Raw genomic sequence first — 72,089 nt, forward strand, 5'->3', positions numbered from 1 at the left:
AACTTGTAAGAACTTTGAGATATCAAAGTTTCTTGGCTGGGAAAAAAAGAAGGAAACAGAATCATGGAGGAAGAATGAGAAGCGATGTGTAAAAGCTGTGTTCCTTTTCCAAATTAAAAGACAGGCCAAAGACCGATAAAGCCTTTTAATACACTCACAGGATTTATGAGAAACTGTCAAGGTGAAAGGTTAGTTTGATTCATTGTTAGCATGGAAATAACATGTTTTAACTCGGTTTTACGGGCTGTCCTGCTAGAAGAGGCGGGTGGTAGTTATTGAAAAGAAAAACAAGGACTCTTGTTTCAGGATGCGTCATCAGTCAGTTAAGAAAACTTGGAAAGTGGAACATTTCCATGTTCTTACAGGCCACGATGCCAAAACCAAAACCCAAATTAGCCATTGTTGGGTAAAACCCCTGATTTTGCAAAACCCAGTCCCAGACCAGCTCTGGATGGTTATAGTGAAGTGAGGAACAATATTTAGAAAGCATTTTTTAGAGGAATAGCAGAATGTTCAGTCCAAAGGAAGAGAAACCTACTAGGTACTAGGGAGCATCAGGAAGGCAGGTTACAGTAATTGTGCTAGAACTATTCATCCTGACAGTTAGAGAGCAAATTAATAGGAAATATCTCCAAATTCCCATACCCATATCCCCGTAAAATGTCGGTGACATTTTAAAAAATAAATGTCATTTTATAGCATATTAAAGGATTACATTAATGAGCAGAAGATTCAACCTAAAATAAAATTTAATTGATATCTTGGTTGTACATGCTCCCTACTTTCACCTCTCTTTTATTAGGATTTGAGTCTTAATTTTACATTTTCTTTGAGTATAGTGAGTTCTAAATGGACAGCCAGAAGCAACTGTCCAAAAATCATCATGAATAACAAAGAAGTAGCCAAGGAACCATTGTTTTAAACATGAATTCTAGAAAGGGCTGAATAATAATGCTTCTTTCTAATACTGAGTAAACTGATTTATGGCGTTAAACTGCTCCCTCCCAGGAAGTGAATCAAGTGTTTCCTACTAAGAAAATCCTATTTAAGCACACCAGAAAAAGTCCTTTATTGATTGTTGCTTTTTTCCACAGAGATGTATCATTAATATTCTCCCAGACTGTCTAACCATTCTTTTTTTTTTAAAGGAGGAAGGATTTTTTTGTTGGCTTATCTAACCATTAGTTTTTGGTCATATCTTGATAACATTTAGATAATAGTCATGTCTATTAGTATAAAGGTAGAATTTTTGTTTGTTTTTGTTCATGTGTTTTTTGAGACAAGATTTCACTATGTAGTCTAGGCTGGCCTTAAACTCTGGATCCTTCTACTTCAGCCTTCCAAGTGCTGGGGTTTTAGGCACGCATCACCATACTCAGCCGGAAGTTTTATATTTTAGTGATGCACTTTTATTCTCTGTGAATTGTTTCCAGACTCTAATTATTATTCAGTTCTCTTTAAACTACAGAGGTAATAAAGAAATGTCCTTTACTACCTGAAAGTTGGAAATGAAGTAAATTTGGGCCTTCATTGTTTGGAACCATCTCTGCTCTATTCGATGGCAAAGTTACTGAGATCCTACTGAGTTCAGTCTGTATTATTAGAACTTTATCTTTACAGTTTGATTTCCTGATAGGTGCTAAAGGTCCAAGTGATTTATGATTCCACATCCCACCCACCCTCACCTCCGAGAGTTCTAGAGATGTTTCATTCTTCCAAAGAGACATTACTGTTGTTTTGATCAGGTACAAAGAGCTTTGTGTGAATGGATGCAAACAGCATGTATCTACAAATTGAGTGGTTCTTAGACAAATATGCCCATTGTAGCTTCAAACATGCCTATTTATTTGGGTGAAGAGCATGTTTTGTGAAGGAACAACAGGCTGACATATATTTATTAATGTCTCTCGTACTGTGTGACAAAATCTGGCAGAGTAACCATGAATGGAACAATTTGTCACAATTTTATGGAGCCATTTCCTACACAGAATCCATGCCTTTGTTTGAGCTGCCTAGAGCATTTTAGTTGTCTAAAGGATTTCTTGGGCAAAGTTCCCATAAAATTTCTCCTGTTATTTTCTAAGCTTTTAGCTCTTCCTCGTATACATGAAAATAAACAGTCTTTAAAATTCTTTCCAGCAAAATATAGCTGTTTTGGGAAATTCTGGAAGTGAGACTGAAGCCTTCAAAGAAAAGTTATAGAACTTATTATTAAGTATTTTCTTATAGAATATTAGTCAAATTGTATCATGAGAATTTTATGTTGATAAATGTATTTGCAAGCATCAGAATATAGATACTCTAAAAAAAGAGTTGATTAACATTGGCTGATTGTGATATTCAACGCTGTCATTTTGGCTTGTGTGGCCTCACTGCTTTTCCTTTACCCAGTCATTGTTGTTGTAATTTTGATTTTTGGTATTTATTTTTAAGAAGAAGTTGGGTTAAGGTTACCACTCAGACAAGATATAGGAGAGAGCCCAAAAGTTTCCCTAAACATTTGAGTACTTGTAATGTTAAAATATAGTTGTACAAATATATATGCAAGGCTTAGATGACTGACCAAAGACAAATTAGTAAAAATTTTAGGGAGGCAGCATCTGGTTCAGTTTCTTCCTTCCTTCCTTCCTTCCTTCCTTCCTTCCTTCCTTCCTTCCTTTTCTCTCTCTCTTTCTTCCTTCCTTCCTTTTCTCTCTCTCTTTCTTTCTTTCCTTCTTTCTTTCTTTCCTTCTTTCTTTCTTTCCTTTGTTTCTTTTTATTTGGTGAGACAGGTTCTTTTTTTGCGCAGTCTGGACTCAGACTCACACCTATCCTGCTTCAGCCTCGAGTGCTGGAATTATAGGCATGTGCCACAACACTCAGCCTGTATCTACTTTCTGAACATCAGGACTATCTTACAATAGAAAGGACTACTTTAGGGGACATAGAGTTTTCATTTTTACAGGGGTTCAAATAGAAAATAGATCTTTTGTGAAAGACATTGTCAAAATACTGAGGGTATGTACTAAAACTTAAAATTCTTCAAGGATCCTTCCTAATATGGGTCTTCATGTAATAAAAATACCATTTGAGAGATATTTGCCCTTTGAACCCAGGGCATTACACATCCTATGCATGTGTTCTACTGTTGAGTTATTTCCTTTAGCCTTTTCTATTTTATTTTTTAGATAGGATCTTGCTAATTTGCTGAGACTGTCTTTAAATATGTAATTGTCCAGCTTCAGCTTCCCAAGTAGCTGGGATTAAAGGTGTGCACACCACACTGGAAATTGTATTTTAACTTAATGCTGTTTTGGACCAAAAGGAAGTCATCTGCACAGAGGAGAGAAACATCATTAAAATTTACAGCATGTCAAATGTTCAGATTTAGACAATCAGTTTATACAGCATTGTGTTTGTTCCAAATGTTTACATTCAAAGGGATAAAAACCATAAGTAACATTTAACCAAGATTTCTTAGCTGGTAGTCTTTTCTTATTAAATTTTAGGTTTTTCTCCCAGCTCAGGATGACCATACTCTTTATATGGGTTGAATTGTGACTTGCCAAAAATACATTTTGTAACCCCAGGAACCTCAGAATTTGACTATACTTGGACATGGAGTTGTTGTAGATACAATCTGTTAAGATGAAGTCACAATTCAATATGATTATCATACTTACAAGAAGATGGACATGTAAAGACATAGACAAGTGAAGATGGGGACAGATTGGAATGAAGCATTTGCCAGATCAAGAACACCAAGAAGTACCAGTTGATACCGGAAGCTAAAGAGAGGCATAGAATAGATTGTCCTTCAAAGTCTTTAGAACAACCAACCTGGCTTATGCTTTGATTTCTCACTTCTTGGCACGGCAAGAATAAATTTCTGTTGTTTTAAGACAGACACTATTTGGTACTTTGTTACAGCAGCCTGAGAAAAATTAGTACAACTTCTTTGTAGTTAACCACTATTAAGAGTCATTTATGTATTTGTATTTTTCCAGAAATTTTCTATGCATAAGCACAGATGCACATGCATATACCAGTATTTTTTCTTTCCAGAGTATATTGGAAGTATAACATAAAACTGTCCTGCACTTGGCTTATTTATTTATTTATTTATTTATTTATTTATTATCTATCTCTTGGTAGAACTGGGGCTCAAACATGGGGCTTAATAAACATTAGGCAAGTGCTCTACCACTAAGCTACACTTTCAGCCCCATTATTTATTTTTAATTAACAAATTGAAGCTGTTTATCAACACACAATGAATTAATTTGTTCATTTTCATGGCTGTATAGTAATACATCACACTGATTCAATACTTTTGTTTTTTTTCAACCTGCTCTTCATTGATAGTCATTCTGATTTTTTCTAATTTTTATAATGGAAATAAGGCCACACTGGACATTTTTGGAAAAATGCTTTTGTGAACACATTCAAATATATGTATATGACAAATTCCCAGAAATAGAAGCATTAAGTCTTGGGATATATGCATTTCACAATATGACAGACTGGGAAAATTGTCTTACAAAAAGTCATGCTAAATCTCTTTTTTTTTTTTTTTTTTTTGAGACAGGGTCTCACTTTATAGTGCAAGCTGGCCTTGAATATACTATGTAGCCTGGGCTGGCATTGAACTCTCAGTGGTTCTCCTGCTTTAACCTCCTGAGTGCTGGGATTACAGGTGAGCTCCACCATGTCCAGCTGCCCAATCCCTTTTACTTGCAAATGGTCCTTTTTCATCCATGAATGGAACACCCTTTTGGAATTTCCCATGGGAATTGACCATTACCTCACTAGGGGCAGGATATTCTCACCCACTCACTAAGACTAAAACTAAAGATTATTGAATTTCACAGATTTTCACTTCCCAAAACACATTAAAGACCACCCAGTTCCCAACTATCTATATTGTGCCTCCTTTCTTTGTGCACTCTGCTCTTGAGTACATGCTATATCTACCTCTAATAAATCCTTCTCATGCTTCTAAAATAAAATAAAAGTCAAATGAAATAAAATACCCAAAGACATCATGGAGGTCTATGTAATTTTACAAGTTAAGCTAATTTGATTTTATATTTTATTCCTCAAAGAGTGGTCTTTTAGGGTTGTAAAGTAGATAAATTCTAAAACAAAATCAAACAAAAACCCAACAGCAAAAAACAAAAACAAATACCCAAAGAACAGACATAGGGGGACATGCCTGTGATCCCAATACTCAGAAGGCTGAGGCAGGAGGATCACTGTGAGTTCAAACCCAACCTGAACCGCATGGTGAGACCCTGTCACAAAACACAAAAAGTCATTCTAGCTTACATTCTTATCTGCATAGGAAGTTCTTGCACCTTACCACTCTCACCTACTTTATGACAGCGAACTTAATTTTTGCCTTTTATAAATGGTGAAATTAAATAGATCTTCCTTTTTTCTGGATCTTCTTATTTTTTAAATTTCTTATTCTTACTTATATGTAGGAGCTCTTTTAAAGAATTTATTCCCTAGCACTATTAATTTGATATGCAGATAGAGCAGGTGAAAATTTGTAAACATTTTTTTGTCCTAAAAGTGACCTTTGTATACAGAAAATAATATTCAGATTTACCTTATCTTAAAATTTTATCAAACAATTTATTATAGTTGAAAATCCAAAAAAACATAGCTCTTACTTAAGATTTAAAAACTCAGTTTACCTACACTATTGCCATAATTGGTATCTGAAATAAGGCTAGAGTGCTGAAGGCTTAGGTTGAGAGTGGGAGGTGGTGGAGCTACTAAAGGAAAGTTACTAGTTATTAAAGTAGTATCAATTATTTTCTCCTGGATTTCCTTCATTGTTAGAATCATAATTTCAAAGAACATTCGAAACAAGAAGAATGGCATGGGTTTACCCCATGTGTACTGCAAATGCCTTTGACTAAGCATTTGTGCTGTGATTAAAAGGTCTCATGCATCTTATGCCTCGTGCACCACCTGAAAGTCTTCTATGTATCTTATACAAAGATTTGAATGCATTCATGAAGATGTGTATCCAAGAATGTCCATTGCAGAATTGTTTGTATTAAAAGGACTAGAAACAAACTAAAAGCCCATCAGTAGAAGACAGGTTATATGGCCTAGTAAAGGTTATATCATTTAATAGAAAGCACTTAGCATTCTACTTTATATTTCAGCAGATACAAGATGATACACCTGGGAGTCTAAAGCTTCTGTTTCTGACAACTCAGCATCACAACCTCCTGACTCCCTATCATCCTGGACTTACAGGGAAACAAGTTGAATTCACTGTCTTGTACAGGCAAGAAGTAGTTCTGGATAGAAAGAGTTATCGTGACAATTAACTGCTCCTCTGCCAGTATATTCACTCATAAGTTCTACTTTTCCACTTGGGATGTGACTGATGAATCTAGGGTATTTGGAAAGGAAACAATCTGAACACCCTTTTACCATGTGTGAATCAGTAGGGTTTATTTTACTATATATACACTTTAGAAATAGGGACCATGGGGCAGGAGCACAGCCTCCACCTTTAGACATTTGTGGCTAGCAGGAGAAATATTTATTCTAATACCATTTTATAAGGCATAAAATCTTAAGATTAGAAGAACTCTTAAAGTTAATTATTGAACTTCTTTATTGCACAAATAAGGCAGGACCCAGAGAGTCTGACTGATATGTTCCAGACTCTCTAAGTACTGGTGGAGCCTAAGGAAGGATAGCGCATCCGTGGATGCCCATTTTTGGACTGGTCATGAGGACAAATTCCAAATGCTTTGGAACCATTGGTCAGAATGTAACCAGTCCCGCCTTTCATCAATGCACAGAGTTTTGTTTTGTTTTGTTTTTAATCTAGAAAGCACAGCAAAAGGATTTTACAAACATAGCACTTTTTTGGTTTTTTATTTTTTGAGACAGGGTCTTACTATTTAGTTCAGGCTGGCCTCGAATAGCAGCACTCCTCCTGCCTCAGCCTCCCCAGTGCTGGGATCATAGATATGTGTCACCATGGCCCACTCAGCATGTTTCTTTTTTTAAAAAAGTCAATTGTGACAGTGGTATAGATTATGTAGGATTTTAGGAGTTAATGGGTAAGAAAAATACCAAATGATTGCATGATTTAAAGGCAAGAATGTTAAGTTGCCACCTTTCCCAAAATACAGCAAGTCTTTCAAACACACACGATACAACTGGGATTTTTTTTTTTTCTTTTTGCCTCCCCCGGGGCTGGGACTACAGATGTGTGCCACCATGCCCAGCTAAAACTGGGATTCTTAATACAGGAGATAAAGTCCTAGAAACTTTACGCAAAAGTTTTCTTTGACATGAATATATACTTGGATAGAAGATTCTCAAGTGTTTTGAAACCATGAAGAATTAGGAGTCACCAATAATCTCATAAAATTAGGATTAAAATTATTTGCTTGTTGAAGAATCTATCAGCAAGCAACAGGGGGCTCCATCTAGGATGTCTATTGCTGATTGTTATATATGTAGCCCCAATCCAGTCAATATTTTATATTTTTCTTCTACAGAGATTATTTAGTAATAATCTTTAACTCAAAAGTACAGCATTCAGCAAGGATAAAAAGTACTGCTTGTGCAAGCTATAAACTCCGTACAAGTCCACACATGAAAATATCCACTTGGAAAATTAAATAATTTCTCCCAATGAAGTTAACTATTATCATTCAGTGTTCATATAATCCAAATGACAGATCACCTTTTCTTTAAGATTTAAATATGAAATGGTTCTATCCCTCATTTCACATCCTTTTTGTTTCTCCAGAACTTCTAGGGATTGTGGTGGGGAAGGAGAGGGGGATGCCTTCTTGTCCCTCCTGTCTCTGCCACTGAAGTTCTCTTCCTTTCCTCCCTTCCTCCCTACTTCCCTCCCTTCCTCCCTACTTCCCTCCTTCCTTTCTCCCTCCCTCCTTTCTTTTTCTTCCTTCCTTTCCTTCCCTTCCCTCCCTCCCTCCATCTCTTTTCTGGCCTGGCCTGGCCTTGGCCTGGCCTTGCCTTTCCCTTTCCCTTTCCCTTTCCCTTTCCCTTTCCCTTTCCCTTTCCGTTCTCCTCCCCTTTCTTTCTTTCTTTTCTCTCTCTGTCTGTCTCCTTTCTTATCTACATTAGGCAACTAAACTTGAATTAAGACAGTTTATTTTCCAAAAACATTGCCCCAATTCACGGCAGGCCGCAATGAAGCTGCTTGCTGGGCAGTGCATCCTATCATCACGACCCTCCAGGTTGTGGGGCTCGGGTTCACGGTCACCCTGCTCCTACAGGCCCTGCCACCGCCCTGCTTCTCAGCACCAGCACCTGGTCCCTCTTTCCTCCTCTTAGCTTTCTGTGATGAACAAGTTGCCTTATATTTACTGAAACTGTCATTTTACATGCCCTGTGGGGAGGGTGTGGTGTCTCATTTCTTTATGCTCAAAGCTCTTTGCAAGTTATTTTCCTAAATTTAAGGAGTGTGTGTCTTGAAGAGAACCCGTGGTGCTGAGGAAACTATTAAAATAATAGCTTTCTTTTTCTATCATGCTACACTTAGTCTTCCTTTTCTGCAAGTAGGAAGCTCTTACTTATTCTCTCCTGATGAGTACCCAGCTGAGCTGTCTGGATGGTTTAAGTATGTCCTTGGTTGTGTTTGATGCTTGTTTTGAGATCTCAATGGCCTTTTGCTGTTAATTCCCAGTTTTCAAAATTGATGTTTCTTTCTTAGAAATAGAGTTGATTTTACAATCTGGGTTAAGGCTTATATTTATCTCATCTTTATACTTATTAAGCCTTAATTTCTGTCTTTGTTATCATGATCATAAAAGTAAAGGACTATCTGGGCAGGGTAATCCATGCCTGTAATCTCCTCATTCCTAGGCTGAGGTGGGAGGATTGCACAAGTTTGAGGCCAATGTGGGCTACATAGTCAGTTCTGGGCCAGTCTAAACTAAGTAGGGAGATCCTATCTCCAAAGCACAACACAACACAACAAAACAAAACAAAAACAAGAAGAGGAAGAGGAAGGAGAAGGAGGAGGAGGAGGAGGTCAAAAAGTAATCCAGCTGTTTGGTTTTCTAAGCCAACCTTTACACCTAAGATGCTTTATTTTCAATTAGGAGAAAGCAACAAATAAACACTAACTCCTTCAGTTTCCTTTTCTTATACTTTATCAAAACTCAATTCACAATAAACTCTCCTTTAAAACTCAAAATATTTAAAATAAATTTTAGTTTTATTAAAGGACTAAATCTTTTATTCTCTGTTTAAAAATACCTTTTGAACAAAGCCTAGTGAACACATTTCACACTAAATCATATGGTATCCTGCACACACCAGCAGCTAGTGATGTTTGTAGCTTTTCAAGAGGGTGAGATTTCAAGTAAGGTGGTGTAGGAGGCCCTTTTGGAGGAACAGAGACACTGAAGGTGTAAGTAGCAATGAGTTAATTAGCCATTGGAGGCACATCTGCAACCCCAGCACTCTGGAGGCTGAGGCAGGAGGTTCTCAAGTTCAAGGCCAATCTGAGCTATACAATGAGTTTGAGGGTTCGAGGCCAGTCTGCCTCGAAGAAGAAGAAGAAGAAGAAGAAGAAGAAGAAGAAGAAGAAGAAGAAGAAGAAGAAGAAGAAGAAGAAGAAGAAGAAGAAGAGGAAGAGGAAGAGGAGGAGGAGGAGGAGGAAGAAGAAACCACTGTTAGAGCTTTTCATGTAATACAATGCTTGCTTTCTTGCTCTAGGAATGGTAATGAGAACACAAATGAAGGAGATGGGGCTGGAAGACACTGTCGAGATTAAGAAGGTAGATTATACAAGAGAGGATGAGTATCACACTTAGAACCACTGGAGAAGAGCTTGTGAGCTACAGAATGACAAAGGCAGTCACAGCTGAAGATTTTATAGTGTCTGTACTCAGAATACCTGAGAGATTATTTGGAGAGTAATTATCACTAATTGCTCCAGGAGGGGTAGAGGAAATGGAAGACAGATTGCTAAAGCTCTGTAATATTCGGGGTCAGTTGATATTTACACTTTCATTTCAGACAGTGCATCAAGTCTGACTGATTCCCTAGGAAAACACGTCCTCTAAGGGAGAGTTTCCAATTAGCATCTGTTTCACTTAGGCTATGTAAATGGCAAAGACCATTCAGGGAATCTGTTGTGTCCTAAATTATTTGGAAAGCTGTCTATATTAACCAAATGAATTTGTAGAGCTAGGCTTTGGGGTTCACAAACTTTTTTTTTTTTTTAACAAGCTAGCAAGTACAATGTTCCTACTTGTTCTTTGAAAACTCTATTTTTAAAACTTTTTGTGTCTAACAACTTTTCCCCCTTCAAAACCTTGTGTATAGAACAATCACTGATAGCTTGTAATGAATCATTTCCAGCTTTGTTCTCATCTTTTGTTTTTATTAAATTATTTTATTGGTACATTGTAGATATGCAACACAATTACATTTCTCATTGGGAGTTGTACCTTTACATGATGCATCTTGGTTCTTATTTTTTCCCCATTCCTAGCCCTCCCTTCATGCCCTCCACCCTTCTCTATTTACAAAGACTTTATTTCCATTTTTTCCATTTCTCATCATTTTTCCTTTCCTTTCTTTCCTTTCCCCTACCTCTCCCACTACCCCTACCCCTTTGGACCTTTTCTTCCTATTTTGCATTATCGATTATTCATTCTAATCTTTGGTACATTTTAGGTATACAATATAATGACATTCATCATTGGAAATTTGCACCTTTACATAGTCTCTCTTGGTTTTTATTTTTCACACTTCCCCAGCCCTCCCTTCAATCCCTCCATTCCTCCCTATTTACAAAGATTTTGTTTCTATTTTTCCATTTTCTCATATTGATCCCATTCCCTTCTATCCTTTCCCCTAGCCCTCCCACTTCCTTCCCCTTTGCCCCTTTTCTTCCTATTTCAGATGATCTATTATACCTTTTAGTCCTTCAGTTTCTCATACCAGAGAAACTATTTGGTATTTATACATGTGTGTCCTATTTATTTCACTTAAGAGTATCACCTCAATGTGCATCCACTTAGCTATAAATGTCTCTAATTTCTCATTTTTTATGGCTGAGTAGTACTCTATTTTATAAAAAAAACACATTTTCTTTATCCAGTCTCCAGTTGATGAACATTTGGGCTGTTTCCAAGTTTTAGCTATTACAAACTGTGCTGCTATGAACATGGATGCACATATATCACTGTGGTATGATTCTTTTAATTCTTTGGGGAAGATACCCAGCAGGGGAATAGCTGGGTCAAATGGCACTTCCAGTCCATGTTCCTTGAGGTATCTCCATACTGATTTCCACAGTGCTTGCACCAGTCTACACTCCCACCAGCAGTGGAGCAGGGTTCCTCTTTCCCCACAGCCCTGCCAGCATTTGTTATTGGTGCATTTAATGACAGCAGCCATTCTTTCTGGAGTGAAGTGGAATCTCAGCATTGTTTTCATTTGCATCTCTCAAATGACCAGTGATGTTGAACATTTTTTCATGTATTTATTTGCTATTTCTACTTCTTTGTCTGATAAATATCTGTTCATTTCAGATGTCCATTTTCGGATTGGGTCTTTAAATTTGGGAGGTCTGATCTTTTTAAGTTCTTTATAGATTCGAGATAATAGACCTTTGTCTGAGGAAAAGCAGGTGAAGATTTTTTCCCACATTGTGGGTTGTCTCTTCACACTGCTGGTGGTTTCTCTTGCTGTGCAGAAGCCTTTTAATAAGGAGAGATCCCATTTGTTGATTGTTTGTGCTAGTTCATGGGCAACTGAGGTTTTGTTCATAAAATCTTTTCCTACACCAATGTCTTCAAGGGTTCCGCCTAACCTCTGTTCCAACTGGTTCAGAGTTTCTATTTTAATATTTAGATCTTTAATCCATTTTGATTTTAGTTTACTGTATGGTGAGAGATATAGACCTAGTTTGAATCTTTGGCAAGCTGAAATCCAATTTTTCTAGCACCATTTATTAAAGAGGCTATCTTTCCTCCAGTGAAGGTGTCAGTCTCCTTTGTCAAAGAGTAGGTGGCTGAGTGTATCTGGAATTGTGTCTGCATCTTCTAATCTGTTCCACTGGTCCGCAGGTCTGTTTCTTTTCCAGTACCATGCTGTTTTTATCACAGTAGCTTTGTAGTATAGTTGCAGGTTGGGGATTGTCATACCCCCTGCCATGTCTCTGTTACCTAGAATTGCTTTTGCTATTCTGGGTCTCTTCTTGTTCCAAATGAATTTTTGGATTGTTTTCTCAAGGTCCATAAAGTATGGTGCTGGGATCTCAATTGGAATTGCATTAAATCTATAGAGCAGTTTTGGAAGTATGGCCATTTTCACTATATTAATCCTTCCTACCCAGGAGCAGGGGATGTCTGTCCACTTTCTGATGTCATCTTCAATCTCTCTTTTCAGAGTGCCATAGTTTTCAGAGAAGAGGTCTTTGATTTCTTTCGTTAGGATGATTCCTAGGTATTTCAGTTTTTTGGATGCTATTGTGAAAGGAATTATTTGCCCTATTTCTCTCTCAGTGAGTCTGTCATTCGTGTAGAGGAAAGCTATTGATTTTTGTGTGTTGACCTTGTAACCATCTACTTGACTGAATTTGGTTATTAAGTCTAGAAGACTTTTGGTGGAGTTCTTGGGGTCTTCTATATAGAGTATCATGTCATCTGCAAATAATGACAATTTGACTTCTTCATTACCTATCTTTTTTCCTTTTATTTCTTTCTCTTGTCTAATTGCTGTGGCTAATGTTTCCAGAACTATATTGAAGAAGAGTGGTGATAGTGAACATCCTTGTCTTGTTCCTGATTTTAGTGTGAAGGATTTCAGTTTTTGACCGTTCGGTATGATACTGGCTGTTGGTTTCTCATAGATGGTTTTCATCAGTTTGAGCTAGAGACCATCTATTCCAATATTTTTGTAGGGTTTTTATCATAAATGCATGTTGGATTTTGTCAAATGCTTTTTCTGCATCTATGGAGATAATCCTATGGTTTTTGTCCTGGCTCTATTGATATAGTGTATTACATTGATTGATTTTCATATATTGAACCATCCCTGCATCCCTGGGATGAATCCCACTTGATCAGGGTGTATGATCTTCTTGATGATCTTCTGCATTCTGTTTGCCATTATCTTATTAAGGATTTTTGCATCTATGTTCATTAGTGAGATTGGCCTATAGTTCTCCTTTTCCGTTGAGTCTTTCTCTGCTTTGGGGATCAAGGTGATGCTTGCTTCCAGGAATGAATTTGGGAGTATTGCTTCCCTTTCAATTTCATTAAAGAGTTTCAACAGTAGTGGCAGCAGTTCCTCTCTAAATGTCTTGTAGAATTCAGCAGTGAAGCCATCAGGGCCCAGGCTTTTCTTAGTTGATAAGTTTTTAATTACATTTTCAATTTCATTGGTTGATATTGGGTTGTTCAGAATTTTTAGGTCTTCTTCGTTCAACTCTGGTAATTCATATGTATCTAGGAATCTGTCCATTTCTTCTGTGTTATCCATCTTATTGGCGTATAGGTTCTGGAAATAGGTATTGATGATCCTCTGGATTTCTGCTGGATCTGTTGTCATTTCACCTTTTTCATTCCTAATTGCATGGATTGGGCCTTTTCTTTCCTTTTTCTGACAAGGTTGGCTAAGGGTTTGTCAATTTTGTTGATTCTTTCGAAGAACCAACTCTTGGCTTCATTGATTTTTTTGTATCGCTCTCTTAGTCTCCATTGCATTGATTTCTCCTCTGATCTTTATAATTTCCTCCCTTGTATGAGCTTTGGGGTTGTCCTGTTCTTCTTTTTCTAGAAGCTTGAGGTTCAGCATCAGGTTGTTTAATTGGGCTCATTCTGTTTTCCTAATATGCATATTCAGTGCTATGAATTTCTCTCATAAGACTGCTTTCATTGTGTCCCATAGATTCTAATATGTTGTATTGTCATTGTCATTTAATTGAACGAACTGTCTGATTTCTTCTTTAATTTCCTCTGTGACCCATTGGTTATTCAGAAGTGTGTTGTTCAATTTCCATGTGTTTATGAAATTTTTTGAGTTTCTTTTGCTATGGATCTCCAATTTCATTGCACTATGGTCTGATAATATACAGGGGATAACTTCACTTCCTTTGCACTTACTTAAACATGTTCTATGTGTGAGTATGTGGTCTGTTTTGGAGAATGACCCATGTGCAGCTGAGAAGAATGTGTATTCTGATTTTGTGTGGTGGAAGACTCTGTGAACATCTGTTAAGTTCATTTGTTCAAGAGTTTGATTGAGTTCTAGTATTTCATTACTTATTTTTTGTCTAGTTGATCTATCTATTTGTGACAGTGGGGTGTTGAGGTCCCCCACTACAATTGTATTCATGCATATATGACTTTTCATGTCCGTTAGTATTTGTTTTATATAGTTGGGTGCATTAGTGTTTGGTGCATAGATATTTAAGATTGTCATCTCTTCTTCTTGGATTGTTCCCTTTACAAGGATGTAGTGTCCTTCTTTGTCTCTCTTCATCAGTGTTGGTTTAAAATCTACTTGATCTATAAAGAGGATAGCTACTCCTGCTTTTTTTCGGGTTCCCATCACATGGAGTATTGTTTTCCACCCTTTAACTTTCAGTCTATGAGTTTCCTTTTGAATTAAGTGTGTTTCTTGTATGCAGCATATTGTTGGATTTTGCTTCTTGACCCATTCTGCCAGTCTCTTTCTTTTGATTGGTGAATTGAGACCATTAACATTGATGGTTCTAACTGAAATGTATTGACTTGTCATTGCCATGACTTTTTCTTTTTGTTGGGTTCTCTCCCTTTACATTTAATTTCTTGTCATGCTAGATGGGTTCATTCTGCTTTGCTTCCTGGGGTTGTGATCCTCAATGTCTGTTCCTAGGATGTTGTGTAAAATTCTTTGGAGTGCTGGTTTGGTATTCATGAAGTTCCTAAGGTGCCCTTTGTCATGAAAGTATCTTATTTCTCCATCCATTTTGAAAGCTAGTTTTGCAGGGTGCATCAATGTGGGTTGGAGGCTGTTTTCTTTTAGCGCTTGGAATATGTCACTCCAAGCTCTTCTTGCCTTGATGGTTTGTGTTGAGAAGTCTGCTGTGATTCTTATGGGCTTTCCTTTGTATGTGATTTGTTTCTTTTCTCTAACTGCTTGTAGAACTTTGTTCTTCTGTTGAGTTTCTGGAATCTTAACAATTATATGCCTATGTGTAGATTTTTTTTGATCAAAGCTATTTGGAGTCCTATATGCCTCACTTATCTGTATGTCAAGCTCTTTCCCCCTGCTTGGGAAGTTTTCTGCCATTATTTCTGTGAAGAGATTTTATTATGTCATCTGCACTCTCTCCTGTTTCTTCATTGACTCCAATCAGTCTTATGTTAGCCTTCTTTGCATCATCTAGCAGCTGCTGGATTGATTTCTCATGTTCCCTTATAATTTTGAAGCAATTTTTCTTTTCCTGGTCATTAATTGCAATCTTATCTTCTATATCTGAAATTCTGTCCTCACATTGGCTCATTCTGCTGTGTAGACTTTCAGTGGAGTTTTTCATGTCCTGGAAATCTATTTGCATCTGTTTTATGGATTCTATTTGTTTCCTATGTTGGGGTTCCATCATGTTCCTGAGCTCTTCTCTAGATTTATTAATCATGTCTTGCGCTAGGGGCACAGTTTCTCCTGTTATCTGAGAAATTATTTCTGATTTCATTTTTTCCAGATCCCCTTTTGTTGCCAGTTGAGTGGGTCCAGGTGGTTGAGTATCAGAGTGTTCCATCTCCTTTCCCTTTGGGGTTGCTGTAGGTGATCTGGAAGTCTGGTTTTGAGACTTATTTATGTGTTTTCTCATTTCAACTGGGTCGGGGGCTGTTAGCACCTGCACGGATTACCTCCTCTGAGCTGGGAGAGGTGGGACAGGGTCAGGGAGCAGCGGTAGGGATGGTGACCCAAAAGCCCTTTTCTGTGGTCTGGGAGCAGTGGGAGGGATGGTGGCCAGGAAGCCCCTTCCTCTGGTCCAGGAGCAGTGGGATGGCAGCTCAGCAGCCCCTACCTCTGGGCCAGGAGTGGTGGGAGGGATGGTGGCCTAGAAGCCCCTTCCTCTGGGCCAGGAGTGGTGGGACAGAAGGTGCCCCAAAAGCCATTTCCTCTAGGCTGGGAGCAGCAGGAGGGATGGTGGCCTGGAAGCCCCTTCCTCTGTTCCAGGGGCAGTGGGACGGTGGCTCAGAAACCCCTTCCTCTGGCCCAGGAGCAGCAGGACAGAAGGTGGCCCAAAAGCCCTTTCCTCTGGGCTGGGAGCAGCGGGAGGGATGGTGGCCTGGAAGCCCCTTCCTCTGGACCAGGAGCAGTGGGACAGTGGCTCAGAAGCCCCTACCTCTGGGCCGGGAGCAGCAGGACTCAGTACCATGGTCTGGTGGTCCAGTGTCCTCTGTGTCTTTGTAGTGTGGAACCAGGTGGCTGTACAGAGGAGTGGGTTTAGGGGTCCAGTGGATTGTTGCCAGGGCGCGGGCTGATTCTGCTTGTTCCACGCTACTCGGGACCTTGGTAGGGCGTGGCAGACCTGCCTGTCTGCAGCGGGCTGATTCGGCGTCTTCCGCGCGACTCGGGACTTCTCGTTCTCATCTTAAACAGTGCCATTCAAACCTTTTTTTTTTCTTTTGGTACTGAGGATTGGACTCGGGACCTTGTGCTTGCAAGGCAGGCACTGGAACCACTGAACTAAATCCCTGGCCCATCAAATCCATAGTTTATAAAACCATTTTTGCACCAATCATTCCTCAGCTTGTGTTTCTAGCTCTCACTTCTTCCCCGAATTCCAGACATGTACATGCAGTCTCTTGTACATCTCCACTGGGATAACTCAGAGGCATTTCAAACAGGCTTAAAATAGAGCTCGTGGGCCAGGGATTTAGCTCAGTGTTTCCACTGCCTGCCTCTCAAGCGCAAGGATCTGAGTTCAATCCCTGGTACCAAAAGAAAAAGAAACAACCCCAAAACAATATGGAGCTCGTAATTGCCTGTTTCCTCTTTCAACCTAGCACCATCTCACTTTTCCCTCTCAGTTGATGATGCTGGGATCCACTTGTTTGCTCAAATAAAAATCTGGGAGTCATCCCCGGTTCTCCTCTTTCTCTCATCCTTGACATTGAATAAGTTACATCACTAGTAAGTTAGCTTAACTTTATCTAAAAATCTTTGTGTCTCTCTCCACTTTTCTCCACCTCCCTGGCTACTATCCTGTATTATTATTTTTCTTTTTGGGGGAGGTATCGGGGACTGAACTCAGGACCTTGCGCTTAACATCTCACCTTTACCTACAAACCAGCTAGTGTCATTGCTGTGAAATTCTCTTTCCGACTTACGATAAGAGTCTGTGAGCTCCTACACCAATTTACACTGGCTTTCACACTGGTCATTCTTTCCTTTTCACAAGATGCTATAGCCATCTTTATTATTATTTCTCTCCAGCATATCCAAGACAACATCTGGCATGTTTTATATTCTCAATAAATGATTATCAAATAAATACAAAAGGAAGAAAATTTTCTCCATAAGATCACGATAGAAGCATTTCTTTAATAATTCTTCGTGTTTTGAACACTGTAACTAGAAATAAAAGCTGTAGTAGACATACACTCCTTATGGTTCTCCACATTAGAAGTTAGGCTGAATCATGGAGCTGGGGGTGGGGCTGAGGAGAAGTCTCTATTCCTGCACTTTTTCTGAAGAGATGATTGCAATAATTTAAAAATAGATGCCTATGGATTTTCTTATAGTTGTATTTTTATTTCCTTAGCCAACATTTTGCTTTAATTATAACTTTTTGGTTTTTTGTACCAGGGATCGAACTCAGATCCTTGCACTTTCGAGGCAGGCGGCGGAACCACTGAGCTAAATCCCTGACCCTTTAATTATAACCTTAATGAAACTGTACAAAGTGTTTTTAAAATATTACTGAATTTTTAAAATTAGAGATAAATGTACATTTTTTTTCCCCTGTACAGGGATCGAACTCAGGCCCTTGCACTTGCCAGGCAGGTGCAGCACCACTGAGCTACATCCCTGGTCTCAGAGATAAGTGTTTCTAAAATCAGGAAATACTAGGAAAGATTAAAATACCCCAAATTTCATATTATTATTTTTTTCAGCTCTGGGGATTCAACCCAGCATGCTAGGCAAGTGCTCTTGCCACATTCCTGCACCATAGTAAGAATTTTGAATTAACTAAATCAATCTAACAAAAACTTAGATTGATTTAATAGAAAGTATGAATTTATTTTTAAAGCCCGTCCTTTTTCTTCAAGACAGGGATTTCCCCAATTGATAATACAGGTAAATACGCTGAGTCCATGCTGTCCATAACAACTTTAGAAAGAAGATATCAGAATGCAGTAGGTGCACTTTGTTATTACTGTTGTATGTTTGGTTGAGAAGTCTGGAATTTAGGAATAGCAAGAAGTTTCTCTCAGAATTGTAACATTAGAGGATCAAAGGAACCGTACCAGAATAATCAAAATCTACTCCCTCTGTCTCCAAGGTGTGCACCGAATTATTGAGCTAAGGTAGAATTATATTTAAATCCATATTTGTTGAGGGTTCTTGGAAAAAGAGATTGTAATGAGCTCATTTTAAGAGCATTTACTGTTCATAAATGTTTCCTGATATTTATGCCATATTGTTCACACCACAATTTAAGCTTATTTCATCTCACTCCTGTTTGATTTCTCATAATGCCTTCAATTTTGTACTTCTCATTAATTTTTCATATACAAAAATCCTGTCTCTATTACAAAATAATCTATAAGATTTGTTTCACATTGTTTCAATTCTTCCTAGATTTCATACTCTGAGATTCTTCGACTTGCTGATGAACATATTTAGCACATTTAGAACTTTTGCAAGAGCATAGCAGCAAAAACACTTAAGAATATCAGATTTTAGCCAGGTGTGGTGGTTAATGCCTATAATCCCAGCACTCTGGAAGGCCGAGGCAGGAGGAATTCACGTTCAAGTCCAGACTGGACAAGTTAGCCACTTAGACACTGTCTCAAAATAAAAATTTTAAAAAGGACAGGGTATATAGCTCAGTGTGAAGTTCCCACCTTAAACACACACACACACACACACACACACACACACACACAGACGTATTAAATTTTATTTCACTCTCCCCTCCCCCAGTGCTGGAGGTTATTCCAGTTTGGATTTTGAGGCTTGACAATTGCATACAGTGTGGAAAGACTTCTAAGATTTCTCAATTCTCAATAACATTTTTTTCCCCAAATAGAAAGGTTAAGACTGAATTCTCATCTCTCATGCTTTGCATTGCCACTTCTCTAAGCAGAGTAGTATAGAAATACTCCTCAAATACCTAGTCAAATGATGATGAAGATCATAATGTGAGAATCTGTTTTGAGTAGAGAAACAATGAGCTGGTGAGTAAAGTACACATGGAATCTATGCGATAGGATACAAACACAACACTAATACTAATGGTAAGGCAAACATCACTGAGTTCTTGCTATGTATCAAAGACTTTTCTGAGTTGCTTTACACATAGTAATTTAGTTATGCTTCATGACAACCTTAAAGAGTCAATACTATTGTTTTCCCATTCTACAAAATAGGAAAGCAGTTGCATAGAAATTTGTAACTTGTCCAAGTTGGTATGTCGCAATGCTGGTGTGCAAATCCAAGCACCTAACCACTAAACTGCAGCTTTTATGGTGAGAGGAAGGGAACTTTAATATTTAATAGAAATGCCCAGGAAATGGCACATTGTAGTTCTGGTTTCAGTTCTCACTACAAGAAGAAGTGACTATTGCTTGCCACAGCAGACAGAAAACCACCGTTTCCCAGAGGAAACGAAACGCAGCTGCCGAGGAGAAGGCACACACAGGCATAGCAAAACCTCGGTCACCATTTGAGGGGTATGCTGGAGGGAAGCAGAACTTTATGAATTCAATCTATAAAGATGAACTTTGAGCCAGCAATGGTGTAAGCAGTGACCTAAACCTGGAAATGAGCACCCTGCAGAAGGAATAGTCATTTAGCTGAAAGCTGGCATCTGAGTCTGTGATCACTGGGTCCACACAGAGGCACATCAGATGGGACAGACACATTTCCATATCCCATTGCCACGCAGATAAAGCATTATGACTAATTGTTAGCTACTAGAACACACTGTTGGACTTTTATCTAGAGAGATAAGGATATACCACCCTATTTTGAGAAGGGTCTTACTGAATTGCCCAAGCTAGCCTTGAACTTGCAACTCTGATGCTTCAGCCTCCCAAGTAGCTGGGATACAGGAAGGGCATAAAATTGTTATTCTAGAGTGTGGATGTAGTCATTCATAGTAATTATTTCATCATCTTCAGAAAGTTCCAAGTCAAATTATGTATTGCTAAATATGAATTCTTGGAAGAGGAGGGTACGGATATCCTGTGACTCTAGAACACTTACAGTATTTGTAAGATTTAGGTGTTTTATGCTGCAAATTCATATATATGTTAGCATCTTTACCTGATGTCATATTAAAAATGGAAGTGCCAATAATTTTCTCAGCTATTAAGTACACATTTTTTCCAATTAATAAACACATGTACCTAGGGGCTGGGTTGTAGCTTGGAGGTAGAGGCTTGTTTAGTATGTTCGAGGCTCTGGGTTCCATCCCAAGGACTGCAAAAACAAAACAAAACAAAACAAAACAAACCAGAAAAGTGACAATAAACAAATGTATCTATAGCTATACCTGTGCTTGCATACTTATCCCTAAAAATCATTGGCTTCTTTTAGTCCAATAACCTCAATTGACTGTCAAAAATTTCCCATGATTCTGTACTACCATACTGAGTGGATATTATTCTCCAACTTTCCATTTTTTCCATGCAGACACAAAATTATATCATGTCTTTTCTCACCCCCATGCTTGTTGTTCTTGTTGCTTCTGCCTGGAATGTCCTTCTTACTTTTCTAGATTAATTCAAATGTAGTTAGTTAATCTTCAAGGCCTAAATCCAGGGCAATCTTCAGTTGACATTCTCAGCCCGACCATCTCTGCTTCTTGGCACTTCCTGCTCACGCCACTTTGCCGGTCAGTCACATGCTCCCTTGTACATTGCTGAGTTTTATGTGTGTATGCCTTGTCTGACACATAATTCGATTCTTTGGGGAGCTAGGACTGACTCAAACTTTCTGTCCTTGGACAGCTTCTAGGATAATGTCAGACATATAGCTGACTCTCAAAGCACAATTGTTTGCAAAAAACTGAAGTGAAAGCACTTAATTGTTTTACTTCAGACTTGCTGACGTCAATCACTATATGATTTTTGAGGTCCCCACCCCAGTCTCCAGAAGGACCTGTGGGACACTCTGTATACCAGAGTCTGTATACCAAAGTCTGGCTTCCTTCCAATCCACTGCATGTTCAGTGAGAGCAAGCAAGGCTGTCCTCTTGTCTCCGTGTGCTTTTCAATCTGGGCAACTTATGCATCTCTACTATTGGACAAATAAAGAATACTTTCACTGAAAGGGAAATGGAAGAGAAAAGTGCTATTATTGTGGAAGCACACAACTGAGTTTAAACATATTTTGATGTTAGTTCTTTAACTGAATTTTCTCCTAAGGAGTTGATGTTTATGTCAGTTTAAGTCTTCCATGTCTAGAATTGGTATATTCAGCTTTATTGGCACTGGCATGTGGGCAAGCAGCTGTTAAACAGACTAATGAGAAATGATGTACATAAGATATGTTGCCTAATGACTTAAACCCAATAATCATGCAGCATAATGGTGTGTCTCAACCTCATTCATCCTAATTCATCTTGACACTTGTGGATTCATCAAGGTCAAGTTATCTAAACCATTAACTTAGTTCTTTCAGTCTCAGCTACCCCTTGGAATGGTGACTTCGGTAACAGAGTAACACTGGCAGCTGACGTTTAGCAAGTATTGTATATATGCCCATAATGATCTCAATTAATCCTCACAATCTCTAAGCCTGTGAAGACCATATTATAATTCCCTTTCTGAGAGATGAGGAGACTGAGGGTTAGTGAGGTCCAGGTGCTCAGTCAAGTGTGCTCAACAAGTGTGAAGCCGTGAAGCCAGACCCAGTACTTTTTTGCTCCTCAAGGCAGGCCAATCTATTACTCCTTTTTTTTTTTTTGTAGTGGGGATTGAATTCAGGACCTTATGCTTGTCAGGCAGGGGCTGTGCCGCTGAGCTACATCCCCGGCCAATCTATTACTCTTATTGAAATTTATTTTATTTATTGAGATGGGATCTTACCGCATTGCACAGGCTGGCCTCAAACTCTGGGGCTTAAGTGATCCTCCAGCCTTAGCCTCCCGAGTTACAGGTTATTATGTCCAACTCTAACTTCTCTTAATTGTTGGGATTTTACCTCTGCAAACTTTGGGGTGTCACAGTCCAGTTTGCAAATATACCTTTGGTGGTTTTCTGGATTTTGTTGTTTCTTTTCTTAGCTTTCAGTTTTCTGAGTGAATTTTGAGAGACTCTTCTTAAATACTCAATCACACACTCCCCTAGTTATCTTTCTGTGGGCATTTCTTGGTTCTTTATGGGTTTCTTAAAAATAATTAAGCTGAAAATAGATTCTACACAGAGATACAATCTATCTTTGTACAGGGATAGGGTGACTCCTAAAACCATTTCTCATGGGCCCAGCATTAAGTTGGCCTTTCCGCACTAAATTCAAGAATACACAGTGACCAGTGTCCTTAGAGAGCAATGACTGCACAACCTAGGCTAACATGGGTTCTCTCTAACCATATCTGAAATGAAGAGAATGAAAGCAAATGAGTAGTGTTTTTTTTGGTTTTTTGGTTTTTGAGAGAGGGTCTCACTCTGTAGTTCAGGCTGGCCTTGCACTCACTATATAGCTCAGGCTGACCTTGAACTCACAGCAATCCTCCTGCCTCGGGCTCCTGAGTGCTGAGATTACAAGCATACACCACCACACACAGCTCAAATGGGTAGTTTCTAATGCTCTTTTCTGAGCCCTACTTAGTCCTTCACTACCCTATGGTCTGTATGTCTAACTGGATCCATGAGTTCCTAGCTCTAAGGTAGGACAGCATTTGTCCAGTTATGCAAGTCAGAAACTCAGGATCTGTCCTTGATTTCTGTCCTGCATCCCTCTGCCTTCTGTTTATGACATCATCTTCTAAATGTCTCTGGACTCAGCCTTCTCCACTGTGACTATTATAAGGTAGGTTATCGTCTCTTACCTGCATTATCTGCAGTAGCTTCTGGGTAGTCCCCAATATCTCCTTGTTCTTTCCTCCCTTCCACAATTCCAAGTATAAACACAAATCTGATTATGTTACCTTTCCCTCTGGCATAAAGTGTTCAGTGGTTTCCCTTTGGCCTTAAGATAAAACCAAGATTCCTTAACTGGTGTCAGAGAACTCACTTTGCCCTGTGGGATTCCTACCCCATCTTGCAGGAATAGCTCCCTTTGTTCTCTCTGCCGGCTTCCTCCAGGCCTTCCTACTTTTCCCTCTGTGTGCCCTGCTTTCCCTTGAGCATGCATTCTCTGGCACAAGCTTCCTGCACCTTTTACTAAAAAAGAATCCTTCAGAAGTCAGCTGCATTGAGGAATCCTCTTCCCTGACAGCTGTGAGTATGTCAAATCCTCTACTGCACTTCTTGCCTATCATTGATTCATTCATTCATTCAACAATCATTCAAATAACTCAACAAATACCCATTGAGTAACTCCTCCAGGCCAGGCTCTGGGCCAAGCACTGCAGATAAAATCATGAACAAAGTATGTGTGATTCCTGATCTCATTGTCTAAAATAGAATCAGAGTACTAGTCTGGAGCTTTTCACAAGATTTACTGTAGGCACAACTTGACACTTATTTTAATGGTTATTAAACTTAGATCTGTTTGCCATATAGACTTTAAGCTCCATGAACATAAGGGTTTTCCTCTACTGTTTTATTTCTAGAACCCAGCACTTTAACTGTTAGATAATGGACAATAAGTTTTGGTTAAATGGATTTCAGGTATTTAAACCTAAATGCCCCTTTAAATTTATCAAGTATGCATAAATGAATTAGGTCTTAAAACATTTATTTATCTCTTAGTCTTGTGATTTTATGAATCATATTTTAGGGTCACATTTTTATTAATTTTTTCAAGAGTATATATTTATTGCTCAGCGATTAATGCTAACTCATTCCTCTCTGTAATTTTTTGTTATTAAGTGATATCTACTTTGAGAACAAAATCTATTTCCTGAAGAGTTTGGACTATTTATTAATCATATTGCCTTTTCTATTTTTAGGCCTTATTTAGTTTGTTTTTTTGTTAATTGGTATGTTTTAGATATACATGATGATAGCATTCATCATAGGGCGTTTGTAACTGTACATGATATATCTTGCTTCTTCCTTTCTTTCCAATCCCCTCCCTATTTAAAGTTTCTTACATCTAAATATTATTCTGGAATAATAGTTATTTTAAATTATTGTTAAAATTAACAATAACATTTCTCATTAAATTGCTTTGGCATGCTTGTCCAAAATAAACTGACCATAGATGTATGAGTTTATTCCTGGTTTCTGAGTTCTATTCCATTTACCTACATGTCTATTCTTATGCAAGTGCCACACTGTTTTTATTACTGTAGTTTGTAGTAAATTTTGAAATATGATTCTTCACCTGCAAAGTACAAAGAACTCTAAAGGTGAAGCAAATGCAGTGATGGTGCATACTTCTAAGTTTGCTTTGCTTATAATATGAGCCCAAACCAATACTTCAATAAATTCTCCTTTCTCACAGAAAGCATAGCCACTCCCCAGCCTCCTTGGCTTCCTATCTGGTTGTTTGATCTCTTTCTTTCCCACCCACTCCTGCCTCTGTGATGCCATCTGCTACAAGGTCCTCATCAGAGCCAAGCTGTAACAGCACTGTGCCCTTGAACCTCTAGAACTGTGAACTAAATAAACTTTGTATAGTGAAAAAAATATTATTCTCAATCCCTCAGTGACTAAAATTCTAAAATGGACTTTAAAATCGTTTTCAAAATCTGAATTTATGACATCCTAGTTACTCCCTTCCCCATCTCCTTGACAAAACAGCATTTTTCAATTTGTGTCCAAAGAGTTCTATGGCCAAATCCTACCAGAAAGTAATGGCTTAAACACAGCAAAACACATTTCTTGCTGCTGCATTTTTTTCTAGAGCCTTTTATCCTGCCCTTTCATACTGTGACTTCCCAAGAGTGGAGGGACATTGCCCAACCACAGGAGCACCCTTTGCAAACACAAGGGATAGCGGGACTCTTCTCCAAGGTCCCTTGCCCAAGTGCTTTGAGGAGCATTCTCTGAAATCAGCCTGACTCATGGTGTAGGTGTGAGATCAAATCTCTATAAGTCACTGTTTTGGATCTTGTTAAAAAAGAATGTTTCTGGCCAGGTGTGATGGTATGCACCTTAATTCCAGCACCCTGGAAGGCTAAGGAAGGAGGATCACGAGTTTGAAGCCAGCATAGGCTACATAGTGAGTTTGAAGCCAGTGAGACTTTGTAAGAACATTTTCTGTTTTCTTTGGAGCTCAACAGACTCCTGAAATGCAGCTCAGCAAATGGCTATTGGACATGTACTCTGTGACCATCTGGTGCTGCCCGTTCTCTGAACCACGGAACAGTGGCATAATCCTTCCTCCAGAGGCATGGGGAAGAGAGCGGGATGTGCTCTTGTTATCCTCCCAGGCTCCTGCAGTGCTGACTTGGTTCACCCTCAAATGGTAGAAAAATGATTCCCCACAAGAAGACCATGATGCTCAGGATCACAATTAGGCAGGGGAGCTAGGAAACCAAGACTTTTCCTCTTCAAAGACCTGTGTCCTTTTCCCTCATGTATCATTCATTCCTGACTTGCCATAGATAGCCTTATGTGAGAAATTCACTAAAAATAATGTAGACAAATACGGGTAAATTTCTACAAAATAATCAGTACTTTTTTGCTGTTTCTGAAATGTGGTATTCCTTTTCTTCTCCAACTTGTGTTTTCATCCAGTAATTATCTTGGGGAGTATGCTTTGGAAAACAGAGAACCCTCTGCCTTTGGCTGCTCTATTTTCTTGAAGTTGTGAAATTTACATTAATGCAGAAGTAGAACTACTGCTCAGCAGAAATTCATACCTTGTGCTTGTGGTTTATTTATATTGGTGGCAGATGTGATTCCCTTCACAAAGTTCTTAGAACTGGAAGGAAATTAGAGATTGTCATAAGATTACATTCATGCCTAGCCAGGGAACATGAACCCCAGAAAGAGTTAATAACTTATTAGCCCAGAGTCACACCAGATATAATAAAACCACAACTCCTGTTTATTGGGAATCTACCAGATAATTCAGGATTTATAGTGTACTTTATGCAACGTTCTTATTTTCTTATATCTGAGACTCAGGCAGGTCAAGTGATTTATCAAAGGCCACATAGCTTGGAGGTGGTAGATCCAGGGTTCAAATACAATCCAACCCCACAGCTTAGGTTCTTTCCAGCATGCCATTCTCTGTATCCAGAATGTGGGCTTATACATAATTAGTAATTCAGTCTCATCCTCCTCCGTCTCAAATTAGATAAAAAAGTGTTGAAATTACATTTTTTTTTTTTTTTTAGACAACGTCTTGCTGTGTAGTCTAGGTTGGCTTCAAACTCATGACATCCTCTTGCCTCAGCCTCCGTAGTGCTGGGATTACAGACTTGCACCACCAGGTCTGGCTGAAATTACATTTTTAAGAGATATGATTGAAGAAACAGGGCCTGGAATTTTAAAACAGACTGGAGGTCATAGATCCAAAGTGAAGGGTATTTTCTGAAAGTAGTCATCATCAGAAGATAGATTTCAGTTATTGTGTTACAACATGAAACTGTTTGAGAATCTCTCTCTCTCCAATTACTTTTACGAACCAAAGTATGATCTATTGAACAATTTCACTAGTGGGCAAACTTCTTCCTTTGAGAACAAATCTAATTTTTCCATCATTTGGAATCTAGACTGGAGAATGAGTGATTGGGTGGTAGTGGTCAATGTTATGTCATGAGACTGGTTTTCCTGAGTGAGTGATCCACAGACTCAGCAGGTCTGCTTTAGAGTCAAGTTTGGTTCTTTGAATCAACACTGGCATCGGTGGAACTTGAGACTCTCAGATTTACATGGGTTCTGAGAGAGTTCTAGACCCAGCTTCTGAGTGTTAAATGAAGGTAAGATCATTAAGTAGCTACACAGGAAGAAGTAACTTCTGTATTATTCTTTATCTTGAGTGACTATGAGATTATCAAGAGACAGAAAGGGAGAAGGAGAGAGAGAGGAGAAGGAGATGAAAAAAGGAATTAAGATGTGTTATGTACATGTACCAACTCCCCATGAGGAATGATAACATTATTACTGCAAATGTAATACTAAAAAAAAGATAATATATAAAGTCATTTAGTTATTTTGCATAGCATAATTAGTTCCTTATTTTAAAATCATACCTATATTTGAACTCCTGGTGAAATCCTTCTTGTTTCATGACAACACGCTGCCAGAAAGACTTTGAACCATTATAATATTTATTCTGCTCTATTATTTTAGAATCTAAAGGATTCCATTATCTATCTACCTATGAATGTTTACATACAAATATATATATTTGTGCCGCTTGAGATAGAACCCAGTGCACTGTGCGTGCTAGGCAAATGTTCTACCATTGAGCTACATCCCCAGCCCTACATTATATTTTCTTTTTTTGGTACCGGGGATCTAACTCGGGACCTTACACTTGCGAGGCAGGTGGTGGAACCACTGAGCTAAATCCCCAGCCCCCTACATTATGTTTTCATTTTACCTTTTATGGTATTTGCTTATCTTCCTGGAAGACTATTTTTTATTTTTAAATTTGTTATGTTTTCAAAATTTCAATTGACATATAGTAATTATACTATGTATTTATGGGGTAGAATATAATATTTGACTGTAGTATTTTTAAGGGAAAAAAGATTCCATTTAAAAAATTCTTCTGTTCTGTCTCTTTCTCTCTGTCTTTCTTGCTCTGGTTTAGCCTTGTTATGATGCATGGTAAGACAAATGCTTTTAAAATGCAATGCTTCCTTCAATCAGTTCCTCATTCTTGAAATATCTGCTGTCTATGAGTATAAGCTGAATTTCTGGAAGAGTGTCAGTCAGTATTCAGTATTCTTTTACCTTATTTACTTTGACATTCATTTCTGAAAATTTCCAGTTACCAACATTTCTTCTTCGTGTAAGGAAACCACATTGACAATGGTCATATTCAATGGTTGGTTAAAGTAGAAAATCAAGCTATTTTAGATGCTTTTGTCAGTATCAGTAGGCTTTATCATTAATTTAGACCCAAGCTTTAGTAGAAAGTTTGAAAGTTCAGAACTAGAAAGTTGTCTATTTAGTTCGGATAGATAAAATTTCTGTTCTACTGAGCTAAGAGGTGAGACTTTTTAAAATTTATGGCCTAAGAACTGTTGACTCAAAGGTTTGTGTTGCTGTCTGATAAGACCAAGTCAAGCCAAAAGTATTTATTAAAGTGTTTTTAAAACACCTACTTGCCCAGCTCTGGGATAGGCAGGTCTCCGAGTATTGAACTCAGGAATCCTATTTACCATTAAAAATACTTTAAAGAGCTTTATAGATTGCCTACTTGCAGTAGTGATAACTTGATTCCTAGAACTAATTCCATTGTAAGGAAGCCTTAGCATAAAACAAAGCACATGGATTAGTACCCAGATCCTAGAGTTCAAACTCCATCAGTCCCAAGTAGAGGAAGTCAATGATGAGAAGTGAACTTTTCTTTCCAGCAGAGTAGAAAAGTTCCCCACTGAACAGGAAGTGAGCTTTGTTACAGGACTGGAGAAACATGCAGAGAGGGTGTCTTCCTACTTTCTCCATTGTAGAGGAAGGATGGATTGAGAGGTCTGCAAAACCACAAAGAATAAAATATTGCTGGGCAAAGGAAACAAGACACATTTGGAAATCAGGAAGCCACCCTGCTGCTCCAGAAGTAGTGCCAGTGAAGGGGCCTTTTGGAGAGAAGGGAAGTCTTTAATGCATGCTAATGGGAAACCTTCAGAAGATAGTCCACAGGGAGAGACTAGAAAGATGTGGCGATCAATAATAATGTTGAGAATTTGACTTGTAATAGATGTCAGTTTAAAAATCTAATAACTTTGCACTCTTCCTCATTCACAAAGAATGCCCATGTTATGGGCATTCATAGAGCATATCCAGCAAAGATTCTACAATCCCATCAAAGGCATTGTTTTTTTTTATCAAATCAGTCTCATTATGTTGGAAATTTGGCAAGGCAAAGACACTTGCAAAACAAACCTGACTTGTTTGACACCAAAGGAGGTCAAGGTAATATTCTCAATAGGGATGAAAACAGTCTGGAACCCAGTGGTTCCAGACATGCTTGATTCCCCACTTTAGCAAACCAAAATATGAAGAGTTAAAACTGTTCCTGAGTCTAGATTGTCAAATGATGTGGTTTCCCGCTCTTAAAAATACAGATTTCTATTTCTTAGTGCCACATCACCACTAACACCAATCCCTTCCTGCATTTGACATTTTAAACAGTGACACCCAACTCTAAAATTTTATACTTCATCATTCCTCCTCTGCATCAAAATTTCCAAACTATTATAAAGCACATGTTTACATTTCAATGTAAAAATTAATTTTGTTTTTCTGACTGTTGTCTTTCCTTAGAGTGACCCGAAGAGTGTCTCTTGTCTGTACCATTGGCAGTGGATCAAGACTCAACATAGTAAAATGGACATTCTGGACTGTTCCTAGCTTTTTGGTAAGACTTCTGGTATGCAACAATTTTAGAGCCCATGAGGGCATTCCTGTTGTCAAAACTGGTGGAAAGTATGTTGTAAATCAGGCAGTTAGAACAGACTCCTTTTGACAAACACAACTCTAAAAGTGTTTTAGGAAAGGGAGGGTATGGGAAGGGAAGACAATATTGAAGTATCCCAAAATAGCTGTTTAATTATTTCAGGAAAATGATAAGATGGGGTCGTATTAGTCACAGTTCCTTTTTTGTTGTTGTACTGAAATTATCCAGTGAGTTACGTGCAATGCTATTTTGTGTTGCTGTTGAGAATTCTTAACCTGTCACTGTATTTGGAGACATGCAAATCAAATCACAAGACTCCATGACAGCGAGTGAGTAGGACCATTAATTGGTATTTGCTGATTTTGTTGTTGTTGTTGGTAGGAAGTTCAACACTGTTCCTTTAAGCTGTCAGGTATGCTGCATGGTTGTGTGGTTGACAACAAATCCGTGTCTTGGCCATCTGGACTTGCTTCAACCTTCTTTGTCATTCACTTTCACCTATTGATCCTTCTGGTCTACAACTGAGACTCACCTATTAATGTGTTCACTCACAGACATTTATTCATCATGTGTCTGTGTCACCATGCTCTGTTTCATCACATTCACTTATGTTCCTTGATGTCACTGGAGTGACTCAAATACAGTACTGATGTCTGCAGCCTGTAGCCTGTATTTTGTTTCTCTGTTTGCCTATAACAGTAAAAATAACAACTAATATTCTGAGGTGCTTATCTTGTACAAGACACTGTCCCAAGTGATTTATATCTGTTAACTTTGATTCTAAGAAGGTCTTCTTTGCTGACGTACTGTTTAAATGTCAAATAACAAATAGCTAATAACTTCTTTGAGGATAGTACAGCTGATGAGTGGAGGAACTTGGATTTTAACCTATGTAGTTTGACTCCAGAGGCAGCAGTGTTCTCCATCACTACTGTATTGCTAGTCGCCATTAATGGGCAGGTCTCTGGCCTCTGCTTTGATCAACCCTCTCTGGAATGTTTCCATCAGCCTCATTCCAGACTCTCATACAGGACTCAGAAAGGACACTTGGAACTGTAGACTTATCAACTGCATACTTTTAGTTCGAAATACAATTCCTGTAGCTATAGGAAATTTTTTCCCCTATAGTATTAGAATTGTTTGCCCTTCTCCAAATAGAGGCTGTGTTGTCTTTATTATGAAGATATCATATGTTCTCATTCTAATTGGTTCTAAGATTATTTGTTTCTTTAGTGTCAAGTGCTTCTTAAAAATGTGAGGTCTTTCTGTGTCCTACATTTTTCTTGGCAAATGTTTAGCATGATCATTTACACATTAAAAGAGGTAAAAGTTTTAATTCAAGGTAGAAGCCCTTGGGTGTGCATTACAGTGAGGACAAGCAGTCTCCTTTGGGCCAAGAGTCCTGTCATTAAGCTCATGATCCAAAGACCGCATGGGCCAATCTCGAGTGGCCAATCGGTCATCATCACTCATTTCTTCCCTAACACTTTCTTGATTTTCCTATCCTAAGATTCAACAATATTTCTCACCTTTCACTCGTGATTAAACTGATTCTCCAAGCCTGGTGGAGTATGCCTGCAATCCCAGCACTCAGGAGGCTGAGGCAGGAGAATCACCATGAGTTCAAGGCCAGCCTGGAATACATAGTGAGACCTTGTTTCAAAAAAAGAAAGCAAACAACAATTTAAAAAAACTGATTCATATTATTTCTGTTTTCTGTCCTTTGAGTTGATTGACCCACTGGGATTTGAACAAATGATTCTAAATAGAATCTAAAAGTTTCTAACTAGAAAATTGTATTACAGAGAAATGAGAGAGAGAGACAGAGAGAGAGAGAGAGATCCCTTTCCCACATCATGTACAAGTAATATCATAGTGTCCTTAAAATGGTTCCATAAATAGTCCATAGAAAGAAAGAAAGCAAAGGTTTTATAAATGAAGGTAACAAAAATGATTACATTGGTGGTGTGTGTTTGGAGAAAATGTGAATTTTAAGTGTATGAAAACTCTTGAGATGTGGCCAGTTAACACTGAGGTGGGAGGCTGGAGGACACCCCTGCAACACACCTTCATGACTCACACTCAGTGTGGACATGCCGTGCAGCAAGGGAAGCCCGCACACACCACAGCAGATGCGAAATGCCTCTATATATGCCTCTATGTCCTCTCCTTTCTCTTCAGTGAGGTTGGCTGTGTCCTACCCTCTCTGAAACAGGCAGAGGAGCAGGCATTTCACAACCAATGGGAAACATACAAAGGACATCTTCTTGATGCACTGATTTGACAAAATGCTTTCACTTGGAAATAAGTCAGCATCCAGACAGGAAGTCAGGAGGTGACTATGGTTTTAGCTTCAGTTCATCCAGCTCTGGAGACAGACAGGTTGAGTAATTCAAATTTTTAAAAAAACCGAGAGTTGACTCACCGAGGGTTGAGTCATATGGTTTGTATTTCTCATTGATCCAGTTAGTTGAACAAGCGCCATACCCCATTTTAGTCTATGCCACGAGTGCTTTATTGGTTAATATATATTGTGGCAGTGCTTTGTGGATTCCTGGAGGGGGCACCCCGTGGTATTATCCACAGTTTTTCTCCCTTTGACTTCCTTTCTTAACAACTTTTGTTTTTACAGTCAACACTCAGAAATAGACTAATGTGAAACATTCTAACCTTATGACCCAATTTTTCCTGGAATTATCCTGATTCAAAATATTTTATTCATCATCTTTGTAAACCACTGTCTTAGAAGAGCTGATCTGTTAGGAATGCTATCCTTGGATTTGGATAGACTGAGATTTGATCACAATTTTGCCACCTACTATGCTGTGTAACATTAGGCAAGATAAATATATATATATATATATATATATATATATATATATTTTTTTTTTTTTTGGTACCAGGGATGGAACTTGGGACCTTGCTCTTGCGAGGCAGGCGGTGGAGCTACTGAGCTAAATCCCTGGCTCCAGGCAAGATATTTAAAAGATTCAAATTTTAAACGTGTTTTTCCTTCTTAGAGTTTAAGTGGGGATAAAATAGGATTATACATGCAAGACTGTTATATAATACTTTGCATAAAAATGCTCAAAAGTTTAGATATAGTTATTAATTAACTAAAATATTTTTGTTATACCATTTGTTCTAATCTGCGTTTTATGTCTAGAATGTTGCTACAAATTATTTTAAAATCCAATAATTTCAGTTGTAAAATATGGTGTCTATACCTAAAGAGACTAGAGAGTACATTAAACAAATAATTTCATTGTGTTTTAAGTTAGTATTTTGAAGTTTTTCTCATCATTGACAAAGATATAAATAAGTAAAACAATGGATTTACTCAAAACTTCTTTTTACGCCTTCTTTTGTTATTGGTGCTTTGTGAAATTGCTAAGTGAAATAGTAGGGAATGAAGAATTGAGACAAATGACACAAGTAGCATATTGCATAATTGTTTCCCAAATATTTTAGATAAGACAGAAAGTTTCTTCCAAAATATTAGAATAAATTCCCATTTGTTCTAATTGCAATCCTATGACCTGCTGAAAGAGAAGGATCAGTTCATTTTAGAGGAAGGGAAACCAAAATTTGGATGTTAAACTGTGGAAATTTGGATAGTAAATTCCCAGAAATTCCTGGTTGCTTTTTGCTCACTTGTGGATTGCTTCCTCTAATCACTGAGTCATACTATTTACTGGCTAATTCATTCATTTATTTCTTAATTCAGCAAATACCTAGCTAAGTGCTAGTCACCATTCCAGATGCTGGGGAGGACTGTGGATATAGCTCAGTGGTACAGCACTTGCCTAGTGTATGCAAGCTCTGGATTCCATTCCCAGCACTGCAAAAAATTAGAATAAAGAGAAAAATAGATTCTGGGGATACACTGGTGAGCAAAACATAGCAAAATCTCTGCCTTGTGGAGTTCAAATTTTGTGGGGAAAAATAAACAATCAACAAAAGAAATAAACATTGTTATGCTACAGGCTCTATCTACTGTAGAGCAGATTGTAGCAGGGTAGCAAGGTTTAGAGTAGGGTTACAATTTCATTGAGGTAAATAGAGATGTGCTTGCCGATATAGTGACACTTGAGTCAAGATTTGAAGGTGGTGAGGAAAAGCCATTTGAGATCTGGAGAATTTCTATTCTATGGACCAGAGAATAGGACCAGCAGAGCTTTTGGCAGGAGGGTTCATGGCATTCTGTGGAAGAAGGAGGCCAGACTTGTGTGGACAGAGAGGGAAATAGCGGGAGGGGGTAATAGGGTTTCCCAGGCTATCATAAAGACTGGCTTTGACTGGGACTTCATTATGAGGGTACCTGGAGGATTTTAAAGAGAGGATTGCATGATCTGAGTCCATTTTTATTGGGATCACTCTGTGCTGTTTGGAAAATAAATGATGGGGGTCAAGGATAAAAACAGGACCCAAGCTAGGGGTTTTTTGGAATAATCAATGAAGACCGTAGCAGAGGTGGTGGGGAAAAGCAGTCAGACATGACACAAGAGCTAATAGAATTGGCTGAACATATTAGATAAAGTTTGTGAGAGAAAGGGAAGAGTGAATAGTGACTCCAGGCTTTTTTGGACTGAGAAACTGAAAGGATTGAGTGGCCCCCATGAAGATATTTTTTGAATGGTGCAATGTCTTGGTTCTAGAAATAAAACTGCAAATTCAATCAGTGATAAAATCATTTATTTGTATTCCACTCTTGAAAATGTACAGATTTTATTTGGATGAGGCTGAAATGACACTTGCTATTGTTGTTTCTTGAAATAATAGATATTAGAAATAAAATCATGTAAGGCAGGCTCCAGAAGGGATCTGTGGACAAGAGTGTTGATCAGAGTTTGTCAAACAGATTTTTTAGAAGAAACATCCTCTCTGGGCTCTGTCAGAGACTTAGGATAAATAATCAACAGAGTGAATTCTAGGTTTGGGTATTCAAAATATCTCCTTGGTTGATTCCAATGTACAGGTCCTTAATCCACAGCCTCATCCTTTCCATTTTTTATCCCTTCCCCCAAGTCTGGTAAGAACTGTTTTGTTTTATGAAGCTAGCTTCTGTGCTAAGTCTAGTGAAATACTACTGTATTTTATAAAGCTAGCTGATGTTGTAAGACCTTGTAAAACAACTTGGAAACAGTTTGTGTATTATAAAGCATACACAGCTTACATTTTTGCATTCCTCAAAGTGGGTTTCTTAAGGATCTTTATTAGCATATTGGAGAGACAATGCTGGAAGAAACTGTGAAATCATTTAGTCCCCTAATAGGCCTAAACTTGTCTGCCAAAGTCGACAGATTGATGGATGTTTATTGGAGTTCTGTGTGAGGATATGTGCTGAGGCTGCTTCCGAGGCTAAGAGAAAGTTCCCTGTACCCAGAGCAAAATGACCTGGGGAAGCAGGAGAAAAAGGGTCTGCACATGCCATGCACTTGCCATCCCATTCTCGTCCCAGCTTCTGGTCTCAGGGGCCCTTGTCTGAGGCCTGCTAGCCTGTCAGAGGCCCAGGGGCCCCATTTTCACTCGGTGCTCCTTTCTGCATGCTCCACACCAGGCTGTGTGTGTGAGACCCTTAAAAGTAAACACCCCCCATGCTGACACGCACACATTTCTATACAGGATAAAAATATGAGTATTAAAGCCCAATAGCCTATGAGCTAGGCCTTTCACCAATTAGATAGATCTGAATCACTGAGCTTTTATTATATAGGAAGGGGAAATTCCTTACATTTAAAAGAGGCTTTCTGTTGTTTTTTATTTATTCCTTTCTTTTCTTATTATTAAAAAAATTATGATTTGACATGAAGTAGAGACAATGAAATAAAAACTCTTTTATAGACTTCAGTGGAGTGGATTTACACTGGCATAAAGGTCTTTTTTTTTTTTTCCTCCAGGGCCGTGGAATGTAAAGGAAATGTCTGAACAACAGCTGGAAACAATTACTAAACATTTTCAATGGTCTAGTGAAATGCCATGAATTCAGAGCATTACTGCAGAAACCTGGGATTGCGTCCCTTGGAAGATGTGCGTGGACATCGGGCCAAACCATTTTTGCCTCTTTTTGGCAAGGTTTATAGATCAGATTTTATGATGTGGATGTATATAACTGTAACAGGGTCTTACTATATTGCCTAAACTACTCTCAAACTCCTGAGGTGCAGTGATTCCCCCACCAAAGCCTCCTGAGTAGCTGGGACTACAGGTATGTCCAATCACACCTGGCTCCTCCCTACCTTGTTTCAATTCTACTTTCCAGAACATATTTCTTATGATTCCTTTAGATTCAGCATATCACAATTCATACATGCAAAAAGTAGCTACTAGAGAACCCTAGCTCTATTCTGCACGCACAGGATGAAAATTCCCTTTAGGCCCTGCAAACTCAGTTCTGTCCAGCACAAGTGAGCTAATTGTGAAGTGCTGTGCATATGAATTTTCCTATAAGTGCACTGGGGATTCCTGAGTTTTACTCAAGTTGGATACAGATTTTCCTGAAGAAACTTAACTGTTTAGACTAACATGTGAAATCCACAGCATAAAACACTGCTGAAATATACCTAGTAATATTTGCCTTAGTAGACTTGAACATGTGTTCATGGGGAAAATGCTTTGATTGTGAGTGGTAGAATTGCAGATTTGAAAGAAATGTCAATGACAACTTTCAAAGGTTAACTGATGGCCTGTCAAAAATATCATACCATTGATTACATAGTGGCCCCGAGTCACACTGAGGAGACCAGCGAAGGTCAGCAATAATGAACCTACCCAGTCATTTGTTAACAATTTACCTCTCTGTCATCACCATGGTGAAAGAATAACTTTGCACTGTAACTATTCAACCAAACAGACCAGGATATGGATGAGCAAAAATGCGACTGAGGCATTAGGAAAGATGCTTTGATCTCTCTTCTTCTCTATTTTTCTTTATTTGAAAGGAATAAATGGCTGGATGAAATGCAAGCATCACTCTCGCAGCCACACATTCAAATGTCCTATGTGTAAGAAACAGCTCATGAGGGCTGTATTTATTCCCAGGAGAAAAAGCTGATATTTGTGCTCCAGCTTTTCTGCCAGGTTATGGTAACAGTGTCCCCCTCCAAAGTTCCAACAAAAGGAACGAGAGAAGGAAAGGAACCAAGAATCTCTCTCGCAGGTGTCTCCTCCCACCCTCCACTTCTCTGCCTAATATCTTCTAATGCTCTTATCCAACTGCAGAAAGTGAGGGCAGGGATGGACACAGCAAGGCTGCAGAATTCTTGTAACTTTAACACTGGGGGTTCTCAGATCTCAGGGCAAATTCCATGTTAAGGGTAATGAGTCTTGTGCATTTCCTTCTCTTTGTGATTCTACAGCAAAATGACATTTTCTGATGATCTGCCTCAAGTATGACAAATACTCATGATTATGTCATTTGCTCAAGCAAATGGATACTGTTTGAGAAGTGTCAAAAGAAACTTCAGAATGCGACTGAAAGCACAGAATGAAAGTGTGTTAAATCGGATAATGAAAAGCATATAGTTATAAGTCAGATTTAGGATTAGAGAAAAGTATCCCTATGACTTTGGAATGAATTATTAGGAAGCATAAACATTTTTAAATTGCAAACATGTGAAGCAAAGTTTTAGTTGGTATTTGTTCCCTCTCCTATCCTCCTACTCACTTTTTTTCTTGAAGAAAAGATGTTTTGTAAACATGTGGTGTTACATTCCGGTGTTCCACATGGTGGGATCGTGACTGTCATGTGGGAGACACCAGAGAATGCAAGAAAAGACGAATCCACTCTCATGTCAGCATTTTTGGTAATGAATGATCCCCGGATTTTATTTATTTATTTTTGAGTAGTTGTTATTTTAAATTTAATAGGAAATCCTTGTAAGGAGAAAATAAACCTGTACATTATGCTTATAGAAGTTGTAAAGATTGGCAGAAAATGAACAAAAAACAATTGAAGAAATGCATGAAATCCTACAACTGTGGAAATATGCCAGGTACCTGCTGCAAAGTGGAAATACTTAAGCAGCCAAGGTTGAGCAGGCTTAATTATCATTGAAAGAAGCAAAAATTGTATGTATCTAAGTGTTGTCCATTCCTATCCTCTGTGAAGATAGATCAGATTAAATGGAACACAGAAAAATTCAGTAAACTCTGCAAAATCATAGACTGATGATGGAAGTAAGAAAAAAGAATAATGAATGAGGGCTACAAGTATTCAGAAGGACAATTCATGTGTAGGAATCGAAGATCGCGAGTCTTTCACTTTTCAAAGTCCTGTTGGATTCTCCTGCTATCACTGGCTTCTCAGACACTTTTAGAGAAGTTACTCATTATGTTGAAATGCATTACTAATTTAACCTTTTTTTTGGTACTGAGGATAGAACTCTGGTCCTTGCGCTTGCGAGGCAGGGAGCAGAACCACTTAGTTAAATCCCTAGCCCCAACTAGTTTAACCTTTTTAACTAGGGTGACTGGGTTACTCTTGAGATGACTGGGTTACTATTAAGATTGTTATGAGGATAGAGCCCAGTTTATATCTCTGACTTCCTTTCTAAAGAAAGTAAAATAAAATAAAAGGAGCATTTTTGTCTCAGTTTTCCTTGTTCTGGAAAATTAGCATGTTCTTAGTAGCAGGTTTCCAATTTTAGTGTTTTCCTACATCAAATCTTTGGCTTCCAAATGGCCTTCATTTCCACTTACAGAGGATTTGCTTCTACAGTACAGATTCAAAATTTCACACCTCAGCATGCAGACTTTTTTTCTTTCCTTCTGAAACTTTAAAAATTGTAATGTATTATGCTCATTCAGAAAAGATCAGAAACCCTAAAACCAATGTTTACCAGAGTGGTTATCAAGAGAACATGCAAATCATTATCACCCAGGTCACGAAACACAAACTATCACCCACCCCAGAAACCCATTGTGTGGTTTTTCCTCAGCACAGTATCTTCTTTCCCCCAACACAATGACTTCTATGGCATTCATTTATTTCATTTTTCTTTATAGTTTCACTACTATTGTATACATGCTCAAATAATGTAGTTTTGTCTGCCATAATTTTGAACAACAAGAATAAACCATAATGTAAATATTCACTTGGGTCTGGCTTCTTTTGCTCAATATTGTGCCTGTTGGGTTGCTGTCATCTGTTTGATTATTTTGCTATTTAACGACACCCATGTTCCTGCTGGTTGAGCCCTGGTTGTTTCCACATGGTGGCTATTGTGAGGTGCTGTGAGCCTTCTTTTTCTTTCTTTCTGGAGGACATGTGCTTTTCTTTAAGGTGTGACTGCTGAGTCATCCTGCCGCTGTCTGTACACCTCTCTCTTCCCACCACCAGTGTGTGAGTGCTTCTCACTCCATCTCCTCACTGGTACCTGCTAGTGCAGGATGTTTTTAGCTTTGCCAATCTATGCATCACCTTATTACAGTTTTAATCCGCAGTTCTCATATTACTGGAGAAGTTGAGCATCTTTTCATGTTTGTTAACTATTGAGTTGGACTTTTTTTGTCTGTATGATGTACCTCTAATTCTCATGACCATTTTTCTACAAGGCTGTCTTCTTTTTTCACAGTAATATGTAGGCATTTTTTATATACTTTGAAATCTGATGTTTTCTTTTATATGCTATATATCTTTTATATAATAAATCATTTATATAATAGAATATATATGCATATATATATATATAAAATCTTCATTGAGGCTTAAGTAAAGAGGGGTGGGCATCTGCACCAACATAATGATTGACAGGGATTTAGAAGACAATAATATTAAGATTTATGCCAACACAATGTTAACACTGCACTGCTATCCTTTTTTTTTTACTACCAGACTGTCAAATTCAGATCATATGAAGTCATTAACAGAACAGTAATGTGCCTCAAAAGAACAGAAGAGAATGCTAGACCCAGAAGGGACTCTAAAGACAAACATATCTCATGAAAAGCTTCATGTGGAACCAAGCAGGTGGTTCAGCAGTGGATCATCAAGTCCTGCAGGACTTGCGAACCCTAGAAGTCTATACTCCCCCATGTATTTCTACCCATATCACCAGTTAGCATAGATCTCTTCTTTGTGGCTGCCTCCCTAGAAACTATTTTTAATATTTATTTTAAAAAAACAAAAGGCTTAAAGAGATAGCAACAAAAGTAGTTGTTCTGCTGCTTCTTCTTAAAACAGAAAATGCTCAGGGAGAGAATGTCCCTTAGGTATTTCCTACACAAGGTTGATTTTTCAAGCTTTCCTGACCAGGCTTCCGGCCTACGGGCTATTTGGCTGGGAATCTTAAGTCTGGAAACACACATTGGTGTTAGATCCAGAATCCGTCCTTGGAGGATGACTGTGCCCTTGACCTGTATGAGCTTTGTCCCTTCTTGACTCCAGCATATTCAGCCAGAGCTTTGGCATTTATGTTTGCTTGGCACAGTTAGTAAAACAGAACCTTTAGAAGGCCACCTTACTTCTCAGTGCCAATTTCAAAGGCAGGTCTCAAAGAAGTACAGTAAGGAAAATAAGCAGAATTTGTTAGGGAAAAAGGACATTAAAGGAAATTGTGATTTTCAATTTTCCTTTTCCTTTTATTATTTCAGTAGTTATTCTGTTTTCATGATGGCATGGATGGAGCATTTGTGATGAGTCTTTATAAACTATGTTTTATGTGATATTGAAATCACGTAATGAATCGAATTTAAAACTTGCTATAGCTCCCTAGAACAGGAAAAAGATCTGCCAATGAATAAATGAAGCTAAAACTGATCATGAGACAATCACAAGGTTGTGTCATTTAAAAAAACAAGCTTGAGTGCTGGGGATTTAGCTCAGTGGTTCTGCAAGCACAAGGACCCAAGTTTGATCCCCTGTACCAAAAAATACAAAAAACAATAACAACAAAAAACAAGCTTGCTGTTGGGACACATAAATAGACATAAAGCAATAGTTCTTAAAGTTTGGATTGATGGCCATGGCTAGGCCTTAATAATCTTCCAGGTAGCCTTTGGATTTTGCATTAAGTACAAGCACATTTATACTCTCTTTGTAATCTAGAATAAATCAGTTTATAGCCTTTATTAATGTCTCCTTAAAAACAGCATATCTCTATAATTTTGGTCAGGATATGTGGTCTATGATGCTCTGTGGCATATGGAAATGATCCATTAGCCAGAAATATTTTGTGAAGCTCTTGAATCACCTATATAAACATTTTGAGTCAAGAGTTAACATTTATTATCCAGGAAACTTGTGCCAGGGATTGGTCCAGCAAGTCCTAAAAAGGAACTTAGTGATCCCAACTACTTATTGTCCTCTCTCCTAGGCCCCCTGAAATCGGGTCAGGTAGCTGAGGGCTCCTGACCTAGAAATGCACCTATCTTGAGAGATAAGAGGCAGCCATGATGATGTGCAGTGGAATAAAAGAAATAGTTTGCAGAGAGAAAGTAAAAATGGAAAGGAACAGATGCACAAAGAGAGTAAAGGAAAGATAAGTGAGAGAGAAGAGAGAGAGAGAGGAGAGAGAGGAGAGAGAGTGTGAGGTGCAGAAAAGAGAAAGAGAATACATGAGATGCCTTGGCTCTTTTTTAAAAATTTAATTTTATTTTTAATCTTTGTTTGTTTGTTTGTTTGAGACGGCATCTCACTAACTAGCTCAGGCTGGCTTTGAGTTCACTATGTAGCCCAGGCTGGCCTCAAACTCACAGGAATCCTTCTGCCTTGGCCTCCAGGAAGTTGGGATTACAGGTATGTATCACCGCACCTGGCTTGCTTTGGCTCTTGATAGCTTAGCTATCCCCAGTTTCAGCTCTGAAAAGGCTCAGCTGCCATTTATATTGTTGGGTTTTAGGTTGGTCCTCTCTCCTACCACTAAATAACTTCCCTCTTGTTCTTTGTGTTTAATTCTCCAGAGATGAACAGGGTCTGTTTCTTGCAACCCAGAAAGATTCCTAGAAAGATTCCTAGAAAGATTCATTTCTAAGGTCATACATAGTCTAATCAGAGGGACAGGGACCTAAACAGGTGATTAGAGTAGTGTGTTTATAGCTAAAATAAAGAGGTGAATAAAATGAGGTGGGAGAACAGAAAGAGCTTCAAGCCACATTTCCTGGGAGTTTTCATGTGGGCTTTGCAGAAGGGAAGACTTGGGAACTGAGTAGGGAAGGGCCAGTGGGTAGAGCTGGCCACTGCGAGTGGAGGCAACAGTGTACACAGGGCACAGAGCTGGGGAAGAACAGGTCGTGTGCAGAGTAGAAGGGAGGGATATATATGTGCATGTGAATGAAAGGATGAGCTTGAAACTGCAAAGGTAAGCTGGGGTCCGAGTAGATTGATCTGAATGCTGCTGACCCTGTATGGTAGTTGTAGGAATTTGGTTTTTATGAAACAGGAAGGATAGTATTGTGGACACAGAGCAGAGACAGCAGTGCCCTGAGGAATGACCCTAGCCCCTGGGGACAGAGGAACAGAGGGGTGACTGGCTGACCAGATAGGAAGGTCCACCAGGCAGCAGAGCCTCCAAGCAAGCTCTGTGACTTCACCAGGGGAAGCTGGGGGCAGGTGCAACGTTTATAAAGAGGCTCCTCTCTCACCCCCTGACCTCTGAGGTGCTTAGTAACCTCCACACCACAGCTCTCTAGCTTAGTCTCTGAGAAGGTGTATTTAAGAGTTACAAAGGAGGAGGGCACAGTGGTACATATGTGTAATCCCAGTACTCTGTGAGGCAGGGGTATCACAAGGTCACAAGATTGAACCTAGGAGGGCCAATTTAGTGACTTAAGTTCTCTCTCTCTCTCTCTCTCTCTCTCAAAAAATAATTCATAAATGGGCTGGGGTCATAGCTCAGTGTGAAGGTCCTGAGTTCAATCCCCCATATTGAGAAAAAAAATAAAAGAGTTACAGAGGACACCTATCTGGACACCTCTCTGGGCTATTTAGAGTAATTCCTGGATGTGAACATCCCTTTCCCTTTCTTTTTTATGTTAGTAACAGTAAAAATTATCATGAGGTCCATTAAAAAGCTTTCATAACCTAGAAGGATATTCCAATAAATGTGGTATAGGAACTATAGGCATTTACAGAAATTGGACATTATTTTACAACATCTGCTTTGATTCTTAATGAAAATCAGGAACACATGGACTATAGAAACTAAAAGATCAAGTATGAGATAATAAGACAGTAGGCTGAGAGTTAATTTTTTTCCTGGTTGGCTGGTATGTAGAAATATAGAATACTGTAGAGAAAGAATAAAATAAAATTAAACAGATCGTAAAATTATATTTACGTTATAAGAACTAGCACAATTGAAACTGTAAGAAATAAATGGAGTGAGTTAAAGGACACAGTGGGAAACATGTTGCAGAAAAAAGGAGCAAAGAGATAGAAATGATTTCAAAGGCAATTAGGTACATTAGACACAGAAGTTGTCTCTCTATATAAATAATTTGTGTCTGTCCCTGAGGAAATCCGATTCTATAGGCTGCCTGTCTCTTCCAGTTTCTGGCCAAACAAATTCAGAGGCCAACACTTTAAAGAGTTTTTTTTGTTTCTGGTGCCCAGGTCAGGTCCTTTTTGCTAATTCTTCTCCACTGGAAACTGAGTGGACCTCTTGTTAGGAGTAAGTATGGGAAATTAGACAAAAATAGAAAAATAGAAGTGAGTTCTTGGATGTAGCATTTGCTCCGGGAAACTAAAGTGGGATATAATTAATATATCAAATAGAGATACTCCAGGGAGCTGAGTGTGTAATCGCAGAACTTGGGAGGCCGAGATAGGGGGTCATGAGCTCCAGTCCACCTGACACCCTAGGCTCCATAGAGAGGTTCTATTTAAAATATATATAATATATAATATAATATACATATATCCCCGAAGCACGAAAGTACTGCAAATGATCCATTTAGCTAAGAGAAGAGCACAGGCCACAGCCTCAGAGGATGAAGTGCACAGTCCTGAGTCTGAGCTGAGCAAACACATAGCCACATTCGTATTTACTCTCCCTTTGTCTTGCTTTCCTCCCCTGGGAAACTGGAAGACAACTAATAACTGTCTAACCTACTGTGAAATGGTGTAATGGTGTTGCGAACATGTGAATAAAACCACACACATAAAAGTCTCACAAAAATGTAGATATTATGGGAAGCACAGGGGCCATTATGTCAAACCTGGTAACTGAACCACATCCCTCAAGCTGAAAAAGCGACACAGTTTATCTTCTAAGGGTAACCTAGCTTTAAAAGCAAGAGCTCTGCTTTGTGGATGAAACAATTTTCACTTGGGAAGAAAGAAGCATGTGCTTACCCAAGCAACTGCTGTTCCACAGTTCCTGGACACATCAGATAACAATCATTAAATAGACATCAATCACGTGGAATAATAGGAACAGTCACAACAGTGGGAAGTTCTTACGGGACCTGCGTCTTCTGCTTTGAAAATAAACTTGTCAGCTTAGATTCACCATTTATTTTCCATAATGTTTCCATGTTGCTTGATCAGTAGTCACAGGGAAGCCGGGACTGTTATCTTGGAATAAATAATATGAAATCCTTTGAGACATTTCCTTCATTGCATTTTATAATTTTGTACTTATTACAGGAATACTTCACAAAATTCAATACAAGCACAAAGAAGTGTTAGAGAGAATGTGTTTTATGAGTCTTTAGGCTAAATTCAAACATTTCCTAGAATACTTTTGGGAAAGATCATAGGAAGAAATCTACAGGAAGACAGGAGGTAGGAGTGCTGTTGCCTTTGGGGTTCTAGAATTACTAACAATGAAACCTGGGAGCTTATTATCAGAAGCCCACATCTTCATACATATATTAATACTGTACTTTCAAAGAACTTTGACTCTCGACTGTGACTGAGGAATGACAGTGGCATATTCATCCCTAAAAATAACCATGCTATTAGGATTAGGACAGGGAACCACTTGCTTTGGCAGTAAAATACAAGGAGGTGCCATAAAATTGGCAGTCGAATAATATTTGAATGCAATATTTTAAAAATTAATAGAAAAATACCACAGTGAAAAACCTGGAGGGAATCTAGAAAGAACCACCACACCCCATATTTACATACAGGCGGCATCAGAACATCGTTTTGTGCAGCTGAAATCAGATTACAAAGAATGCAAGGTTTGTTTTAAAGGGGATTTAAAGGTAGAAAAAGACAAACCAAGTTGAGTGTGTTAAAAGGGCAGGAAAGCACTTCTGAATAAGTGACAGTGAGGGGTTTCCTCATTGATTATTGGCATGGGGACTCAGCAATTTTTTTTTAACCCTGGGCAAGACCCCTCTCTCTCTCTCTCTCTCTCTCTCTCTGCCTCAGGTAGGATGTTTTCTGAGGCACTAACCAGACCCTTTCAAAGCCTAGATTTATTTGGAAAGAGGTGGGTACTCCCTTTGCTTTCAAAGTAGTTTTTATATATTTAATTGGAACAAAATTTACAATGCACCCTCTCCTCTGAGGGCCTGGATGGATATCTAAGTAGATGCTCACTCTTGAGGATGAATGTTTACCCTAGATGAAGAAACAGCCTAGCCACCCTTTCCCCCACCCCTCAGTGTGGATGGAGCAGTGTTCCTCTTGAGACGGTACAACAAGCTCTTCTGAAGGTAGCACCATCACTGTAGACGAGGTTGCTGGCTGTGCTGCTGGGCACTGCAGTAATGTTTGGGTGGCAGATTGCCCTCCCCCAGCTGGGCAGCTGCTAGGTCATGGGCCGGGAGCCACCCTCCCACCCACTCCCGATTTAGGACTGGTAAGTTTGGGGCCAGCGTTCATTCCATTTTCTCTCAGAGGAGCAGGAGGTTGAGAGGAATAAGATTAATAGAAATGGACATTTCAAATTGAGAAGTGAAAAGACAATTTGATAATGTTCCACATTCATTCTACTGTACTCTCATCAGTGGCTGGGCTTTATCGCTCTTCTGTTGGAACTTCTTTTATTGCTCTTCTGTTGAACTCAGGCAAGAGTTATGTGGCTTGCTGGTGGGTAGCTTATTCTTTGGTTGAGGTTTAGCTTAAGTTTGTATCTTAGTGCTGTTATGCATATATGCACTCTTGAATTAACGTCTACTGTAAATATCCACCCAGACCAAAAGGTTTAGAACTAAAGTTAATGATATGAAGAGCCACAGTGATGTGCAAGTCATCTCTTCAGCAGCTAATGGGTAAGTGGTGGACTTTGGAATTTGCATCTAGGCCCTTAGCTGGGGGAGTCCATGCCGGTCACCAAATATGCCTGAAGCACCATCAACTGCTTCAACGAATCAGATGAAGCAGCAGCCCTGATCATACTGTGGCCACAGTTCATTTTATTACTCTTTCATTTCCCTTAGACATGATGAAATCGATCGGTAAGACTTCAACAATCCTCTAATGTATTTTGAAAAAAAAAAGAAATTTATAATCTTAATCTAGGAAGGGTTAATGGTGGCTACTATTTATTGGATTATGTACTAAAAAATAATGTACCATGAGCAAGTGGGATTTATCCCAGAAATGAAAGGTTAGCTTATCAGGAAATCAATAGGTATACAGATGCTTCTCAATTTACATGATGTTATATCTTTTTTTTTCCCATTAACTTTATCGGTACATTTTAGGTATAAAATACAGTTACATTCATCATTGGGATCTTGTACCATTACATGAGTCTCTTGGTTCTTATTTTTTTTCCCCTTCCCTTGCCCTCCCTTCACCCCCTCCACCCTTCCCTATTTGCAATGACCTTGTTTCCATTTTTTTCCTCTTCTCATATTTTTTCCTTTCCCTTTTTTCCCTTCCCCTACCCCTCCCAATTCTCCTGCTCTTTTAGACCTTTTCTTCCTGTTACACAATATCAGTTATACATTTTTAAAATTACACTATTAAGATCTAGGAGACATTACCGCAGATTTTACAGAATTTAAAAGGATATAGAAAGCATATTTCAAACATCTTTTTTGAAATAAATTTGACAACTTCTAAGAAGTAAGTTAGAAGACAAATTAATGAAACTAACTCTGGAGGAAATATAAAATTTGAATAGCACCTATTAAAGAAAGTATATTCCTAGCTTGAAAACCTACCTATATGACAACAGCAGGCTCATAAACATTTCAACTGATAAATTACATCAAACAATTATAAAGCGGAAAAAAGAAGGAACACTTCTCCCCTCATTTTAGGAACTCAACATTGTGCTAATCCTAAAATTAGATAAAGATAATAGAAGAAAAAAGTATGAACATAGATAGAAATTTATTTAACAAAATAAACTATTAGAAGTCAGATCTGGCAGTATGTGGAAAGTGGTTTTGTTATAGGGATGGCAGTGTTGGTTCAGCATTGGAAGATCCACCCCCAAAAGTCATCATTTTAACAGAGGAAAGGAAAAACCCTTATGATCCTGTCACTAGTTGGAGAAAAGGTATTGAACCAAATTCTACAGTTGTTCATGGTAAAAGCTATTGGGAGACTAGAAGTAGAACAGAAACTTCTCAACAAATTAAAGACATGTACTCCATACTTCCAGCGAGAACACCTTGTATGAATGGAGAAGATACAATGCTTTCTCCTTAAGTGGGGAACAAGGGCAGATATGCTTACTCTTTATCTGTCCATTAAACTTTGAAACCTAGTCCCAACCAAAATAGTCTGGCAATAAAATGACACAACTAGGATAGGATTGGCAAGGTAGAAGCAAAATCTTTATATGTAGATGAAATGATCATCTACAGAGAAAATACTAAGAAATCTCTAGGAGCCCCTAGAACTTGTACTTGAATTTAGCAGGATTAGAAAACACAAGGTATATATAAAAATTCAGGTCTATGTATACTTGCTATAAATGAAGAACTGGATATTGAAATTTAAAAGTTATGTAGGAGTACAAAGGACCTAGAAAAGTTAAAAACAAAAACAAAAACAGTGTTGGAAGATGTTTAGTACCTAATTTTAAGACTTCTTCTAAAGCTACAGTAATCAAGGCAGTGTTGGTGTAAGGAAAGACATATAGATCATTGGAATAAAACAGAGAATCTAGAAATAGAACCACACATATATGGTCCACTGAGTTTTGAAACATTATTTAACATTAGCATTTTATAGAATATAAACTCGATTCAAGAGCTGAGGTAGAGATAGTGTCTTCAGCAAATGGCACTAGAACATGGTGTTATATCTTGATAAATCCATTGCAAGTGGAAAATAACACAAGTTAAAAATGTCTAATATACCTAAGCTGCTGAGTATCTCAGCTTAGTCACACAATGTACTGTCAAATATTAGTTATTTCCTCATGATCAGTCAGGGTGATTGGGAGCTGTTGCTCACTGTGTCTGCCTAGCATTGAAAAAAACATTGTATTGCATGCATGGTGCCAGCTCAGGAAAAGATGAAAATTTAAAATATGGATTCAAATGAGTAGAGTTGGTTTTGTACTATTATTAAGTCAAACCACTATTACAAATTCCAAGTCAAGGACCACTGGAATTTACTTTATCAATAGAATAAATGACAATACCCATCGGTCTATTTACAAAACCATGGAAGAAGAATCTGGCAAAGTCCAAACCCCTTCATGATGAAAATGCTCAGCAAACTATTCTGGAACATTTTCTGCCTGTTAAAGTACATCTGTGAAAATTCCACAACTAATAGCATGTGTAATCAAGAATGACTTGATTCTTTCTTCCTAATTTAATTAGGAGCAAAACAAAGATGTCTACTCTTATCACTTATATTAAACATTCTGGTTTAGGCAATTAGGTAATAAAATGGAAGTAAAAGTCATCCAGATTGAAAGGAAGAAGTAAAGCAATCTATATTAGGAGATTACATATTCTTCTTGTATTTAGAAGATCTTAAAACATCTACTAAAAATCTATTACTACAAAATGCTGAGTTTGGCAAGGTTGTATTGTATTTCCAATATACAATATACAAAAGTCAATTGTACTTCTACTCTCAATGAGCGACCCAAAATGGCTATTAAGAAGAAAAATTTCTTTACATTAGCATAAAAAAGAATAAAATATGAAATATTGAGATATAAATTTACAAAAGAAGTACAAAAGTTATGTGCTAAACACTGTGAAATCTTGTTGAAAGAAATTTAAAAAGACCCAAGTAAATGAAAACCATCCTATGTTCATGGATGTTAATTATATGTATGCTAATTAATAACATTGTGATTGTAATACTTCCAAAATCGATCAACAGATTCAATGTAATCCCTATAAAAATTGTCATTAGTTTTTTTGTTTGTTTGTTTGTTTGTTTTTTTGTCGTACTGGGATCGAACTCAGGACCTTGCACTTGTGAGGCAGGCGTGGGGCCACTGAGCTAAAACCCCGGCCTAATCCCTATAAAAATTGCAGATGGACTTTGCAAAAATTGCCAAAGTGGTCATAACCTTCTTATTGAAATGCACAGGAGCCAGATAGCCAAAATCATTTTGAAAAAGAACAAAGTTGGAAAACTCTCACTTTCCAACTTCAGAACTCACTACAGTCGTAGCAATCAAGACTGTGGTACTGGCATAGAACCCAGATGCATAGATCAATGGAATAGAATTGAGAGTCCAGAAATAAGCCTTCACATTTACCATCAATCAATTTTTGTCAAGGATGCCAGACAATTCAGTGGAGGAAATAGAGTCTTTTTTTGTTTGTTCGTTTTGTTTTTTTTTTGGTACCGGGGATCGAACTCGGGTCCTTGCACTTGCGCAGCAGGCGTTGAAACCACTGAGCTAAATCCCCAGCCCAGAAATAGAGTCTTTTCAACATAGAATGTTAGAACAATTTCATATCCACTTCCATAAATGAAATTGGACTTTTGCCTCACACCATCTACAAAATTATGAAATGGACCAAAGGCCTTCTATGTAAGAGCTAAAACAATGTAAACTTTTTTTTTTTTTTACTTTAGATTAAGCACTAGTTTCATAGATACAGTACCAAAAACATTAACAACAAAAGAAAAGAAAGTAAATCAAACTTCTTTAAAATTGAAAACTTTGTGCTTGGCATGTTTTGTCATTATGAAAGTGAAAAGACAAACCACAGAATTCACTAGTAAAGAAATAGATCTTGACATTAAATTTTCCTTTTGCAAACAGAACAAAAATATTTTACTAGTGATACAGCTCAGATTCTATGACAGTAGGATATGCAGACGCTCTCATTTTCTGTTGCCTTTTTACAGAGTACTTGGCAGTATGTACCAAAACCTCACTTTTTATTTAGAAGGTCTACCTCTGTGAAGATACACTACCAAAATACAAAACTACACAAAGATTAATGTACAAGGATGGCACTGAAGAATCTTTTATTATAGCAAATAAAGGGAAACAACACAAAAAACTATTAATAGTGAAGAGGATTAATAAATTATGGCACAGTCATTATTTATAGGATGATTGTTTTCCTGTGTCCATAAAAATGAAGTAACTTGGCACAAACCAACATAGAAAGTTGTTTACAGATATATGTGCACCCATGTTCATAGCAGCACAGTTTGTAATAGCTAAAACTTGGAAACAGCCCAGATGCCCATCAACTGGAGACTGGATAAAGAAAATGTTGTTTTTTTATAAAATTGAATACTACTCAGCCATAAAAAATGAGAAATTAGAGACATTTATAGCTAAGTGGATGCACATTGAGGCAATACTCTTAAGTGAAATAAATAGGACACACATGTGTAAATACTGAATAGTTTCTCTGGTGTGAGAAACTGAAAGTGTAAATAAGAACTAAATGTATAATAGGTAATGTGAAATAGGAAGAAAAGGGGCAAAGGGGAAGGAAGTGGGAGGGCTAGGGGAAAGGATAGAAGGGAATGGGATTAATATGAGAAAATGGAAAAATAGAAACAAAATCTTTGTAAATAGGAATGGAGGGGTTGAAGGGAGGGCTGGGCAAGGGTGAAAAATAAGAACCAAGAGAGACTATGTAAAGGTGCAAATTTCCAATAATGAATGTCATTATATTGTATACCTAAAATGTACCAATGATTAGAATGAATAATCGATAATATAAAATAGGAAGAAAAGGTCCAAAGGGGTAGGGGTAGTGGGAGGGGCAGGGGAAAGGAAAGAAAGGAAAGGAAAAATGATGAGAAATGGAAAAAATGGAAATAAAGTCTTTGTAAATAGAGAAGGGCGGAGGGTGTGAAGGGAGGGCTAGGAATGGGGAAAAAACAAAACCAAGATGCATTATATAAAGGTACAATTCCCAATGAGAAATGTAATTGTGTTGTATACCTACAATGTACCAATAAAAGAATTTAATACAAAAAAAAAGAAAGTTGTTTACAGTGTCTAAAGACAAGTGAAAAATAAACAATGCTTACTGCTGTAATAAATATAAAACAAAGCTACCATGTTCCGTACTTCTCAGGAAGTATCTGAACATTATTAATTGGACAAAGACTAGCTACAACTAATTTGACACATGCTATAGATCACCTATAGCTCAATCCCAAATAAAAATACATGGACTTTGAATATTTTCTCTCTTGACATTTGATATAAGGCACGTATTTGAAACTACTGTTTGTTTATGGTACCTATGATATCTTCACACATATACTCCAAAGTTGGAAAATATTCATCTAGTAAATTTCATGTAATACAATAATAGACCAATAGGCAAAAACATGGTTCAAATATAGATGTACATTTAGAATAAACTGGAAATATGGATGCCAAACAATTTTCAGTGGCTACTCTGAGAGCAGAGATGGAATAGAAAGAAAGGGGGGCATATTTTGTCCTTTACTTTTTATTTCTCTATATTCAGACTCCAGATAAGGCATTTAATATATTCATTATTTAAAGATAAAGAAAATCTGTGGTAAATTAAAGTAACTAAAGGATAAATCTACATTTGGCAAATAACACATCTTTTAAAAAAGTGATTTTGTTTGCTTTTTAAAAATTTCTACCTTTTTCCTCCACTAAAGTAACCACTCCCTTAAACCTGATTTTTCCCTTCTTAGATTTCTTTCTTCCTAGTTAAGAAGCATTGAGGCAGGTTAGGTTACACTTCATATATTTACAAGTCTCCTCTCTTGAAGTTTCTTATGTGTCTTGTCAGTCTGTTTACCAGTGTAACATCTCATTTGTGCTCAACTTTTAGCACTCATTTTGTTATTCTGCTGGTTGGACTTTGTTTAAGATTACAGGAAAAGATGTGCCAAGTGGCGTGACCCAGTATTAAGAGTCAGGGGTGTTCCAAGTTTTGAGACTCACACCAAGTGTTTTCAGTATCACTTACTGTTTTCTGTGTATGCTTGTCAGAAGCAATTATGCCTGATTCAGCAAAATTCAGTGCTTTCTAACAAATGATCAGGAGGGTAAACAACTCATTTACATGAGGAGGTTTATATTTTCAGAACTGCCTCAAGGGAACTTTTCCAAGAGCCCAGAAAGGAATTCAGCAAAAAGGAAACAGCAGGAGGATCCTGTATTTCTCTGCAGTTCAGCAGTGCTGGTTGCCAATACCAACATCATAACATTTCAGGGCTCAATTTTCCATATTTTGAAACTCCTTGCAGAGATTCCATCAAGCAAGTCAACCTGCTATCCAACCCAACTTTGTTACTAGTTGAACTTTTTACTTCATGGCACCTGAATTAAGCTGCAAAAGTTTTACTTCCTGAGAATAAATCAGAAATGGTGAAGAGGTGCAGTAAAGTGGTGCTTCGCAAGTGTTGGTTTGCATCAGAACTGCCTTTAAGGACAGCCTAAGATACAGAGTTATAGACTCTATATATTTGCAGTGGGGCATGCAAATTCGTATTTCAGGTGAGTTCCCAACAGAGACTAGCTTTTGTCTTTTGGTCCACATTCCATTAACTCTCTAAGCTGCTGGGGCCCTCAATTAGTAACTACATACTTCAGCTCACTAAAAGATATTCTCTGGTTCACAAATATTGGTACGCTCAAATATTAGTGTCATGTTTCTGAATCTGATTATTCTGAGAACAGAATGGCCTACAAAACTACTGTGTCTGTAAAACAGTATCTGTGCGGGTGAAAAATGATACATCAGTGCTAAAATGCATGGTGCTGATTATCCCAGCATAAAAAACTTGTCTGATCTTTTTCTGAAACCACTGAAGTAACTGGGAGCAATGGACACCACGGGGCTAAACGAACACTGAGATTTAAGATTTCATGATTCTGGCTGGGTGTGGCGATGTGTGTCTGTAGTCCCAGCTACTTGGGAGCATGAGGGGAGGACAACCTGAGTCTAGGAGTTGGAGACCAATGTGAATAACAGAAGGAGACCACCACCTCAAAAACTCAAAACAGAAACAAAAAACAAGAAAACAAGGAACAAAATCCAAATTTCCTGATTCTAATATTCTGGAAACTGGCTTTCAATCATGCCAGGCCTCTGTGGAATTGTACATGTCCCACAGAGAGAGAATGTGGACTAGAAGTAGATGTTTCTAGATAATTTCATTTGACTTCTTAATATATAGATAGGTTCTTTAGCCTTTAAAGCAAAATTTATTTAATTCTGGTTTATAATTCATCAAAATTACTGTATTTCTGATATCTTTCTTCTGGTTTGGCAACTGTGCCAGTTAATTAATAATACTCTTATTAGTTAAAACTGAAAGCTGCTATTATTACAACATAAACTGGAAATATGCCAAGCAAACTGGGAACATAGAAACTTCCACCATATTAAACAAATCCAGTGCCAGACACAGTGTTAATTGTTAAATAACAATTAACATTTTAAAATATTTAAATATCTTAAATTTTTTTTTTACTGTGTTATATTGAAATAGTAAAGCTTTTATTTTATCACAAGTTTAATCAAATTGATTTTCAACTGATTCAACCCCATTGGTACTATTTTCCAGAAAGCTGAGGTTTGCCTCATGAGAAGCCAAAGGCAACTCCAATTTTTCTTGAAAATGTCATGTCAAGTGGAAAGAGGCCATATAAGCCTTGTCTCCATATCCACTTATATTACAAGAGGAATAATAATTCATCTTAACTGCAAATTTTTGGAAATGTAAAATTACAGCACAATGTTAAATAATGATATTTGATATGTAGAAATGTTTTTATAGCATCTTAGTTTTTTAATCATTTAAGCATTCCTGTAAAAGTGCAACTATCATTCCCATTTTATATTAAGATAGATGAAGCACAAAGAAGTATAGTAGTTTCATTGTGCTCTCAGACAGTTGCGTTTTGTGTGTGTGTGTGTTTGTGTGTGTGTGTGTGTATGTAGGGGATGTATACACTGGGGCTAGACATCAGGTTTCGTGACCTTCACTAAAGGTAATAGCATAATGGAAAATATGGACTTTCTAGTCAAACACAGCTGATTTGCATTGCAATTTTTTCCTTACCAGCTACAAGACTCTGAATCAATGTCTCAAACTTTCTGAGCCACCGTTTACTTCCTTTGCATGGTTCTAAAGATTAGAACTAATGTGTATAAAACATCAAGTACATAACTGCTCAAAGAATCTAGTTATTATATTAGCACATATTAGGTACTGAGATTATGTACTGTAACTTATGTGAATCCAAGAAATCGGTCTCTTTTTCTCACAATATTTCCAGAATCTAGCACACTGCCTGGTGCAAGGAAGGTATTACATATGTACGCATTGAATGAATAAATGTACCAGAAGTGGTAACTAATCATATGACTTAATATGACTCTCCTTATCTAGATTTAAAAATGTACAACAGGTATTCCTGTCTAGTGATCTCATTTGTTTGGAAATGAAATAAGAGAATCAGGCCAGAAATCATTTACCATTTGTGGCACTCCCTCCCCACAAAAGGGAACAGTACATTGCAGTTTTGACCTAGGAACCTGGCATAACTAGAGGTACAAAAATTCGGAAGGCAGAATGCTGAAGTATTACAGAGAACCCAAAGAATTATCCAATTCTGTGGTTGTAATGAATAGCCCAGGGTTAACTGGCATGAAATAGAACCTGTGTGAAGATCTCTCAAGTCCAGTCCAGTAAGGACTGGGTATGTCTTCACCTTGTGCACAAATCTGATGTAATGGTTGTGGGAACAAATACACTTAAACACTGACTTATACAACTCTTCAGTCTAATATATTAAAATTAAAAATTTGGATTAGAGCATAGGCAGGATTATTTTATATGATTGTAATACATTTCTGTCCAGATTTAATAAGTAAATAAAGCAATCTCAACTCTGACATAAAAACCATGGATTAATACCTGAAAACAGTAATTTCTCTAATCATTAAAAATGATTAAGAAATACTGCTAACTGAGCAGATCCTCAACTCTCAAGCACTATTTCCACGGGAATAAATGTACTACAACGCACATCCTATGAGAATAAAGATTTTGGATTGTTAGGCTGGGCATAGTGGCACATGCCTATAATCCCAGCACTAGGGAGTATGAGGCAGGAGGATTGTGGTGAGTTTGAGGCCAGCCTGGGCTACACAGTGAGTCCAAGGTGAGCCTGGACTACATAGTGAGACCCTGTCTCAAAAAACAACAAACAAAACAAAACAGAAACCTGGATTGTTTCTTGTAATGTTTGCGATACCGAAATGGTCCCTGTCATATGGAAGGAGCTCAATAAAGATTTGGTGATTTGTTGGATGAGTGAGTGAACAAGTGCATCCTGCAAACTTTGGTTATGATAATTCGATCAACAAGGAGTGGTGACCATTACAATGTGTTGCTTATGTCCTCTGGGGTAGGGAACATAATTGTCTGAAGCCTCAGGTGCTGAACCTCTGCATTCATCACCGTATTTTGGACTGCAAATATGCTTCACAAGAACTTCTCCTAGCCAGTGACTGAGTACAGTATGCAGGATAGGGTGGAGAAGACAGATTCTAGGTCAATTCTGCAAGACACAGAACTTCCTAATAGATCTAAGAAGTTCCAATTGGCTTGGCTAAACATTTCTTAAAATTGTGTTGCTGTCTGAGATTCTTCTATCAAATCCTTCTTCCTCCCTTCCCTCTTTCCTCTGGTTTCAGACCTACATCATTATCTTAAAGTTCTCCTTGCCTGCTCAAATCTCACAAATCTAATTCTGTCTTAGTGTCTGCTTCTAAGCAGTTCTGAAATAACATGCAGATACACAATGGCTGAGTCATAAAACATGGGAAGATCTTCCTTAAGCACCGTTTAAATTTAACTTGTGTTAATCCAACCTTGCAAATTGCTTTGTAAAGATGAGTAAAACATTTTCATCACATCAGCAAAATTACCATGAGTCTCACTCGAGTGTACTTAGTGATAACCTTACTTCTTGGAAACACCCTCTGCCATTGCTATTACACAAAGAGGGTCTTGCAATAGAAGTAAAATAAGAAGATACTGATCTGACTATACTTAATAAGGCCATAAATCCATTTATATCACCACTTCGATTTCATATTTCAATTAAAATCTATCTACCATGAATTTAAAAGAAAAGTAGGACAGAAATATTCTTATATCTAGTGGTTTGTGACACAGTGATACCATACGTGTATAATACACTATAAAAATAGTAAATCTTTTGGAATCTGCACGTTTTGACATTTGACAGTCTTACATGAAGCAAAGATTGTTGGCTCTGCACAGGTCTTGCAATTCTTTTGTTTGTTTGTTTGTTTGTTTTAGGTACTGAGGATGGAACTCAAGACCCTGCACTTGCAAGGCAGGCAGCAGAACCACTGAGCTAAATGCCTGGCCCTCTTGAAATTCTAACACAGTGCTTATTTCAGAGAAATGTTTCTGCAGTGCTGACGATAAGCTGAGCATTCACTATCTTCTTGTGGATGAGTAAATGAAAGAGTCATTTATAAAGATATAAAAACAGATTCAAATGGACTTTTTAGTATTTAGGTCAAGGTGTATTTAGCAGACACAGTTGGCTAACAAAAACCAACAATTGAAAAGAAAAGATAGTATTTGTGCTTGAATTTAAAAACGATTCTTTCCCAGCAGGCAAGGGAAAGCCATTACCCAAAGGGGCTGGGCTTGCCAGGTCCAAGTCATTCCCAGTGAGCGCTCTGCAGCCAGCAAGCGCAGTCATGAACTGGAATAACGTTTACTGGAATAGGATAGCAATGGGGCCTCCTGTTGGATGACCTTAGGGTGATTCACAGGAATGATTTATAAAGTTTTCACAGGGTTTCAAACTCTTCCCTGTTTTAAAAATATGTATGTGTTTCTACAAACAGGGCAGAGGAGGACCAAGACGGGAATGTAGATGATTCCATCTCATTGTCCTTGATAAATCAATGCAGACCTGGTGGTTACTTTCTTATTATTCTTACTTAAAATGTAGCCAAAAAAGCTAAAGGAAACAAAATTTATCACCTGTGAACAATGACTAAGTGTTAGCTCTTTGCATAGGTATTAACCATGTGATTCCAATATTTTGATGGCTTAAAAAATCACTGTGTGTGTGTGTGTGTGTGTGTGTGTGTGTGTGTGTGTGTGTGTATCTTGAGCTTGGTTAGGTTTGTTTTTGACCCAGGCCTGCCCATGTTCAGTTTCAGTTCTAGGTTGACCTGGACAATTTACTCTTTAATTCTACTTGGAAGCTCTACTTTAATTAAGCTGTTTAAAGGCTGAGGTGCTGACGTGCTGGGTGCAGTGCTGTCTATCTGTGATTACGGCAAGTTCATCAGATGACTGAGCTGTGGTCTCTCCAGCACGTGTTGTAGCAAGAAAATGAAAGTCTTTCTTTGTAACCTCTCCTTGCTACCTGTCACTGGCAACCTAAAACCCTTCTTCAACTCTGATTCAAAAATAATTCTCTAGGCTAATATCTTACCAAAATCACTAATATTCTTTCTATAAGTAATATTTTACATTTAAATTTTATAAATTTAAGGTCTTATTTTTTTTGGTAACTGGGGATTGAACTCAGGACCTTGTGCTTGCAAGGCAGGTGACGGAACCACTGAGTTAAATCCCCGGCCTAAGATTTTATTTTTAAGATTATATCATCCTCCCATCTTGACCCAAGAACAAACACATACCTATACACAGACCACAACACTTTTGGGCACAGACTGGTTCTTTGTGGAAAGGAGATCTCTAGTTTTAGAATACATCAGAATCGTGAAGTGAGGAAGACGCTGTATAAAAGTAGACTTTTTGGCCCCTCCACCAAAGGCCCTGCCCGGATAAGGATCTTTAGCAATGAATAGATATCTATATCATTTACATCAAAACCTGAGATCAATCTATACATGAATTTTTCTATAATAGTTTCTATTGAGTTAAAAAGAGGCTCTCATATCCATTTCAAAACCCTTTCTTCTATTCCATTACCCATACCAGGAGTTATTTCTATGAGTCCTTGAAGAATGTCTCACGTGTATGTCTGAGCTCAACACTGGTGGCTCCCTGGTATTATTCCTGCTTCACTGCGCTCCTGTTTAGCAAGTCTTGTGGAGGCATCTATCCTAAGCTGCTTCATAGCTAGTGCACAGTGATGAGCACTGTATTTGCTTTCCTGTGGCATCAAAGCCACTGTTGCTGGCTAAGCTCTCCAACCCCATAGAACAAAATCCTACCAGGTAAAGCAAAATCTGCTGCCCTGGTCAGCCGCTGTTCAAACAGCCAGCTCTGAGGTTGTGATGAAATTTTAAATGTTTCCCTGTGTATAAAATAAGAGTCATATTAAATAAATTTCTAACACTATTTCCTACTAGAATGCTTTGCTTTTAGACAGCTAATAATTGTCTGTGTTTGTTCCGTGTTGGATTGTAGAAATATCCCATAGCAGCTGTTTTGGCTCATATGTTTTCCCAATCTGTCTCTTGGCTGCCTTTTGGGGAGGTGCCCTATCCCCTGGGACAGAACTTAGCAGAAAGAGTGTCTGGGGTGTGGCAAGTCAGTTATAGAAGGTCTAGGAGAAGGACACACTAACCCAGAGATGGGAGGGTAGAGTTAGATAAGAAGCCAAATTGCAAACTGGGCAGTCTTGGCGAGTGGTGGGGATACACAGACCTAAGCCCAAGAGCAAAGGCCGTTTAAGAACCAAAAGACTCTCATGATAACAAGGTTTAGGTAAGGTTTGCCAAGTGGGTGGTGTGGGGAGTCTCAGCTATTGGCAGACATGCTCAGGTCTAAAATCCAAAAAGCAACTCTCACTCAAGAACCAGAAGAATTCTAGGTGTCATCTGTGAAAATTTGGAGTGGTTGGATTTGCAAGATAGTATCAGGAGAAGAAATGCAAAGTCAGATATGGCTTTCAATAAGTGACCTCTGACTCAGAATCCTTCATAAGATACCATCTTCTGGTTGGTACCTATTGGTATAGGCAAAGAGGTTTTCCACCTGTGTTATCAACCCAGCTAGTCTGGCCAAAGGATTAAGTATAACAGAAGTCTTGGGTCCCCAGTAGCAAGATATGAGATCAGACTTGCTCAGCTTCCAGTATCAAGGATATGTGTGGTGGGACTGAGGTGGCTTGGCCATGTGGTAGCTGCCCCTTCCTCACTTCTGCCATGTCTACCTTGGCCCTCTGATTGTCCTTAATGTCACAATTTTTACCCCAGTACTCTGGATCTTTGCCAGTTAATTTAATTGGAGATCTGCATTATTGTCCTAGACCTACTCTAGCAACATAGTATAATTAAGTCTCACAGTTCTGAAGGCTGGAAGTCTGAGATCAAGATGTCAGTAGGGTTAGTTCCTGCTGAGAGCTGTGAGGAAGCAATCAATTCCACGTCTTTCTCCAGCTTCTGGTAGTTTGTTGGCAACGTTTGTTGTTCCTTCACTTCTGCTGTATGACCTCAGTCTCTGCCTTCATCTGTACATAGTCTTCTCCTTATGTACATATCTGTGTCCACATCCTCCTTTTAATAAGTACAAGGGATTAGGGGCCTACCCTACTGTAGTATATCTTCCTCATGTTTTCATTTTGGCTAATCACATCTACAATAATGTTATTTCCAAATAAGATCATATTTGTGGTTCTGGGGTCTAGCATTTTATTTATTTTTCAGCTAACATTTTAATAGATGAATTTTTTGACGGGAAGATTGAGAGGGACATGATTTAGCTATAACAACATTTTTACTTAGATTTTATCACAACTATTTGTTTTGTTCCTGGAATTTCCTATATGTACCCTTAGCATGAGTTGAGTTTTAAACCTGATAGATCACTCAGAATCACTGTACTGTTTGCTGCTTATGTGAGTAAGAAAGCTTCCTGACCAAGAATCCTGTTACATGCTTTATTGACCAGACCACACCCCCAGGGTCTGTAATGGTGGCCCAGGGAGACATTAATTGTCCCTAGAAATTTCACATCGGTGCTCTGACCTGTTTCTTTGTCCCTTTTTGAAACCTGGCCTATAGACAGGTTAGCACTCTCCACCTTTTTCTCAGGCCTTCCTATAGTTATCCATATGTTAGCTCTCCAGATGGCTATATGTTGGAAGCTTTTTAGTTGGCCTGTCTGAGCAAATATAGTGCTTCTGCAGGCTGTTTGTTCAACTAACAAAATTGTAGATGTTCACGCAACATTTCTGTGCTTAGAATTTATACCACAGTACCAAGAAGTCACAAGTAAACTACAAGCTTTTTGATCATGACAGAGGTAATGTGACTACAATGATGGGTTGAATTATCAGAAAGATACCAGTTATATATGTTGGAGCAATACCTTCTTCACCTTCATATTTAACCTGTTGGAACATTTCTGTGGAAGGCCTTCTGAATCACTCATTTGGTAAAACTTCTGCTTTGAGCATTAGTTGTACTTGAGCTGACTGTGCCAGATTTGAGGGATGGAGAGCCCATGAGAGATGGGTTCTGATGCACAGGCCATCACCCCCTCCACACCCCAGCCCAAATATTCAAAGGACAAAGAACTCAACTAGATGATAGAATTTACTGACTTTGTGAAGTTCAGAAGATGAGTGTGAAAAGATTGATTTCTCATATCTAGGAATGGAATGCACATTAGAGGAGTTTGGCCCATGACTCTTATTCTAACACAGATTGTTGCACTCTCTGGAGATGTCTTGTTATTAGAGACTAATTAGTTATTTTGGAGTGAAATCGGACATCTCCTCATTCTGACATAACTGTGAATCCTCTCCAGGGGCCCTGGTAGGCTCTGACACATCGGCGCCAATTCTTGTGGTTGGTTTACATGTGAAAGAACATCTCCAAGAAAAATAAGGCAACTCCAAAGAAGCAAGAGTGCATATGGGTGGCAGGGGTGTGAGGGTGGGAAGCTGCAAGAGTTGGTCAAATAAAGGAGGTCAAGAAGCTTCTAGATGTTCATAAAAGCACAGTAGTAATAGATTCCACCAAAACAGCTGTCCTGAGTTCTCCCCTGTTTATGGTAAAATGGCAATGAACAGAAATTACAAATGGATATTACCCAAGGAACAAGATTTCTTGGAAACATAAGTTCATGCAAATAAATTGGCCATAAGGCAAGTTAAGAAACAAAGAAAAGAGGAAAGTTCCTGTATGGGACAAAAAGGCATTCTATGTCAGTTCTGGCTGTACAACTGGATCCATCTCAATTTCTCGGGTGGAATGCTCCTTGATTGATTTTTGTTCCATTGCCTGAGGCTTGGATGGCCCATCGTTACAAACTGCCCAGATGGAAAATATCCCTAGCAAATCCTTAGGACACTAACACGATCTCATCATAGTTGTACTAAGAAGATGAGAGATTTAGATTGCAAGCCATTGTGGCCAGCCCAGCAGCAGAAAGTAGATTTTGGAGGTCAGTCCTACTGATTTACCTTGTTCGGGGGAGTACTGGTTATTTATAGTCTACTCTTAATCCAAATTTTACAGCTGAGGTTTCTTTATTGTTTTAATTTTATGTCCATCAGCTGCATAGTGAACTCACATTCACTAGTTCCAGTCTTCTGAACAAATATTTTTCTCTTATTCCAATTCATCTTCCTCCTCCTTCACTTGACACTACATTCCTCTTTATTTCTTTCTCAGCATTTGCTTTTATACTTGTTCTTTCCCTGGTACCCCTTAAATTCTACGTAAAAGACACTGAAAGTACATTTCTTGCCTTTATGAGCATGTGTTTATGAAACTTTCTCTTGCTGACCTCCCATTTTCTCTGCTAACACTTCAACTTCCTGTCTCAGTCCTACCCAAGTCTTCTGCATAATGCCTGGCAAACATGGCTATTGACCATCATCTGGAGGCAACAGAGGGACAATTCCTATATCCTTATAAACATTTCCTTGTGATGTGCCACTAGTATGTCTTATCAAGTCAAACTTTACCTCCACACAGAACATTTATTGAGCGAAAGAAACCACATGCAGGAGAGTATACAAAGAACATTATCATTGTCATAGTTTCTGACCTCAGTGAGTTTACAATCTAGTTAGAGAAGCAGGGCTCAGATAAATTGGTGATCATCTAATAAGCTATGGGCACCAGAGGGCTGTGATGGGTCAGTGCACAGATCTCTAAGTTAAGAGGCCCAAAGAATAGTCTCAGCTCTACCAGGACTAAGGTGTGTAAACCAGTTTTCTTCAGGGCTCAATTCCATATCAGCAAAGTAAAGGAATGAGCGAAATCAGTGTTTCACAAGGTATGAAATACAATTTTTAGGTGACACATAGACCATAGATCCAGAGTTAAATAAGATTAAGTCACATGGTGAGAAAATTATTTCCTTTTGATCCTTTCCAATCAGCCCCAAAGAGTTTTTGCAGAGATTCTCACTAAGATGGAACAAGAATTGTTTAAGGTTTAGTTTATTTTCAGGTAACTTTTTATAACTATTCTTCCATTTATGCTCACTTACTTGTAAAACAATGCTAGTATTTGAAATAATAAGCCATGGCATGTGGGTATTTCAAAAATTGTTAATATAGTGCTAGAAATTTAAAGTTTAGGTAATACCAAATAAGTTAATTTAGAGGTTCTCTTCAGCTCCACATGTCTTTATGTAATAATTCTATGAGAGTGGTGGCTAATAGAAGACAAAAAATGAGTCGAGACAATTTACTCATAACTCATTATGGCAAATGATTTCTTAATAATTATCTGTGATCATTTAACTCAGCTATACCTCATCTATGTTCACCCAAAAAGTTATTTACATTATATTAGAGTGATGTATGCATATCCATTTATAGTAGCACAACTCACAATAGCTAAAGTTTGGAAGCAACCTATATGTCTGTCAACAGACGAACGGATAAGAAAAAGATGAAATTTGTGTGTACACAATGGAGAACTACTCAGCCATAAAGAAAGACAATTTTCAGTCATCTGTAGCAAGGTGGTTGTACCTTGAATCCATACCTCTAAGTGAAAAAAATCAGAAAAGAATGAAAGATATATTTCCATCTTCTTTCCAAGAGGAGACACAACAAGCTTTTGAAGTTTTTTTTGGTACCTGGGATAGAACTCAGGACCTGCTCCCCTGAGCTACATCCCTGGCCCCACTTCTGAATTCTTAAGTATGGATTTCTCTTAACTCAGGGAAATGTGATTTTTTCAAGTTTTATCCAGTAAAGGTGTTAAAATAGTCTTCTCTAAAATTGAGTGGGTTCCTGAGGGTTTGAGGGGAGCTCGTCTGTCCCATGGGGAAGGGTAGGCCAGTGGTGGTTAGAGAAAGAGAAGGTTGCAACTCTCTGAAATGTTACAGATACTCAGGTGGCAGCGACCTGTATTAAGTGTTGTGGGAAGAGCAGGGTTACCATGGTTTTGGGGGTGGGAGAGAGCCCTGCACCTGGGGAACTAGGCAAATGAGCACAGTGTGAGATGGATTGAAGAAGACCAGGTAAGACTGGCACCAAGGCACTGAAAGAAGACATGGAAAGACATAGTAGGGGACACTTGTGACCCTGCAGACTCCAAGAACAACTGAAACCTAACTTGTCATCAACCTTGCTGAATGGGACACTGAAAATAGATTCTTTCAAAGAAAAACTATGTCAGGAGGGGAAAAAGTGGGGAGAAAAAAAAGTAACATAACATTTATGCCTTAGTTTTTGGAAAAATGAATTCACTTTAGAGAGAAAGAAGAAATGGGAGACTTTGGAAAGGCAAAAGCTCTCTTTGTTTTCGTACTATTGGTACTTTCTCCCTCCTCCTCAACTTCCGTCCCTTCTTTCTTTTTCTTTCTACTACCAATCATAAATATACGCATATAAATTAAATGTGATTTTATATAACATACACATATAATAGACTACATATAAATTTCACATGCAAAACATATAAGTAGTTACACCTAAGACATATTTTAAGAGCAAAGTAGACAATTTATTCCATATCCAACACCTGAAAACTGGTACATTTTAGGTATACAATATGTTTACATTTATCATTGGGTGCTTGTACCTGTACATGATGTATCTTAGTTCTTCTTTTTTTCTCCATTACCTGTATGCCCTTCACCCCCTCCACCCTTCCTTGTTTACATAGATTTTGTTTCCATTTGTTTTCTTTTCTCATAATTTTTCCTTTCCCTTCTTTCCTTTCCCCTTTCCCTCCCACAACCTCTGCACCTTTGGACCTTTTCCTATTTCAAATTATCAATTATTCATTTTAATCATTTTAATCCTTATTTACTCTTTTAATTTCTCACACTAGAGAAACTATTTGGTATTTACACGTGTGTCCTATTTATTTCACTTAAGAATATCGCCTCAATGTGCACCCATTTAGCTATAAATGTCTCTAATTTCTCATTCTTTATGGCTGAGTAGTACTCCATTTTATAAAAAAAAACCCCACATCTTCTTTATCCAGTTTCCAGTTGATGGGCACTTGGGCTGTTTCCAAGCTTTAGCTATTACAAGCTGTGGCACTATAAACATGGGTACACATATATCGCTGTGGTATAATTCTTTTAATTCTTTGGGGAAGATCCCCAGCAGGGGAATAGCTGGGTCAAATGGGACCTCTAGCTCTAGTTCTTTAAGGTATCTCCATACTGATTTTTACAGTGGTTGCACCAGTCTGCACTTCCACCAACAATGGAGAAGGGTTCCTTTCTCTCCACACCCCTGCCAGCATTTGTTATTGGTTGATTTCTTGATAGCAGCCATTCTTTGTGGGGTGAAGTGGAATCTCAGCATTGTTTTCATCTGCATCTCTTGAATGACCAGTGATGTTGGCTTTTAGACTCCTTTGATGGCTGGCCGCTTCAAGGGGTACTTGATGGCAGAAAATGGTAACAGGAGGAGATCAGAGATTATTGTCTAGTTTGAGATTATTGTAACTTATCTTAGTTTTCCCATTTAGTCAGTCAGATGAATTTTATACAGTTGAGGAGAATTGTTTAAAGAGCCTTAGGTTCAATATCTTTTGTGTTCCTATAATAGCTGCAATTGCATTCTAAGGAGTAAATTTCATTTGAAAATGGACATTGTCAGCACCACTCAGTTTTTTCTGTCCCAATTCCATCCAGTGCCTCCTTGAACCTTGTATCCTGTGGCTGCCAGCCTGGCCTCCTCTTACCCCCTCTCAGCCATTCTGGCTTTGGTTGCCTCCAGAAGATTATGAGTTTTCTCTGACTAAAAATGAGCTGCAAATAGGGAAAGGCTATAAGCTCTTCCCAAATGAGAGAATTTTGGATTTTCTTATGGAAAATATTCACCCAATATACCGAGATAATGTAGGACCTTGCTAAGCTCCAGGTTCCTTGTCTTTAAATGGAAAAAACCCATTCCTTCCTCAGGGGAATTGGCTTTAAAGGACACTGAGACCACCATATGGGACACAATATGTTCTTAATAAATAAAAGTTATTTTAAAAAATAGTTTTTCTGTGCATTCTGTTAGACCTCCCCTTTGGTGTACTTGTTGATTGTCATTTGAAGACACTTTGGTGACTTGGGCATGGTGGGGTACAGCTGTGATCTCCAGCACTATGGGAGGCTGAAGCAGGAGGATTGGCACCTGGTCTAAAGCTTGGGCAATTTAGAGATTTAGCTCTTTCAAAATATAACATGAAAAAACATCTGGGACATAGCTCATTGTGAAGGCTCTGGATTGCATCCTCAGTACACACACACACACACACCCCACAACACAAGACTCTTTGGTAAAAGAAAAGCAAAAAATCGAAAATGATTCTTTCAAAGGGGCTGAGAGGCAGATGTATCCAAAGAAAAGAACAGTCAGTGGCTCAGGTGGGAGATGGAGATTCTGAGATTCTGATTAGGTTTTGTTGCTTCTCCTGCTCTGCTCTAATGGCCTCCACGTAAATGCAGCACAGCCAGTTCGCCCTGCTGCTCCAGTCTTCCCTGCTAAATGAGCACGGTTTTGCCAGACTGTGGCAGTTCCTTGTTCAGTCTTCAACCATTTCCTGTGCCTTGCTGAACTGCATGCCAAACCACATGATCACATTTAATATTCCTTTGGGCCGAGGATTTAGCTCAGTGGTGCTGCTGCCTGCCTCAAAAGAGCAAAGTCCCGAGTTCAATCTCCGGTACAAAAGAAAAAAAGATGTGCTACATTTAATATTCCTTGAAAATCTCATCTCTCCTAGGTCTTCTTCATACATTCCACCCAATAGGGCATGTTTTATTCCCATGGGATGCCCTATTCTCTCCTGTCCTGGAACCTTTTCGCACGTGGTTTTCTTTTTTATGAACCTCTCTAGATGCTGAATTAAAATACGATCTTTGCCCTAATATTTTTCCCTGATCCTGCCGGTAAGAAGCCAAGCTATTTAATTTCTAAGTTATTTTTAAATACTTCTATAATGATTGTTAAAATGTGCTATATTGTATTATGGTTATATTTTTTAGTTTTATTTCACAGACTGCATTATCACTACTTAAGGTACCCATGACACTATAATTCTATGAAAGACCCTACATATTGTTGGTGTTCAATAAACGGTGAATACATGCATGAACAACAGTGTTGTTATTAAGATTTCTCAGTGTAACTGGCAGTAAGATAAAGACCTAAACATTAATTGCAATTAAATCACAAGTAGTGTTAATATTAAATAAGGGTCTAAGCAAATGGTTCAAAATCCTGCAGGAGAAATAAATAATGAAATGGAAAGGGAGATTTAGTCTTGGCCATTGAGGTTTTTAGTAGCCTCTCAAAGGATATCAGCAGTAGAGAATAATATGAAGAACTTTTCAATACCCCCAAAATAGATTGAAACCAAATAAAGCAATAATTTTTCCCTATATGCCCAAAGTTGCCATTAATTTCTGTCTACAAATATGATTGTGTACAATAGAAAAAAAATCCCCTTGGGACAGGGAAATATTCTAGGACTCACATATGAAACTCATATGTAATCTTTGCTAAAGATGACTGGTCTCTTCTGGGCTATGATTTGGGTAAGAAAATCTTCAATTTCTCCTTGATGAGATGCAATCTGTAGCATTGGCTTCAGGTTTAATATTTTCTACAAGACAGTAACATGGTGATGTTTGAATGAATTATAAACATATGGATTACATTTTTCCCTTATGGAAATTATTAATATTAAAATAATGAGCATGTTTCATATGTCCAGATTTTACTGAAGTTTTAGAAAAACAAATTCAAGAGCTAAAAAAATGAACCCAGCTAACAGTGAGTGGGAATGTCCTTATGCAATTATAATGTGTTGACTTGGGATTATAATGGAGTGAAGGAAATTGATGAAAGGGAAGAGAATCTTTTCTTTGTCAAATGCCAAGTTTCAGTAACCCATACATGGACTTCCTGGGTTTTGGAGACTTAGTTAGGTTCTATCTTTCTTCAGTGATGCTCTTTGTCTATTCAGACAGCATCAGTGACAGTCTCTGAGGAAACCTTCAAGAAGTTCCTGTCGCCAGAGGCTAAAAGCCAGCACAGGAATGTGCTCCATGAAGGGAAAACGTTGATCTTTGAGGAGGGGGTGTAATGTACTATTATATTAGGGTGACCAATTTGTCCTAGTCTGCCTGAGACTGGTCTGGTGTTCACAAACAGTGAAAGTTCCATGTCACGAACACCCTTAGTCCTGAGTGACCTGGGACAGTTGGTCCCTCTACCTCCAGTCAAGAATATCACTGAAACAGCATTTCTCAAACTTTAGTGTGCATGTTCAGCACCTGTGGATCTCATTAAACTACAGATTTGTATTTGCATATCTGAGGTTGGGGCTAAGACTGGCCATCTGTTTGTTTGTTTTTCAGATAGGGTCTTGCTATGGAGGCCAGGCTGGCCTCAGACACACAATGATTCTCCTACCTCAGTCTCCTGAGTGCTGGGATTATAGGCCTGTACCATCACGCCTAGCCTAGAATGTGCATTTCTAAAAACCTCTCATGTGATGCCAGTGCTGCTGATGGTCCAGAAGCCACACTTTGAGTATCAGGTTTAGACTGCAGCACATCATCTGAACTCAGAAGTACATTGAGACTTGGCTTTGCTCATTATCAAATTTGTGTTGTTGGTCAAGTGATTTAAATTCACTAAACCTCAATGTCTTCATACCCAATAGAATGGAATAATATCACCTTCCTTGTAGGGCTGTTGTGAGGATTCATGAAAATAATAATGGATGCAGAACAAAAACTAAATAAATATTAACTGCTGTTATCATTATTGGTATTTGTATCATGTATCATTGAAGTCACCTTCAAATAACTGGTTGAGACTGAACACATAAATTAAAGAAAGTTTCAGGAAGGCATGGATGAAGAACTCATAAATACTGATGTTTCCAAGGTGAAACAGAATGCTTGAGGCATTTTGGCAGGTTGGGTGGCCATTGGGTTTGACCCACTGGGTATACCCTGAAATTGGTGTTCACTTTAAAATACCAGTCTTTTAAACTTGCTATTCAATCTACATCCCTATTCTGAGTTCCACAGAACAACTGGCATGCTAAAAAAGACTGCATACCTGACTCATAAAGAGGAAATTGGACAGGAAGAGATTATGTCTAAGACTCAAGTTCAGTTCCAATTGGACTTCATGGTCTGTGGTACCACTTACTTTATGAAATTGGAGAAGTAATATAATGGCTTTAAACTTCAGCTGCTTTACTACAAACAGTGCTGATTAAACCTACTCGTAGCTATGTATAAGAACCAACTAGAAAGTGCCTGTACAGGCCTGGCCCACGGGGCTCATGCCAAGTCCTCAGTAAGAACTGGCTGGTGTTCTCATTGTCCCATTGATGTAATAACAGGACTACATCTTCCACATTCATTTAGAAAAGAAGGATACTCTTAAATGCATCTTGTGTGTACGGATTCTAAGGTGTGGTAATGCCAGCAAACTTCATCACCACGTCTCACCGGTACCTGACCACAGGATAGGAGATATGAAGCTTTCATGCCCTGCTCTATCATGTGAGTTCCTGAGGCATAGCCCATCTTTTTCTTGTTCATTGAGGAAGAACTAGAGCTGAATTATTTTGTCTATAAATTATAACCACTGTTGAGTCAATGAGCGGAAACTGCAGATTCTCAGTAGCTAATTTGACTGTTCTATTTCTGAAGCTGAAAATTTGAGTTTGAGAAGTAAACATTTATCAACTCAACAATAGGGGACCAAATTAATAGGGACTAAAAATTCTTGGCATCCCAGGGAAGACAAGAAATTTGAGGTCTGAGAGCTGCAAAACAGTGACAGCAGTCGGGACGCTGTCAGCACTCATTTAATTTCAATCTTCACTTTATGGACAGGATTTTTTCCTAGACCTAAGCTTTGTTTCTGACATGGCAAGAAGGGGGAAAAATTTAATCTCTTTTCTATGTAGCAACATTATTGTCCTGTCAAAAGCTTGGCAAGCAGTTTGCTACTTGTCTTAAAAAAGAAAAAAATGAAACAACAGATTGCAAACCCTTCTTTGGAATTACTTGACCAAACCTACGAACACTGGCTTGTTTCTCAGGGCTGATGTCCTCACTTGATATAGAATTAAGTCATATACTCAAGGCTCTTCAAAGGATACTGAGACTTAAATGGTAAAATGTTTAAATGACTTCCACAGAGCTTAGCTCATAGAAAGCACTTTATGAATTTTCATTTCCATCCTTCCCCTGTGTTTTGCTTCTTAATATGTGTGTGCTTGCTCCTAACATTGCAAACCTGGATCAATAAGAATTATTTGGTCCTAGATAAATGTTCAATACAATGAGAATAATGATTGAATGAGTGTCTTAAATTAGTTTTCAGAGCTTAATGATTGAATGAATGCCTTAATTTATTTTTCTTTTAAGTCTCCATAAGAATCCAGTTTCCTCCATAGGTCACAAACATATGTGTTGCTATATGTTTATGTAGAGAAAGGGTAAAAACCAGAGAATTAGGTAATTTGGATTTTTGATCTAATTGCTTGTGTTAAAGTGGCTTGCATCGTTGTGTTTAATTTTCTTCATCCCTACATTGATGGTTAGGAGTAATAAACTTCAATGGAATGTTCTGACCTGAAATTTCATAATTCTGTGAAAAATTTCTCATTTTTACCTCAAATGGCACAAATATTTTTAAAGCTGTCTCATATTCCTCATTTATAGGAATGTGTAGAAATGATCTCCAAGAATATGTCATATATCACTGTTCATTATATTAGAAAGAACATTTCTCATGGAGGATTACCAATGTCTTTGTAATTAAGTAGAGAATGACTGAAAAGTGTGGGGTCAGCTAGCATGCTGAACAAAAGTCCTAGTGAACAAAAATCCTAGTACAATTAGTTGGGAAGACTTGGAAAAGTTGAGTATGATATGCTAACTAAAAATGTATTTTATAACTTTTTCCATGACTGAAAAGTTATTGGGCACATTCACTGTTCTAAGTGTAAAAAATACATCTGTATTTTTCTTAGTAAAAAATAAAATACTAGATACAAGCTGTGATTTTCAAAATATATGACAAAATGTAGGCCTCCTACCAATCAGAATAGATGCCAACAACAAAAGAATTTTCTTCTTGGATATAAGCCTTAAAAACTAAACCAAACTAAGGAAAATACATTGAGGGTGACCCTGCACCCTCAAATGAGAATAATTTCTGTTTAATCTTTTAGAATATAAACATGTTGGTTTCCAGTTTTAGAAAGTCAACAATCAAATATGGAAGCACGCATGTGAACCTTGCCTACTTCTTACTCCTTCCTCCCACCTTAACATCCATCCACTCAGGCTTTCTTTCCTTCCTTGGGTACAACATCACATAGCTCTAAATGTTACCCCTGGATCTTGAACAGCAACTTCCTGTTTGTCATTCCCTCTCAGGAGAGTACCACATAACCACCCTGGACAGTGTCTCTTGGCCATCTCAGATGACATTGCTCACTCCTCATTAGCCCAGCAACTTATTCTATTTTAACTTCCCTCAACATTCAGTGATATTTGAAAATTATATACATATATTCAGTATTCTTTCCATCCACTAGGTTCTCTATAGATGAGAGAACTTGGAACATCTTGTACATGCCTGGCCTGTGGTATATCATAGATTAATATTTCAATAATGGTCATATTAATGATAATGATAAGCCTAATAATTTATGGTCACCCACTATTCATCACCCTCTCCGTAGATTATTCCCCTTAATTTCAAATCAGCACTGTTGGGACCAAGGATGTAATTCAGTGGTACGGTACCTGCCTGGCAAGTGGGAGGCCTTGAGTTCGATTCCCGGTACCAATAAATAAATAAATAAAAACAAAAGGTGATCAAATCAGCTCTGTGAGGTGAGTATTTCTTTTAACAAATGAGGAAAAATAGGCATCTGACTTTGTAGAGAAAATAACAGACCTAAAATTTCAATGTTCTTGAGAGTGTAACTGTGATTTTAATATAGGCATCTGACTGCATTTCCTGCCTCTTTATGCGTTCCATACTTAACAAATCTAGTGAAACATGCCCATTTCCTTTTTGGTATTATCAGAGACTATTGGATTGTATCACTCTTCAGTAAACAAAAATTCTTTTTTAAAAATTTTTTTATTTATATATATATTTATTGGTACATTTTAGGTATAAAATACATTTACATTTATCATTGGGTGTTTGTATCAGAACATGATGTATCTTAGTTCTTATTTTTCCTCCCATTGCCTGTTCTCCCTTCACCCCCTCCACCTTTCCCTATTTACACAGAGTTTGACTCCATTTTTTTTTCTTTCTCATAATTTTTCCTTTCCCTTCTTCCCTTTCCACTTCCCCTCCCACCATCCCCAAACCCTTGGAGCTTTTCTTATTCCAAATTATCAATTATTCATTTTAATCATTTTCATCCTTATTTACACTTTTAATTTCTCACACTAGAGAAAC

The 72,089-nt window shown here is 38.1% G+C and overlaps 1 long non-coding RNA gene across 1 annotated transcript; it reads left to right on the forward strand.

Annotated features, from left to right (window-relative positions):
* Window positions 1-29,726: 29,726 nt before the first annotated feature.
* Window positions 29,727-38,824, forward strand: LOC147824521 (uncharacterized). Its single transcript, XR_015442310.1, has 2 exons — window positions 29,727-29,832; window positions 35,772-38,824. It is a non-coding gene; the product is annotated as an uncharacterized LOC147824521 (long non-coding RNA).
* The last annotated feature ends 33,265 nt before the right edge of the window (window positions 38,825-72,089 follow it).

Source organism: Heterocephalus glaber, unplaced genomic scaffold (genome assembly GCF_053883595.1).
Source record: "Heterocephalus glaber isolate CG9 unplaced genomic scaffold, H.glaber_assembly_v1.0 deba00001538, whole genome shotgun sequence".
NCBI classification, from domain to species: Eukaryota; Metazoa; Chordata; class Mammalia; order Rodentia; family Bathyergidae; genus Heterocephalus; species Heterocephalus glaber.